Here is a 59491-nt window from a genome sequence, read left to right as displayed (position 1 = left end):
TAAATAATAAATTGTTTAGAAACATAAAAAAATGAAAGAGGTGAATTTTGATTATCCAGATGCAACCTAGTATAGTTAGAAGAAAGTGGACTGCAGATTAGTTCAAGTTAATTTTTCATTGAAACTCGATCCATCTATACCACTTGAATTTTTTTAATTGCAATTTAAATTAACAAGTAAATAAATAAATAACCTTACAAAAAGTATCCATGCGAAGTTATGATTTAGACCCTATATATTTCAATTGGCTAATCCACCATTTCATGGCATTACGTTAATGTACTTATTGACTCTGAAATAAGTAGGTTAATTGGTGTGGGAAACGATTTTGCTCTTTTAGTATTTGAAAAAAATTGGTAAGTTAAAGTATTTTTATTCCTCATTTTTAATCTTTTTTTTTTTTGGGGGGGGGGGGGGGGGTTTGTTAAGGGAAGGGATGGGAAAATGACGCAATTTGGGACTTGAAATGCTTATAAAACCAAATAATCAATGAAGTGGTATTACAATGAACTGTCAATATATTGAATGCTCCATTTTGGTTATATTGGTAGTGAAGTAAACTCTCTTTTACCCTCTCTAAGAGCTGACCAGTCGGTCTCACAGTCAGGCAGGCTTATACCATTACGCTCACGAGCAGAATCTTAGCTTGAGCCTTCCCTCAGTAACTTGAACTCCCAATCTTAAGGTTGAAGGTGGAGAATGCTTACTATCGTTAACAAGATAAAACTAAAATAATTATTGAATTGGTATCTATAATACATAAAATACAACTACAATAAAAATTATCAAGAATTGTTCGACACAAGGCATAAATATATAAAAATTATCGAGAATTCAATTTTTGACGATCATCGAGCATGATCTCTAAAATAAATTCAAAAGTCGCATTAATCTTTACGTGCACAGCGGATCTGTAGATCATTCTTCAAACAGTGCACAAGTTGCAGCTGTTCTGGAAACCAGAAAGATATGGTCTAAAGTTTATAACACTAGTTCAGGATCAAGAGTAGCGGCTAACTTTGCTAGATAATCCGCCACTTTATTAGCTTCTCTATAACAGTGTGAGAAGGTAATATCTGCTCCATCAATCAAGCCCACAGTTTCATCCACAAAAGTCTTCAAATTCAGGTTGTTGGTCTTCTTCTTCTTCGGCATATTCACTATAATCAAAGCGTTTTTTTATCTCAATTGTGCACAACCTGTGATTGTTGTCTTTGATCCATTGGCCTACATATTGAGCAGCCAGAGCCTCTGCTATATTATGATTTTGGCACTGTCCAGGAATAGTAAAAGCGGAAATAAAATCCCCATTGCAGTCTCTGGCTATCCCCCCAATCCCTGCATTGTCATTATGATCTGTGTATCTCCCATAGGTATTAATATTATTGATACTTCCTTGGTTTGGCATTGTCCAAAGGATCACACTGCTAATTGTATTATCCTCATGACAATACAAGTAGGAATGCAATCAAGAATTGTGAGATCCATAATAGGAGGTTTAAGATTGAAAATATGTTCAAAGTGTTTTACTGCAGACGAACACACAGACCAATGATGAAAGATATCAAATAAAGAATATATAGATTGCATATGATGTGATGGTACTCACTGCGATGCACCGTGCAAAAGTGTAAGGGATTCCTGTGGTTCTGCCCTCAGAGGGTAGTTGCAGCCCCAATCCGCTTCACAAGTTGTAGGTCTCTATTACAAAGTTGAGATAATTCCAAGAATCAGCAAATGAGATGAAAGAACTTCAAGAAAAAGTAGTAAAATAACCAATTAAATTGTTAAATCTCTTATATATCAACAAAATATCTCTTATTTGAGTGTGATCTTTCCAAATTCCCTGAGAATAACACTTACGGCATAATAAATTTTCAGCCAGACTCTTGAAGCCACGCGTCCAATCTCATCCCGATCAGTAAAGATAGATAGGGGATGTCTAAGCATCACCCCCATTTCTGTCAGCAAAATTGATCAAAGGTTTAAAGAAAGATTTCCAACACAGGATCTAATTTCAATTCTCCCCAAGAGTGTGCTGGTTTCAAATACTCATCCTCTCGAAACTACTCCTGATGAGAGACTCGGAAATTTTCTAAATCAACATGTCAGCCCCTCCCCCCACATATATGCAATGTGATCTAAGGAATCCACAGGCATAGAACCAAAATGAGAAAAGAACAAACTTTCAAGCCATATTGTGTCCAAATATTCAAGTCTAGACTATATATCACAATCGCTAATCAATGTATGTTACTTTGAATTTCACATTTGTATAAACATTTCAAAATCTGCGAAGAATGCTGTGGAAATGGCACACTTCCTCCACCATTCAGTACACTCCCGGCCACAATCAGAATATTCACACTTCACTAAAACCATAGAAAAATAGCTTTTCATTCAACCACCACGACAAAGGTAAATCTAAAAGCTTAACAACACCTTGTGCAGCAATTAGTACAAACTTTATATACATATACATTACATCAACTACATCTTAGTTGGTTTTGTGGATTACTAATGCTAACTTTAATGAGAAATGGGTGTTGATCATTTCTGTAAATGTTAACTTTATTGATGTAACGTTTACTTCATACAAACGTACTTATGTAATATATGAACAAAGATGGCTTTGTTTATTCGTCTATTCCATCATGTTTGAAAATTTGGTTTCGAGGAAAGCTTAAATCACTAAAGTTTTCCATGTATATACGTATATTTTGTATTTTTGACTTGTTTACTCAAAGGGATAATATACAAGTGCCCTCCTCAACTATAACCGAAATCGCCAGGACACACCTTAACTATACATGATCCTATTACCCACCTGAATTATTTTAAAGTGTAATAAACACACCTGTCACGCTCCGGGAGGGTACCCTAGACGTGGCCGGCACTCAGAAACCATTACTGGCTCCCAAGCGAACCACTTGACTTGATCACACATCCGTTCATTTATTCAATTAGCGGAAGACTTAAAATAAAGAAATAATTAGGTGGACAATCCCAATCAACAATCTAACTCAATAAAGAAAGGCCAAGGGCCAACAAATCGAACTCCAATCTATGTCATTAAATAGTTTGACAAAAACAATTCAAGAAAATAAAATACTCAATCGATTCATCACTATCTAGTGTATGAAGCATCTATCACTACTATCTAATTGGTGCCAATGACAAGTTCATGTCTACCTCAAATCAGAATGAAAAGACTAAACTCAACGCAAGAATAACATAAGTGGTGTCCTCCGAATGTAGGGGTGGACTCACCAATAAGCTGAGTGTGAACAGATCCTAAACGGTGCACCTATGATGATCTCTTAAACCTGTCTCTGCATCATGCAACGATGCAGGTTCAAATGGACGTCAATATATGGAATGTACGAGTATGTAATATGGAAGAATGAAACATGTGTCAAGATAGAACAATACAGGTTCAAATATATCAAGTCATAAAGATAAGAGAGACTCAATCATGATGTCATAAGTCTAAAGTAAGAACACAGTTTAGACAAAGACCAATCATATACAATCCAATTCAATCCAATCACTTACAATTCGATCCAATCCAATTATATACAATCCAACCCAATCCAATCATATACAATCCAATCCAATCATATATAATCCGATCCAATCCAATCATATACAATCCGATCCAATCATGTACAATCCAATTCAATTCAATCATTTACAATTTGATCACGTACTATCCAATCCAATCCAATCATATTCAATCCAATCATGTACAATCCAATTTAATCTAATTCAATCACATACCCTCCAATCCAATCCAACATATACAATCAACTCAACAACAAAGTCAAAGGACTCAACTCAATAGATATGCAAATTAGAATTTAACAATGTTTTACAATTCGACTCAATCATCTACAATCACAATCAAACCAATCATATCATGCACAATCTACTCAATTTGGGAGTTTCTCTAACCGACAACAATTCCACCACCTATAAATAGGTGATGTACAACGAGCCACGTCATTGGCATGTCCTCCCATACTTTGCCAGGGTATGAACGAATCAACCAATTATGGTTCCATCAATCAATCAAGTCCTATCATTTCAGGACGATGAAATGGGAAATATCTGACTTTAACGGTCTAATCTCATGGGAAACATCCGACTTTAACGGTCCAATCCCTTCCTACGTTGGCTACATAGTTCATGGGGTTCGAGTATGGACTATACTCTTACTCAATTCGGTGCTCAATTCTCCTCCCAAGACTCAATATGTACATATCTATCAAGCGAGTAAAATATTCAAAATACTCATTTAGTCTCTTAGGACTTAGTTTCAAATCAACTCATTTAGTCTCATTGGACTCTTTTCAAAACTCAATCAACTGGTCTCATTGGATCTTCATTCACATTCAACTCATCTGAATCATAAAACTCTGCTTTTTGAATTTGTTACCATCTCAACTCAATGAATGCAGAAAATACTATATGCATTTAAAACATAATTTTAACTCCTCAACTCAAACTCAAAATAGACATTTTAATGTAAAAATACTCAACTCGTTTATACTCAAAATACTCATGTTCAAAATGATAATTAAGAGATTTCTCAAACTCAACTCATGCTTAAACTCTTTTTAAATCAAAGATGAAAATAATCATTCTTTAAACTCAAAATATTGTATAAATAATTTATGCAAAAATGTTCACAAATCATTTATTTAAAACTCCTTCTCAAACAATCATTTATACTCATATGACTCCTATCAAATTAAATTATGGAAATCACATATCATGTAGTCACATTAGACTCCAATCCATTTCATCTTAAACATCATCATCAACATACCTCTTCATCAATCATTCTGCCTATGTTAAAGATAACCATCATTCACATCATCATCAAATATCTTGCTCCAAAATTTCCATTTATCTCTATATTCAATTTCATTCACACTCATTAACAAAAATACATCATCTCCCTTTGAAAGCAATATTTACATAAAAACTATCAATCTCAACCTCAAGACAAATTATAACATAAAGAAATCTCATCTTGAGTTTATGTGAATGAATACATGAATTCATACTCTCAACAAAACTCAACTCGAGAACACCATCAATACGTATGAATTTATATACAAAAATTTATTGTAGTCAATATGTAACTACGGTTTGTGAAATAAATAGGAAAGATAATTATTCAAGAATTCAAGTCATGAAAATCATCAATCAATTAATAGTATATAAGAATATTCTAGAGTTTTAGGAAAATTTCAAGAAAATCTTCAAAGAAGGTTCAAGCCTTTCACAATCTTCATACAACACATCTATGGGGCATATGGAAGAACTCAATCCATATTTTAGGTTAGCCTTACATACTTGACTTGAAGAACAAAGAGAGGATTTGATGGCCTTACTTAAAGAACTTGAACTCTAGCCCTCTCCCTCTTCTCTAATCTTTGCTCTCAATGTTCTTGGTGTTTTGGAGAGAAAAACTCCTTAGAAACTGAGATGGGGATGGAATTTTGCCCTAAAATGCGTCCAAGATCATATGTATATTATTAGGTAATTTTCCCAAGATGCCCCTACAAAATCTGAAAAACTGGACAATTTCGTGACAGGTACGAGACGCGTACTTGTCGCTTACCTTTTTGGTCGACAAAAAAAATAAAATCTGGAAAAATTGTCCAAGTTCGTTGCAGGTCCGCAACGTGGACTTGTCGCAGACCTCTCTAGTCAACTATGCATAAATTTTGACTCCGAACTCAGAAAAATGCAATCTTGGTAGAGTTGGAAAGAAGAGTCAAAGACCTTTAATTTGATAGGTTATAGTCCACCCAATTCTTTATATTCTAGGAGATATGGTCGTTTGAAGTTGACCTTTATATGGACTCATCGGAAAATTTAGCCGATAGAAATTCTTTGGAATCGGCCTGGTGTTAGAGATCCCTTATGACCCTAAACCACATCTAATACACTTTAAATACTTAGGAATTAATCCTAACTCATATATACAACTAGAAGTCACCGAGTTCGATCCTACACGCACATGAAGAATGGTTCGAGTCTTGGCGAAAAAGATTGGGGTGTTACAACACCCTTCAGTGCTGAGGTGGCACAAAGAGTTTGTTCACTCTCTTGGAGGCATGTGAGAGACGAAAAAGAAGTATTAAAATCAGATTAATTTGGACACATATCCATTTTCAATCGGACATTTTCATTATTAATTAATAAACATAAGTAGTTAACATTAAAACTTAAGTTAATAACTTTTTAATTAAAATTTCTTTTTTTCATTATGAAATATAGCCCAGTTTTATCATTTTTAGAAATATAAATATTTTTTTCACAACATACTTAAATTGCCGATGATCTTTTTAAAGATATTTCATCAATTTGTATAATATCGGAAGAATTTTTTTTTTTTTTTTTTTTTTACTCAAACATTTAACATGAAATTCGATTTTTTTTTTCATATTAGAGATTTAGTTTAGGCAATATATGGTGAACACAATTTAAATTAAATTCTTTTTTTTTAAAAATAATTTTTATTTATCCTCCCATTCATCAATTATCTACGTCATATCCCAACCTACCCCCCCACTCCTAGCCCCACCCTCGCCCTAGCCCTCACCTCCAACCCACTCCAGTTCCGGTTCGATTCTCCAATATAGTGACACCTTGCCTCCTTTTCTTCTTTTTCCAATTCAATTGGCCAGTTACTTCAATTGGATTTTTTGATTTTTTTTGATCAGCCGATTTAGTGATGTGGCGCTGACGTAAGGATGATGTGGAGGCGAGTGTAGAACATCTCCTTTCATGTGAGTAATTATATAGGTTTTAGGGTGTGTTTATTACACTTTAAAATAATTCAGGAGAGGTAATAGGACCCACGTATATGTGACACCTCAAAATTTCTACACTAAGATTCGGACTGTTCTTCGTATGCGTATAGACTTGAACTCGAAGGCTTCAAATTGTATATATGATCTATGATTGATTCATAAGTATTTAAAGTATATTATATGTGATTTAGGGTCATAAGGGATCCCAAAAATCAAGCCAAATCCAAAGAATTCCTCTCGGCTATACTATTAATCAATTTAACTTCTATACATTGTCATGTAAAAGAATTGTCATATTATCAGGTCCAACAATTAATCTCCCACGAAAAAATGGAATTAGTAAAACCTGAAAAGGCATGTTTCTGCTATCTAGCGAAATAGCAGATTCCTTACCAAAAGAGGGCCCAAAAATGTCACTTGTGGTGAAGTGGAAGCTATAGGACATGAGAAGACATACCAACTATTAAATCATTGCCTGCGACGCCCTGCCAATGTATTGTCCAGCCTCCACATTGGTAACCCAAATTGTCAGCATGAGTTCCAGCTACAAGTATCTTTGGTGCTTTCTTTTGAATGGGAAGTAATGGCCGACTAGTGCTCTTGCCATTCTTCAAAAGGACAAGTGATTTCCTTACTGCTTCCCTTGCCAACTCTCGATGCTCCTGCAGAGAGGCGTTGAAGCATCATAGATCACACGTAACATACTTGGATCCCAAGAATTGAAACAGTTTCTGAATATCAAAGTTACCTGGCTACCAAGTTGGTTTACCAAGCTTAGGTCAGCCAGTGGGTTCTCAAAGAGACCCATGGTAAACTTAACTCTCAATATCCGCTTTACAGCATTCTTCTCATGGGAATGATATTATCTTTCACTAGGCGAGTCAGATTACCAATAAAATCTTCATACTTCACTGGAATCATAACCTGCAGCATAGATGAAACAATCATATAGAGTAACTAAAACTATCATGTTGATAAAAATGATTCGAGATCAAACATAACAAACCAACCATGTCAATTCCTGCTAAAATTCAGCTTGAACTGAATAAGTGTAATTAGCATGAGGTGGGCTTGTAATCCGGTCAATGCCTTCCGAATCAGAAATGATGAAACCCTGAAAAAGATGCAAGGCCAAAATAGGTGTTATACGTGGATATATCCTTACTTGACCTTAACTTACTGATTCTGAATGAGTCGAGCTAATCATTCTTACCCTGAAGTTGAGCTTGTTCTTTAGGTAGCCAGTGACAAGTTTTCGGTTAGCGTGCATCTTTTCCCCATTCAAGCTCGAGTAAGACACCATCACCGTTGAAACACCCTTTATGATGGAATCAATATATGCAGGCATGTGGATGCCATGTAATGTAGTTGAGTTTATTACAGTGTTATTTTCATCGATTCTCCTCAGTGTGCCTCCATCTCCCACATAATGCTTGGCGCAGGCTGCTACCTTTGACCTTAACCAGTTGAAACTGCAATCAAGCAAATGTTCCACAACAAAGGACGACAGATATATTAAAAAAAGGCAACCACAAGGGTCTATTGTACGCAGCCTTACATTGCATTTCTGCCAGAGGCTGTTTCCAAGGCTTGTACCTGTGACCTCCTGGTCACATGGCAGCAATTTTACCAGTTACTCAAATAGAAACATGTTTAGAATTATTCTAGTACCAAAAAACATTATCTTGAAAAATACTTTAACTCACTTTAACATAACTTAACAATACTTAAACCGTTCAATTATTTTTGATACAAAGATAAAAGTCATTGTCAAGATAATTACTGTATATACTTGACCATGATAGGACCAGTTATATGTTGTGACCAACAAGTATTGGTCAATAGCATTGATTCTTAGATCATCAAATCCAAACTTGCCCAGTATGACAGAAAATTCCATGTGAAGTGAATAAATGACAGATTGATACTAATAAAGATCACTAAGTCCCACCAGTCTTGTTGCCTTCTCATAAAAAAATTTATGCTTATTAAGGAGTTTGTAACATAATCATCATTTGTTGTTTTGTTTTTGTTTTCTGATGAAGTGATCTTCATTTTCATTTCTAAGCATGCAACTGGTGTAAATCACTAATAGGAATAGGAAAGTAGTTGATGTGAAAATTGATAAAGATTCATACTTTCCTCCAACAAAGGGAACACCCTTGCTAAAAATTAGCTGGCACATCTCCTTGTAAACCAGGAATTATCTCTGTCATGGCTCGCACAATTTTGACATCTTCACTGTAGCTTTCATAACAACGGCCCCACCTAGGATCTCTGCAAACCTACCATAACACAGTGATTCAGATAACAAAGAAATTGAAATGCAACTTTACCAAAAAGTTCATTCAAATAATATCATATCAACTTACTGCAATGCAGGGAGCAAAAGCATATGGGATTCCTGTGGCTCTAACTTCAAGTGCAGTTGCAGCACCAATCCGTTTCACAAGAGCAGGGTCCCTGCATTAGAGTTACAAATTTTTAACTCAAATAGGTGAAAGACAAGCATCAGGAGATTCATGAAGCATTAGGAGAAGTTGAAAATACATAGCAGGATTATTTCCTTTTTGGAACATAATTGACCTCCTGAGGATCATTTCTTGATCTTAAGGTATCAAATGATTGACAAATGTGAAAACTACCTATCATGCATCTTTATTAATCAAATTTAGAAGATGAGCTCTCACTACATTCTAAAAGCACACAAAATTAGTACTTTCCGATAGTCAGAACAAAAATCAGATGCATAATTTATATACTTGCCTGGTGACACCAAGCCCAATATTGTGAGGAAAGATAGTAGCATTATAGACATTGTTGTGTCCATGAATTGCATCAATCCCATAAATCATTGGAATAGCAAGGCGGGTCGAAAGAGCATCCTTTTGAATCTTGTTTACCTTATTCACCCAATCCTCAGCAGAAGCCTTAGGTGCAGCGACATGCACTGGAACATTTAACACACTCCCTGCCAGAAGAATTTTTATAAAAGATGAATTCCAATATGCACTACAGTAAAAGATAGAACAATCCCCTTTTTCTTTTTTCCATAATATGCATATGTTATTACAAAAAAAAGATCCTCCATTTTCACGATAAAGCACCCTGATTTAGAATCACTCTTCTGTAAGCTGAATGAGATAACATATGTAGTCAAATATACACCTAAAAACGTGATATTTCTAACAACAAATGAGCAAAGTTCTGGAATGTCTGGTGAACATACGAGCATGTTTTTAAGACTGGTCATGTCAATCTAGAGATAAAATGAACTACACTATGCAGGATAACAATGGATAAAGAAAATAGGCTTCCCCCTTTCCCATGTTCTCTTTAAATATCTTTTTTCCCCCTCAAAATAGGATTAAAAAGATAAAATCTTTTGGTATAACATAGGCGATTCCCAGTACATGAAGTATCTCGCGTTCACGTAGAGTTTTGGGTAGGGAAGCACCCCAAGGGAGTGTGACGTAGGTGTCCTACCCTGAAACAAGCATAAGTTGCTGAATCCATGTCTTGTGCATCCGGAGATCACGCACGATCTGGAGAGTGGCCGCACCCAAGGGGGTATGGTGTAGGCAACCTACCTTGAGACAAGCCGTGACTTAATTTACGGTTCGAACCATGTGACGTACGTCAGACATAAACAACTTTAGTATTTCTATTCACAGTTCAAACCACGTGACGTATTTCACACATAAATAACTTTATTCTTGCTCCAAGGCTCCATTCATTTAAACGCCAATGTTATTACAAAAGATTCTATCATCCTAGGATCAATCACTTTGATTTAGATCAGTTTTCTGTAATTTGTATGACATTTATAATAAGCAGCTATACTCAATGTAATCCCACAAGCGGGGTATGGAGAGGTTAGGATGAACCAGTGTTATCAAAAGCAAAAAGCGCAAAAAAACTCTAAGGTCTGTTGGGGATTAAAGCGCAAAGCGCAGATAAAGCGTGGACTTTAACAAAAAAGGCGCAAGGGGAGAAAAAATACAAATATATATGTTAGTCCAAGACTAATAATTTATAAGCATGAATGACAAATTTATAAACAAAGAAATTGAAAAACAATTATGATAAAGTGAAATATCAATTGTTTAGTGGTGTCGACTCTTCAAAAGAGGTTCATTGGCGAGGAAAGTATGCCTTAGAACCTTGATGACGACACTGAAGAGCACGTTAAGCGAGGTGAAGCAGTCAACACGTTTTGAGCCTCACTTTAGCGCTTCTTGACGATCAAGTAAAGGAGGTCCACATCATCCTGCGCTCGAGATGCCTTGCCTGCATTAAGATTTAAAACTTTTCGTCTACTTTCAGGAAATGTTTGGAACAGAGAACTAGATCTGGTCCAAGACGAACTGCAGTTGGAGATTTATTAAAACCATAGAATTCGGAAGTGGGATAAATGCAAATCTTACTCGTACTTTTATTGGGTTGAGAGGTTGTTTCCTATTATAAACATCACTATAAACACATAAAGAATGACTTTTTCAAAACATACCAATGAAATATTGCTTCATAACATTAGCTGAGGCTAATCTTTCATCAATCTGAGACATCTGACCAATCTTTTCCTCAAGAGTCATCCTTTTCACCAAGTCCTTAATTCTTGTAACCATTGGCTGTTTTGGGTCTTTGTATTTTAGGTACTCCGCTTCCGCAATCACTGCCCATAGCCAGAACAACCCAAAACCCTTCATGGATATTGAAAATCTTCCCATTCTTTTTGTGCCTTCTTCTTGGACAATCTGGTAAAACTCACAAAAGAATAGCACACATTGAAGAGCATTACAAAAAAAAAAGTGAACAAACAAGAAACAAGTTTGTTGAGAAGTATGAAAAAAGAAACAGCTATAAACAAGAAATGGATAACTTACTTGTTGAGCTTCTACTTTGAAACAAGCAATTTTGTTGAGAATAAGCTGGAGTTGGTCAGAATATATACACATTACACACACCATGCACATTGAGTGACAGGGTACTTGGTAGAGGCGAGTAAGGATTTCAATCTTATGATTTTTTTTGTTTTCCCACTCGGTTTTCGTTACCCGTATTGGACCTGACTATTTTGGTTCGCATCGCGTGGGGCCCCATTCGTGGGAAGCGCTTCCTACCAAGAATTTTTCCTTACCCAGACTCGAACCCGAGACCTCTAGTTAAGGGAGGAGCAACCAATTTTATGGGTTTTGAAATTACTACTTTAAGTGTTAATAACTAGGTGCTAAATTTAATATTGAAAAAAAAGCATGATATACTCCTAAACTTTATAATTTAAAACTGATATACTCCTCATTCAAAGGTGGTTCACATATATCCTTTATTATTATAAAAGTGGCTCATATCTACTCCTTGTATGCGACTAAGTTTCGTTCCTGAAAAAAAGTAATCAAGAAAGAAAAATAGCAACAAATATTGATATTTATATCAAGAATTTATGTGAAGGTTACAATCTTTATAAAATCTAATGAAAAGACGTAATCCTCTAATATTTCTCCCCAAGATTGTCAACTCAAGAGTTTTGCTTTGTTCTTGAATCGATGGAATACTTGTTGGAACTTTACTACGAATGCGGAGCCAAGCTTTGATCACAATCACAGAGGTATGGAAATTTGCTCACAACTTAGAGATGATGACTTCTGTATGCGGAAGACTTGGGACCACCACTGAAGAGTAGAGCTTTTTTATGTATTTCTTCTTGTTCTTCATCTGTCTTTCTTTCTAGTCTTATGAAGACCCCTATAGGTGTGTGCTAGGGTTTGTTGGTGTATTTTGGACTTCAAGTAATTTTACAGGACCTTGGATTAGAAGAGTATGAGTTGGGTTCGTCTTGTCAACTTCGCTGACTGGTCCAAATATAATTTGAACTTCATTTAAGTCATATAATTTAACATAAATATTGATCCAACTTTATTATCCAATAATTTGACTTGGTCAATATATCATGAATTTAAGGATTAATCAAAAACCTAATATGGATTTATCTATAAAATTTCACTGTCTAAAAATGCCCCCTGCTTTGAGCCTTGTTGGGGTTGCTCGACTTGTCGAATCTTCAAAGACAAGGTTTGAAGTATTGTGAAGTAGATATTTTTTTTCATAGGAATCTTTTCAAACCTTTCCATAATTGAGTCCAAGGCAAATTTTCCATAATTTTTTTCAATAGAAACTTACCATAATTTGGTTCCAACTATAGTTTTTCCATAATTTGTAGGAATAAAAAAAAATTCAAAACTTTCTATATTTAACTCCAAAGAAATATTCCATAATTTGATTCCCATGAAATTTTCCATAACTTAATTCCTATGGAATTGAGGGCTTTGTTGATGCGACGACTACGGTCACTTCAACTGAACCAACGTGATGATTATTTTCCTCAGAGTATGAGAAGCTTTGATAGGGAGAGGGGTTAGGACGCGCTACCATTAAAGCCTCTTTGGGAGGAGAGAGAGGGGATGACCCTTCCACTTCATTAATTGGGGATTTCCCCCGAGATTTGTCAAATCCATATTTTTGTTGAGTAGATTCAGTAATTAATCAGCCGGATTGGGATAGCAACCATTTATTGAGAGTTAGTTGGGATGTTGGGAGGGTAAATGAGTAAATGACCCGGGACCATTGGTGATTTTTTTTAAAAAATAGAAGTTAAGTTTTACCGGCCATCTCCAAGTGGTATAGGAGATGAGTAGGAGTCATTAATTAGGAGTTGGTTGGGATGTTGGGATGGTGTGGGAGTTAATGGTACGGGCCCATTGGTGAATTTTCTTTTTTTCTTTTTTTAATAGAACTGAAGTTTAACCGGCCATCTCCTGCACGGACATCATATTGATGTTGCTCGCTTGTTGGGTCTGCCTTAGTGTCTTTATCCATATTTGGGTTCCTAATCCTTCTATCGCGTGGTTTATCCCTTCCTTGATTATTTGGGATAAGAAGGTTGGGTGCCGAAGTAGTAGAGAGACTTGTCTCCCTCCGATATTCACCTGTAAGGTGATGCATCTATCTTGCAGTACTAGCTCCAACCAAGACTTGGGGAAGTTGTTTGGAGGAAGCAGTGCCGTTGTTAGTGTTACTGGAGGGATCTATAGTTTCTGGGAAGATGGGAAGTTGTTCCCAATTTCTAGGCATTAGGATAGAAGTATTGTTTCCTACAGGAATTAGAAGTTGCCTCTGTTCATTACTACAAATAGTAATTGAGGGATTTGGTGATGCGAAGACCATGGTCACTTCAACGGAACCGACGTGATGATTATTTTCCTCAGAGTATGAGAAGCTTTGGTAGGGAGAGGGGTTAGGACGCGCTACCATTGAAGACTCTTTGGGAGGAGAGAGAGGGGATGACCCTTCCACTTCATTAATTGGGGATTTCCCCCGAGATTTGTCAAATCCATATTTTTGTTAAGTAGATTCAGTAATTAATCAGCCGGATTGGGATAGCAGCCATTTATTGAGAGTTAGTTGGGATGTTGGGAGGGTGAATGAGTAAATGACCCGGGACCATTGGTGATTTTTTTTTCATTTTTTAAATAGAAGTTAAGTTTAACCGGCCATCTCCAAGTGGTATAGGAGATGAGTAGGAGTCATTAATTGAGAGTTGGTTGGGATGTTGGGAGGGTGTGGGAGTTAATGGTACGGGCCCATTGGTGAATTTTCTTTTTTCTTTTTTTCATTTTTTTAATAGAACTGAAGTTTGACCGGCCATCTCCTGCATGGACATCATATTGATGTTGCTCGCATGTTGGGTCTGCCTTAGTGTCTTCATCCATATTTGGGTTCCTAATCCTTCTATCGCGTGGTCTATCCCTTCCTTGATTATTTGGGATAAGAAGGTTGGGTGCCGAAGTAGTAGAGAGACTTGTCTCCCTCCGATAAGCAGTACTAGCTCCAACCAAGACTAGGAGAAGTTGTGTAGTGACCCTGAAGTTTATTTTTGATATTTTGATAAAATTATCATTTTACCCTTCCCATTAGTTTACCTAAGTCACTTTACATTGGGTGTAAAAGTTAGTTTTTGGGAAATCTTATGAAAAAAATGAGATTTTGCTTGAGAAATGTGTTGTAAAGGCTTAAGTAGTCAAAATTTGAGTTTCGAAGTCACTTGGAGTTTCGAGTCTCAGAATAAAATTCCATCGATTCCATCAGCTCTAGAATTTGGAAATTGGTCTAAGAGATTTGTCGGAATCAGATTTGGAGTTCAAACGTGGAATTTAGGTCCAAAGTTGGAAATTGAGTTAAAGTTTGATCCAAGTTTGACTTTGGTCAACATTTGAGGTTCAAGTGCTCGGATTGGATTTTTGATTGTTCCAATGGTTTTGGGATGTGATTCTTACGCTAGAAATGGCTTCGTTATAATTTTTAGAGGCCCTGAGGGTATTTTGGGTATTTTAAGTATCGAAACTAGTTTAATTTCTACTTATCGTATTACGGGTCAAGGAGGCATCAAATTCAAATTCCGTTGATTCCATTGAGTCTAGAACATTGAATTTAATAGGGTTGCATATATGATATGTGTATACGGGGTTCCGAACCAAGTTTGCTAAAGAGAACCTTCGCTTAAGCGAGACCCATCGCTTAAGTGAAGGGACTCACTTAGTCGAGAACCTCCATTAAAACGAAGGTCCAGTCGCTTAAGCGACATCTGAAGGGGTTTAGACGAGGTTTAAGGTATTTTCACAATTTTTAACATTCCAAGCTCGGTTTAGACGATTTCTTAGAGATTTTTCACGACAAAACCATTGGGTAATGTATTTCTAACACTTTTCCTTAAATTCCATTGAATAATTTCGTATTTTAACTTCGAATTGTGGATTTCAAATTAGAGATTTTGGATTTTCTTGAACATGAACTTTTGAAGGAGAAATGGGGATTTTGAACTCATTTTAACCTCATTTTTGAAATGGTTTTCACCACTAGATTCCTGATTACTTAAGGAAATAATCAGATTCCGAGTTTGATTTTCGATATGGGATTTTTGACCATTTTACCCTTTTCACCCAAATTGCTTGATTTTAGTGTCAATAGTTTCGAAATGTGATATTGAGTCTATATTTGATTAGATTGTGGTGATATGGAGTATCATCCGAGGTTAAAAGCTTTGAATTGGGATTGTTCGTGACTTTTGGCTAAGACAAGTGGAATTCTAACATTTGTTAAGTATGTTGAACCTTGTATTTTCCTATGTGAGGGGATTAGGGTGTGTTGGGTCCTTAGATTGAATTGAATTATATGAGTTGAAGTGTGATAGTAGAATCTGAATAGGGGTAATTGTCTAAGTGTTGTGAATTACTAGGCATTGATCTATTATGTGATTGTGGAATATATGACATCTTATGTGAATATTTATCCTGTTTCACTCATTACTTTTGTATATGTTCTATCTGTGACGGCTGAGAAATGATGTGAGTGAGGTACTAGATATTGGGATCGAGGTTTCTACCGGTCGAGGTGATTTGCCGAGGTTTCTTCCGGCGGCCAAGGTCTTTTCCGGTGGATATTATGGTCGAGGTCTCTTCCGGCAGATATTGGCCGAGGTCTTTTCCGGTGGATACATGGTCTATGTGAGGCCCCCATGAGTTCCAATCTGTGGTGATCAGCAGATGTGTATCGTAGGACAGACATGCATCACGATTATCTGACATTGTATTTGCATCTATATCAACCTGTGATTGATTATGATTAGAGGAAGCGGTGCCGTTGTGAGTGTTACTCGAGGGATCTGTAGTTGCTCGGAAGATGGGAAGTTGTTTCCCATTTCTAGGCTTTGGGTTAGAAGTGTTGTTACCTACAGGAGTTAGAAGTTGCCTCTGTTCATTAGTACTAATAGTAATTGAGGGCTTTGTTGATGCGATGGCCATGGTCACTTCAACTGAACCAGTGTGATAATTATTTTCTTCAAAGTATGAGAAGCTTTAGTAGGGAATGGTTTCAGGATGCGCTACCATTGAAGCCTCTTTGGTAGGAGAGAGAGGGGATGGCCCTTCCACTTCATTAATTGGGGATTTCCCCCGAGATTTACCAAATCCATTTTTTTGTTAAGTAGATTCAGTAATTAATTCAGCCAGATTGGGGTAGGAGCCATTTATTGGGAGTTGGTTATGATGTTGGGAGGGTGAGGGAGTTAATGATCCGGCCCCATTGGTGATTTTTTTTCTTTTTTTTAATAGAAGTGAAGTTTAATCGACCATCTCCAGGTGGTGTAAGAGATGGGGCATGAGCCATTTACTGGGAGTGTGTTGGGATGTTGGGAGGGCGAGGGAATTAATGGTCCGGGCCCATTGGAGAATTTTCTTTTTTTTTCGTCTTTTTTTAATAAAAGTGAAGTTTAACCGACCATCTTCTACATGGACATCATATTGATGTTGCGCGCTTTTTGGGTCTGCCTTAGTGTCTCCATCTGTATCTAGGTTCCCAATCCTTCTATCGCGTGGTCCATCCCTTCGTTGATTATTTGGGCTAGGAAGGCTGGGTGCCGAAGTAGTAGAGAGACTTTTTTCCTTTTGATATTCACATGTAAGGTGATACATATGTTTTTCAGTGATAGCTCAACCCACAACACGGGGAAGTGATTTGGAGGAAGTGGTGCCATTGTGAGTGTTCTTTTAGGGATCTGTGGTTGCTGGGAATATGGGAAGTTGTTTCCCATTTTTGGGCTTTAGGGTAGGAGTGATGTTTCTACAAGAGTTAGAAGTTGCTTTTGTTCACTACTTCTAATAGTAATTGAGGGATTTGTTTATGGGACGACCATGGTCACTTCAACTAAAATGGCGTGATGATTATTTTCCTCCGAGTATGAGAAGCTTTGGTAGGGAGAGGGGCTAGGACGCGCTACCATTGAAGCCTCTTTGGGAGGAGAGAGGGGATGACCCTTCCACTTCATTAATTGGAGATTTGCCAAATCCATTTTTTTAGTAGATTCACTAACTAATTCTGTCGGATTGGGGTAGGATCCATCTATTGGGAGTTGGCTGGGATGTTGGGAGGTGAGGGAGTTAATGCTCTGGCCCCATTGGTGAATTTTCTTTTTATTACTTTTTTCATGTTTTTTAATCAAAGTGAAGTTTAACCGGCCATCTCCCGGTGGTGTAGGAGATGGGGTAGGAGTCATTTATTGGGAGTTGGTTGGGATGTTGGGAGGGTGAGGGAGTTAATGGTCCGGGCCCATTGGTGAATTTTCTTTTTTCTTTTTTTTAATAGAAGTGAAGTTTAACAGTCCATCTCCTGCATGGACATCATTTTGATGTTTCTCGCTTGTTGGGTCTGCCTTAGTGATTCCATCCATATCTAGGTTCCCAGTCCCTCTATCGCGTGGTTCATCACTTTCTTGATTTTTTGGGTCGGGAAGGCTGGGTGCCGAAGTAGCAGAGAGACTTATCTCCCTCTGATATTCACATATAAGGTGATGCATCTTTCTTGCAGAGCTAGCTCCAACCACGACTGGAGGAAGCGGTGCCGTTATGAGTGTTATCGAAGGGATCTGTGGTTGCTGGGAAGATGGGAAGTTGTTTGCCATTTCTGAGCTTTAGGTTAGGAGTGTTGTTTCCTACAGGAGTTAAAAGCTACCTCTGTTCATTACTACTAATAGTAATTGAGGGCGTGATGATTATTTTCCTCAGAGTATGAGAAGCTTTGGTAGGGAGAGAGGTTAGGACGTGCGACCATTGAAGCCGTTTTGGGAGGAGAGAGAGGGGATGACCCTTCCACTTCATTAATTGGGGATTTCCCCCGAGATTAGATAAATCCATTTTTTTGTTGAGTAGATTCAGTAATTAATTCAGCTGGACTGAGATAGGAGCCATTTATTGGGAGTTGGTTGGGATTTTGGGACGGTGCGGGAGTTACTGGTCCGGGCTCAATGGTGAATTATCTTTTTTCTTGTTTTTGATTTTTTTTTAATAGAAGTGAAGTTTAACGGGTCATCTCCAGGTGGTGTATAGGAGATGGGGTAGGAGCCATTTATTGGAAGTTGGCTGGGATGTTGGGAGAGTGAGGGAGTTAGTGCTCCGGGCCTATTGGTGAATTTTAGCTCAAGAGGCTCAATAGTGAGACCAAATCCAAAAGGAAACAAAGGATCGTAATGTGGATCACCAACATTCATGCGAAGCTTATCAACTGACTTGAACCAAGTGCGCGTGAGTTTGCCAGTGAATCCATAGTCACCAAACAGAACATCAGCAACACCTTGTCCTTCAATTCCCGGAAGCCAAGCAGCCACGAGGGCATCTATATTTGCAAGATATGGCTCCATCACAACTGTACGCCCAGAAATGACAACTAACACACACTTCACAACCCCACAGACATTGGATATGATGCTCGTACCAGGGTCAGCTATTGTAAGGTTTGCACTATCACCAAACATCTCTGCGTAGGGTATCTCACCCACGACAACAATGGCATAGGAGAAGTGGTTGGACTTGACAAAGTTTACGTCTGGATTATCCTGGTAGACCACTTGTGTAGGTGGATGGACTGTTTTTTCACAGCATTTAAAATGGTAGTTCCTGTATTTGTCTCTCTCTCTCTCTCTATATATATATATATATATATATATATATGTATGTATGTATGTATGAGAGCTTGTTCAGTCTGATGCTACAAGAAATGATAATTCTAATTTACAATTTTTGACGATCATCGAGCATGATCTCTAAAATAAATTCAAATGTCGCATTAATCTTTACGTGCACAGTTTTGTAGATCATTCTTCAAACAGTGCATAAGTTACAACTGTTCTGGAAACCAGAAAGATATGGTCTAACGTTTATAGAAGTAGCCAGGCAATATCCAACTATCCAAGACTGATGCTACCAAAGCCTATTTCATTCACCTTCCCAGTTTACTCCATTCCGAGCTACTTTATACTTTGCTAATGAAAAAGCTTCACTATCAGATCTCTTGCTCTCTTTCAGTATAAAGAAGGATGTTCCTTTATCTGATGCACTTCTTTTGGTACCTTCTTGGTAACTTACAAAAAAAAATCTCTACCTTTTCATCAAAAAAATAGAAGATGAGTCTATGTTATTATACTCTTGATGTCACCCTTGGGTAAACTCTCACACTGTCACCCATTTTTAACCAATACTTTAAACGCGTCTTTAACTAATTCCACTAAAAAAGATGGTGCTAAGATTCAATAGCCCTACTGAATTAGAGTCCAAGTTGTTCTGTTATCACTTTGGCTGAAGCCACATGTATGTGTCTTACAAAAATCTAAGGTGTTGAAGCCAAATCTATGATAAATTTTACAAGAAAATGAGTGAATAAATAATTTGACCATCAAAGTAATAAATTCAAAAAATATTTTTAAAAAAATTAAAAATTAAAAAAAATTAATCTTTCCACTCCCGTTAGACCAAAACGGTATTTCTGGGTCATTTGTGACGGTAGGGGTATATATTCAAACAACTTTAATTTTGTATTTCCAATATACCCGAATGTGCAGTTAGCCATGTTTCCTTCCATTTTTCTTCAATATTTCGCATGCAGCACATGATTTAAATGTTAAGATTGCCGACATTATTAGTTATGGTTGCAATTTACAAATATCTCATGTCTAGCTAGAAGTAAGAAGCTTCTACTTTTTCTCTATGAAACAGTAGTCTATTTGCTTTTTTAGCGGCATATGTATCATGCAAGAAGTTATAATCGAATGAAAGTAACAACGAAAAATCACTCCCCATAAAGGATTTAAGAGTGAGAAAAATAGAGAATAGAATGGAGAAATTAAAGCTTTAATTTTGCCAAGAGATAGAAAGGTAAAGGTACAAGATTAAAACAAAAAGGTTGGTCCATTACTTCATTAAGAAGTTGATTTTTAAACCTTTTGACAGTACATATAAATATGAGTGATACACAAAGGCCATAATGACTATATCTTCCTGCAAGAACTATTTTGTTGCATAAACTCTTCATGAGTGACGGATAACACACACGCAAATTCTTGTCGTAAAAGTAGAAGACCGGCTGAGAGAGACTTCGAATAGAAAAACAACCAAAATTAGGAATTGTAAAAAAAAAAGAGAGAGATGGCTATTTAATGGTCCTTGAAAGTGGGCTCTGAAAAAAATAAATGATGGAAGAGTAAAAGTTGGAGTAACTGCTTACTGGAATAAACAAGAGGAAGATGATAACTTCTTTAATGGGAGTATGTTTACAGAAAGAGAAGAAGAAGAGGGAGAGAAAAATAGAGAGGGAAAAAAAGATCTAAATATTTTGAGCTTCACATATCACTGTTACATTGCCTCTCTTACTTACTAATACACATCTACTCATCTATATATATACAAATCACTTGAAAAACACTCACAACTAATAGAAGTGAAGTTTAACCGACCATCTCCTGCATGGATATCATATTGATGTTGCCCTCTTGTTGGGTCTGCCTTAGTGTCTCCATCCATATCTGGGTTCCTAGTCCCTCTATCGCGTGGTTCGTCCCTTCCTTGATTATTTGGGCTAGGAAGGCTAGGTGCCGAAGTAGCAGAGAGACTTGTCTCCCTCCGATATTCACCTATAAGGTGATGCATCTGTCTTGCAGAGCTAGCTCCAACCACGACTGGAGAAAGCGGTGCCATTGTGAGTGTTATCGAAGGGATCTGAGGTTGCTGGGAAAATGGGAAGTTGTTTGCCATTTCTGGGCTGTAGGTTAGGAGTGTTGTTTCCTACAGGAGTTAGAAGTTGCCTTTGTTCATTACTACTAATAGTAATTGAGGGCTTTGTTGATGCGATGGCCATGGTCACTTCAACTGAACCGGAGTGATGATTATTTTCCTCAGAGTATGAGAAGCTTTGGTAAGGAGAGAGGTTAGGACGCGCTACCATTGAAGCCTTTTTAGGAGGAGAGAGGGAATGACCCTTCCACTTCATTAATTGGGGATTTCCCCTGGGATTAGACAAATCTATTTTTTTATTGAGTAGATTCAGTAATTAATTCAGCCGGATTGGGATAGGAGCCATTTATTGGGAGTTGGTTGGGATGTTGGGAGGGTGCGGGAGTTAATGGTCCGAACCCATTGGTGAATTTTTTTTTTTTTTTAATAGAAGTGAAGTTTAACCGATCATCTCCAGGTGGTGTAGGAGCCATTTATTGGGAGTTTGTAGGGATATTGGGAGACTGAGGGAGTTAATGGTCCGGTCCCATTGGTGAATTTTAGCTCAAGAGGCTCAGTAATGAGACCAAATCCAAAAGGAAACAAAGGATCATAATGTGGATCACCAACATTCATGGGAAGCTTATCAACTGACTTGAACCAAGTGCGCATGAGTTTGCTTGTGAATCCATAGTCATCAAACAGAACATCGGCAACACCTTGGCCTTCACTTGTCTATATTTGCAAGATACTGCTCCATCACAACTGGACGCCCAGAAATGACAACTACCACACACTTCACAACCCCACAGACATTGGATATGGTGCTCAGACCAGGTTCAGCTATTGTAAGGTTTGCACTATCGCCAGACATCTCTGCGTAGGCTGTCTCACCCATGACAACAATGGCATAGGAGAAGTGGTTAGACTTAACAAAGTTTACGTCTGGATTGTCCTGGTAGACCACTTGTGTAGATGGATGGACTGTGTTTTTCACAGCATTTAAAATGGTAGTTCCTGTATTTGTCCATATATATATATGAGAGCTTGTTCAGTCTGATGCTACAAGAAATGATAATTCTAATTTACAATTTTTGACGATCATCGAGCATGATCTCTAAAATAAATTCAAAAGTCGCATTAATCTTTACGTGCACAGCGGATCTGTAGATCATTCTTCAAACAGTGCACAAGTTGCAGCTGTTCTGGAAACCAGAAAGATATGGTCTAAAGTTTATAACACTAGTTCAGGATCAAGAGTAGCGGCTAACTTTGCTAGATAATCCGCCACTTTATTAGCTTCTCTATAACAGTGTGAGAAGGTAATATCTGCTCCATCAATCAAGCCCACAGTTTCATCCACAAAAGTCTTCAAATTCAGGTTGTTGGTCTTCTTCTTCTTCGGCATATTCACTATAATCAAAGCGTTTTTTTATCTCAATTGTGCACAACCTGTGATTGTTGTCTTTGATCCATTGGCCTACATATTGAGCAGCCAGAGCCTCTGCTATATTATGATTTTGGCACTGTCCAGGAATAGTAAAAGCGGAAATAAAATCCCCATTGCAGTCTCTGGCTATCCCCCCAATCCCTGCATTGTCATTATGATCTGTGTATCTCCCATAGGTATTAATATTATTGATACTTCCTTGGTTTGGCATTGTCCAAAGGATCACACTGCTAATTGTATTATCCTCATGACAATACAAGTAGGAATGCAATCAAGAATTGTGAGATCCATAATAGGAGGTTTAAGATTGAAAATATGTTCAAAGTGTTTTACTGCAGACGAACACACAGACCAATGATGAAAGATATCAAATAAAGAATATATAGATTGCATATGATGTGATGGTACTCACTGCGATGCACCGTGCAAAAGTGTAAGGGATTCCTGTGGTTCTGCCCTCAGAGGGTAGTTGCAGCCCCAATCCGCTTCACAAGTTGTAGGTCTCTATTACAAAGTTGAGATAATTCCAAGAATCAGCAAATGAGATGAAAGAACTTCAAGAAAAAGTAGTAAAATAACCAATTAAATTGTTAAATCTCTTATATATCAACAAAATATCTCTTATTTGAGTGTGATCTTTCCAAATTCCCTGAGAATAACACTTACGGCATAATAAATTTTCAGCCAGACTCTTGAAGCCACGCTTCCAATCTCATCCCGATCAGTAAAGATAGATAGGGGATGTCTAAGCATCACCCCCATTTCTGTCAGCAAAATTGATCAAAGGTTTAAAGAAAGATTTCCAACACAGGATCTAATTTCAATTCTCCCCAAGAGTGTGCTGGTTTCAAATACTCATCCTCTCGAAACTATTCCTGATGAGAGACTCGGAAATTTTCTAAATCAACATGTCAGCCCCTCCCCCCACATATATGCAATGTGATCTAAGGAATCCACAGGCATAGAACCAAAATGAGAAAAGAACAAACTTTCAAGCCATATTGTGTCCAAATATTCAAGTCTAGACTATATATCACAATCGCTAATCAATGTATGTTACTTTGAATTTCACATTTGTATAAACATTTCAAAATCTGCGAAGAATGCTGTGGAAATGGCACACTTCCTCCACCACTCAGTACACTCCCGGCCACAATCAGAATATTCACACTTCACTAAAACCATAGAAAAATAGCTTTTCATTCAACCACCACGACAAAGGTAAATCTAAAAGCTTAACAACACCTTGTGCAGCAATTAGTACAAACTTTATATACATATACATTACATCAACTACATCTTAGTTGGTTTTGTGGATTACTAATGCTAACTTTAATGAGAAATGGGTGTTGATCATTTCTGTAAATGTTAACTTTATTGATGTAACGTTTACTTCATACAAACGTACTTATGTAATATATGAACAAAGATGGCTTTGTTTATTCGTCTATTCCATCATGTTTGAAAATTTGGTTTCGAGGAAAGCTTAAATCACTAAAGTTTTCCATATATATACGTATATTTTGTATTTTTGACTTGTTTACTCAAAGGGCTAATATACAAGTGCCCTCCTCAACTATAACCGAAATCGCCAGGACACACCTTAACTATACATGATTCTATTACCCCCTGAATTGTTTTAAAGTGTAATAAACACACCCTTTAGTGCTGGAGTGGCACAAAGAGTTTGTTCACTCTCTTGGAGGCATGTGAGAGACAAAAAAAATAATATTAAAATTTGATTAATTTGGACACATGTCCATTTTCATTATTAAATAATACACATAAGTAGTTAACATTAAATCTTAAGTTGATATCTTTTTAATTAAAATTTCTTTTTTTTCATTTTGAAATATAACCCAATTTTATCATTTTTAGAAATATAAATATTTTTTTCACAACATATTTAAAACAACCTAAAATATCTCAACAACCTAACTAAAACATGATCTGTATATTTGCCAGTCACTTCATCTTTCCCAAATAATTTTTGAATGAGAACTATTGTATTTCATAACCCAAATTCGATCAACAAAAGGACCCCAATGTTCAATTTTTCTCGAATTGGAATTTCAATTTTGGGGTAACTTCTTTGATAGAGATTTTAGATCAAGTTTTATGAGATTTATTTTTTACATTTTTTGTTAGGTCACAATTTTAGTTGGATACAAGAGATCCAACATTTTAAATTCAAATTGAATAGCTTGAGTTTTTGACCATTTGAGTGATATTTTGTGGTAGATTTGGAGATAGGTGATAAAATATATTATTTCGGTGGTGGTGAATGAATGAATTTGGAGGTGGGTTACAATTTTCATGTGGTTTCTATAAGTTTTAATGGTGAAAATAGTGGGTTTAGTGGTTATGGTGGGTGTAGTGATAGTAATGGAGGAGGAGGAATTAAATGACATGGATTTTTTGATTTTTTTTAGATCTGTCGATTTAGTGATGTGGCGCTGACGTAAGGATGATGTGGAGGCGAGTGTAAAGCACCTCCCTTCATGTGAGTGATTATATAAGTTTTAGAGTGTGTTTATTGCACTTTAAAATAATTCAGGAGGGGTAATAGGACACATGTATAGTTAAGTTCCGTCCTATCGAATTCGGTTATAGTTGAGGGGGTAGTTGTGTATTATCTCTTTACTCAATTAACTTCTTGATTCTGTTGGGTTTTTTAAAATAGGAGGCAACAAAAAAGAAGTTAAAATGACTCTCAATGGATTGAAATGACTTTCAATAATTTTATTAGTCATTGAGGGGCTTTAAATAGCCAACATATTTGAAATTTAGAACAACCTAAAATATCTCAACAACCTAACTAAAATTCAAAATTAAAATTTATCTTAAATTAAACAACTTATTTTACGAAAAACTAGTGCATAACTAAAAGCAAATTCAACAGATTCATGTAAAATAAATGCAGAGAACTTCAAATCTTGGAGTACTTTGTACAGTACTACATATAAGATCAATCGAAATTGTTGGGTGCTACAGAAAGAGCATGTCCTTTTTTTAAAGACACATCAACTAAATAGAATTGAAATAAGAACTAGGAAATACATATCATCATTGTCATTGTCTTCTCAGATCCATCTCTATCTAGAAGCAATAGGTTCTTGCTTACTTGCTTATTGTAGTAATCTCAAGGGAGGGATTTGGTAGGGGGTGCGGAGTTAGTAGATCACAGTGTGGATTATCAATAAATTCATTATCGATAAATTCATTAGGGGATTTCCCATGTATTCAGTATACTTTATAAAAAAGTGAATGAGTCTACATAGTTTTCAATATGTTTAATACTAATACTGGTTAGTATTATTATATTGATTTGCTAATTATTATTTAACTTCCTCATACTCCACTTTATGAGATTTTACTATGTATGCTGTGTAGTATTATTATATTGATTTGCTAATTATTATTTAACTTCCTCATACTCCATTTTGTGAGATTTTACTATGTATGCTGTGTAGTATTAGTATATTGATTTGCTAATTATACCTTTTTATTTCTTTTTACAAGTTGCATGAAGAAATATAGGGGAAAAAACATTTTGCATTATTGATCTTGTAAAAGGCTTATTGTAGTTTTTAGGGTATGTTAGCTCCAATGAAAATGTTTTTCAAAGATATCCTTTCTATTTTGGTTTCAACTTGTAGTTACTATACCTTTCTTAGGCTTACTTCAATATTCATTGAAGTTTGTTGCAACAAAACTCATTTTTGGGACAAAATTTGACCAAACTAGCATTAAGACCCACCCCATTTGTAGAAATTTTAAGCATTGTATTTTCTAAAACCTTGTTGTTTCTTTGGGAAATTATATTTCGTCCTTTGATATATCTTTTTTCTCAAGTACTCTCAAATTTAAAGAGACATGACCACCCTACAAATACTTTTGTAGCAGTAACAACCCATCAAAATCGTAATTAATAGCAATTAATAATAATAATAATATATATTCAAAGGGAAGCCCTCAATACAATTTTCTTGCCTTCTGCTCTTTCTTCCAGTTTTATTAATGATAATAACTTACTAGCTTTTCTTGCAAGTACACTATAGTATCAATACTGTCTATTAATTCATCTTCACTGGCTGAGTTGTGAGTCCAAATCCAAAGGGAAAGAGGGGATTGTAGTGGCCATCACCTACGTTCATAGGAAGCTGGTCAACTGACTTGAACCAAGTCCAAGCAAGTTTACCAGTGAAACCATAGTCACCAAATAAATCATCTGCAACACCTTGGCCTTCAGTCCCCGGAAGCCAAGCAGCGATGAGTGCATCTATTTTATCGACGTAAGGTTCTAGCACGACTGGACGACCAGAGATGACAACTACAACACATTTCACAGCCCCACAGACATTGTTAATAGTGCTAGGACCAGGTTCTGGTATTGTAAGATTTGAGCTGTCACCATACATCTCTGCATATGGGACTTCACCTACTACAACAATGGCATAGTCGAATTCGTTTGACTTCATAAAGTTTGCATCAGGATTCTGCTGGTACACTACTTGTGTGGACGGATCTACAGTTTTCTTGATAGCGCTTAAAATGGTGGTTCCTGCCAAATGTAGAATAATGCTACATTTGAGTTGTCATATTATGAGGTCCAACAATTATCAGTTTAACTTCTATTTATTGTCATGTAAAAGAATTGTCATATTATCAGGTCCAACAATTAATCTCCCACGAAAAAATGGAATTAGTAAAACCTGAAAAGGCATGTTTCTGCTATCTAGAGAAATAGCAGATTCCTTACCAAAAGAGGGCCCAAAAATGTCACTTGTGGTGAAGTGGAAACTATAGGACATGAGAAGACATACCAACTATTAAATCATTGCCTGCGACGCCCTGCCAATGTATTGTCCAGCCTCCACATTGGTAACCCAAATTGTCAGCATGAGTTCCAGCTACAAGTATCTTTGGTGCTTTCTTTGGAATGGGAAGTAATGGCCGACTAGTGCTCTTGCCATTCTTCAAAAGGACAAGTGATTTCCTTACTGCTTCCCTTGCCAACTCTCGATGCTCCTGCAGAGAGGCGTTGAAGCATCATAGATCACACATAACAGACCTAGATCCCAAGAATTGAAACAGTTTCTGAATATCAAAGTTACCTGGCTACCAAGTTGGTTTACCAAGCCTAGGTCAGCCAGTGGGTTCTCAAAGAGACCCATGGTAAACTTAACTCTCAATATCCGCTTTACAGCATCATCAATTCTGCTCATGGGAATGATATTATCTTTCACTAGTCGAGTCAGATTACCAATAAATTCTGCATAATTCACTGGAATCATAACCTGCAGCATAGATGAAACAATCGTATAGAGTAACTAAAACTATCATGTTGATAAAAATGATTCGAGATCAAACATAACAAACCAACCATGTCAATTCCTGCTAAAATTCCAGCTAATACTGAATAAGTGTAATTAGCATGAGGTGGGCTTGTAATCCGGTCAATGCCTTCCGAATCAGAAATGATGAAACCCTGAAAAAGATGCAAGGCCAAAATAGGTGTTATACATGGATATATCCTTACTTGACCTTAACTTACTGATTCTGAATGAGTCGAGCTAATCATTCTTACCCTGAAGTTGAGCTGGTTCTTTAGGTAGCCAGTGACAAGTTTTCGGTTAGCGTGCATCTTTTCCCCATTCAAGCTCGAGTAAGACACCATCACCGTTGAAACATCCTTTATGATGGAATCAATATATGCAGGCATGTGGATGCCATGTAATGTAGTTGAGTTTATTACAGTGTTATTTTCATCAATTCCCCTCAGTGTGCCTCCATCTCCCACATAATGCTTGGCGCAGGCTGCTACCTTTGACCTTAACCAGTTTAAAGTGCAATCAAGCAAATGTTCCACAACAAAGGACAACAGAAATAGCAAAAAAAAAAGGGCAGTCCGGTGCACTAAAGCTCCCGCTATGCGCAGGGTCCGGGAAAGGGCCCGACCACAAGGGTCTATTGTACGCAGCCTTACCTTGCATTTCTGCCAGAGGCTGTTTCCAAGGCTTGAACCCGTGACCTCCTGGTCACATGGCAGCAACTTTACCAGTTACTCAAATAGAAAAATGTCTAGAATTATTCTAGTACCAAAAAACATTATCTTGAAAAATACTTTAACTCACTTTAACATAACTTAACAATACTTAAACCGTTCAATTATTTTTGATACAAAGATAAAGGTCACTGTCATGATAATTACTATATATACTTGACCATGATAGGACCAGTTATATGTTGTGGCCAACAAGTATTGGTCAATAGCATTGATTCTTAGATCATCAAATCCAAACTTGCCCAGTATGACAGAAAATTCCATGTGAAGTGAATAAATGACAGATTGATACTAATAAAGATCACTAAGTCCCACCAGTCTTGTTGCCTTCTCATAAAAAAAATTATGCTTATTAAGGAGTTTGTAACATAATCATCATTTGTTGTTTTGTTTTTGTTTTCTGATGAAGTGATCTTCATTTTCATTTCTAAGCATGCAACTGGTGTAAATCACTAATAGGAATAGGAAAGTAGTTGATGTGAAAATTGATAAAGATTCATACTTTCCTCCAACAAAGGGAACACCCTTGCTAAAATTAGCTGGCACATCTCCTTGTAAACCAGGAATTATCTCTGTCATGGCTCGCACAATTTTGACATCTTCACTGTAGCTTTCATAACAACGGCCCCACCTAGGATCTCTGCAAACCTACCATAATACAGTGATTCAGATAACAAAGAAATTGAAATGCAACTTTACCAAAAAGTTCATTCAAATAATATCATATCAACTTACTGCAATGCAGGGAGCAAAAGCATATGGGATTCCTGTAGCTCTAACTTCAAGTGCAGTTGCAGCACCAATCCGTTTGACAAGAGCAGGGTCCCTGCATTTAAGTTACAAACTTTTAACTCAAATAGGTGAAAGACAAGCATCAGGAGATTCATGAAGCATTAGGAGAAGTTGAAAATACATAGCAGGATTATTTTCTTTTTGGAACATAATTGACCTCCTGAGGATCATTTCTTGATCCTAAGGTATCAAATGATTGAAAAATGTGAAAACTACCTATCATGCATCTTTATTAATCAAATTTAGAAGATGAGCTCTCACTACATTCTTAAAGCACACAAAATTAGTACCTTCCGATAGTCAGAACAAAAATCAGATGCATAATTTATATACTTGCCTGGTGACACCAAGTCCAATATTGTGAGGAAAGATAGTAGCATTATAGACATTGTTGTGTCCATGAATTGCATCAATCCCATAAATCATTGGAATAGCAAGGCGGGTCGAAAGAGCATCCTTTTGAATCTTGTTTACCTTATTCACCCAATCCTCAGCAGAGGCCTTAGGTGCAGCAACATGCACTGGAACATTCAACACACTCCCTGCCAGAAGAATTTTTATAAAAGATGAATTCCAATATGCACTACAGTAAAAGGCAGAAAAATCCCCTTTTTCTTGTTTCCATAATATGCATATGTTACTACAAAAAAAAAGATCCGCCATTTTCACGATAAAGCACCCTGATTTAGAATCACTCTTCTGTAAGCTGTATGAGATAACATATGTAATCAAATATACATCTAAAAACGTGATATTTCTAACAACAAATGAGCAAAGTTCTGGAATATCTGGTGAACATACGAGCATGTTTTAAAGACTGGTCATGTCAATCTAGAGATAAAATGAACTCCAATATGCAGGATAACAATGGATAAAGAAAATAGGCTACCCCCTTTCACATGTTCTCTTTAAATATCTTTTTTCCCCCTCAAAATAGGATTAAAAAGATAAAATCTTTTGGTATAACATAGGCTATTCCCAGTACATGAAATATCTCGCGTTCACGTAGAGTTTTGGGTAGGGAAGCACCCCAAGGGAGTGTGACGTAGGTGTCCTACCCTGAAACAAGCATAAGCTGCTGAATCCATGTCTTGTGCATCCGGAGTTCACGCACGATCTGGGGAGTGGCCGCACCCAAGGGGGTGTGATGTAGGCAACCTACCTTGAGACAAGTCGTGACTAAATTTACGGTTCGAACCATGTGACGTAGGTCAGACATAAGCAACTTTAGTATTTCTATTCACGGTTCAAACCACTTGACGTATTTCACATATAAAAAACTTTATTGTCGATCCAAGGCTCCATTCATTTAAACGCTAATGTTATTACAAAAGATTCTATCATCCTAGGATCAATCACTTTGACTTAAATCAGTTTTCTGTAATCTGTATGACATTTATAATAAGCAGCTATACTCAATGTAATCCCACAAGCGGGGTATGGAGAGGTTAGGATGAACCAGTGTTATCAAAAGCAAAAAGCGCAAAAAAACTCTAAGGTCTGTTGGGGCTTTAAGCGCAAAGAGCAGATAAAGCGTGGACTTTAACAAAAAAAGGCGCAAGGGGAGAAAAAATACAAATGTATATGTTAGTCCAACACTAATAATTTATAAGCATGAATGACAAATTTATAAACAAAGAAATTGAAAAACATTTGCGATAAAGTGAAATATCAATTGTTTAGTGGTGTCGACTCTTCAAAAGAGGTTCATTGGCGAGGAAAGTATGCCTTAGAACCTTGATGACGACACTGAAAGGCACGTTAAGTGAGGTGAGCGCTCAACACGTTTTGAGCCTCACTTTAGGGCTTAAGCGCGCCTTTGATAACATTGGGATGAACACAAATCTTACTCGAACTTTTATTGGGTTGAGAGGTTGCTTCCGATTATAAACATAGTGATAAACAAATAAAGAATGAATTTTTCAAAACATACCAATGAAATATTGCTTCGTAACATTAGCTGAGGCTAATCTGTCATCAATCTGAGACATCTGACCAATCTTTTCCTCAAGAGTCATCCTTTTCATCAAGTCCTTAATTCTTGTAACCATTGGCTGTTTTGGGTCTTTGTATTTTAGGTACTCTGCTTCTGCAATCACTGCCCATAGGAAGAACAACACAAAACCCTTCATGGATATTGAAAATCTTCCCATTCTTTTTGTGCCTTCTTCTTGGACAATCTGGTAAAACTCACAAAAGAATAGCACACATTGAAGAGCATTACAAAAAAAAAATGTGAACAAAAAAGAAACAAGTTTGTTGAGAAGTATGAAAAAAGAAACAACTATAAACAAGAAATGGATAACTTACTTGTTGAGCTTCTACTTTGAAACAAGCAATTTTGTTGAGAATAAGCTGGAGTTGGTCAGAATATATACACATTACAAACACCATGCACATTGAGTGAAAGAAGAAGCATGTTGCAGCTAAGCTCCATTCAAATAATCATAAATGATTAATTCCGTAAAAGAAATAGAAATTCCACACGATTGAATAATACTGAATGCGTACCTTGAAATTGGAAAATTTCGCACTCATGAATGTGAACTTCCCCTTACACTATTTCGTCAACCATACCTACAACAAATATGTACTTTTTTTTTTTTGATTCCCATTGTATTAAAAACATTAATTTATAGCCAAAAAGGACAAAAAAATACTTTGGACTATCACAAAAAATTAAACTAGTCTTTGGGATGGCTCAGTTGGTTTGGACTTTGGAAGGTGGTCATCTACACGAATAATTTGGAATCGATCTCTCTTTAATATTTTATGAGTCGAGTCGATCACATAGGACTTGTCTAGTGCGGTTTACATTCCGTATGTGATTTGCAGTCTATTACATAGTGAGAGGTTATCTGGTGCACACAAAGTGTTCATCCCATAGTGCTCATCCGAAGAATAAAGATTGTGCCAAATATTATAGTGGCTACGGGTACTTGGTAGAGGAGAGTAAGGATTTCATGTCACGCCCCGGGAGGGTACCCTAGACGTGACCGGCACCCAAAGACCATTTCTGACCTTCGAGCGAACCACTTGGTCCAGTCACACATTCATTCAATAACATTCTCTTAGCGGAAACTCAATTAATGAAATATCATTCACAATATGGGGTCGAAGGCCAAACATTTCAAGCCATCAAACACAATATAACGAGACTCCTCAAAATAACAGTTCAACCTCCCCACACTCCAGTTTATGAAGCCTCTACCAAAGTCTAAGAGGTGCCAATGACAAGTCCATGGCTACCAATAATCAAAATAAAGGAAATGACAACAAAACTATACAAGAAGGCTCAATATCCTCCGGAGACTAGGAGGGCTCACCGACTAGCTGAGAACGAATGTGGATCTTCAACGGAGCGCCAGTTGATGATCTCTAGTACCTGTCTCTGCATCATGAAACGATGCAGGCCAAATGGCGTCAGCACATGGAATGTACGAGTATGTAAAATGGCCGGATGAAACAAACATCAAGAAAACATCAATCATCAACTCAGGATCTCAACTCATGTATATGTATACAATATCTCACTCAAGAGTCCTAAGTCTAACAAGAAGTGTTCTAGACCGGACCAAATCTCATGCCACCTAACTCAACTGACTCGGAGTACTAGCAAGACCTAAATGGGAGTTTCTCTTATCCGACAACCATCACTTATGAGCCAGTGATAGTACAACAATCAGACGTCGTTGCCACGTCCGTTCATACCTTGCCAGTGCATGAACGCCTCCCTAATCATGGATACCATCGATTAGTCAAGTCCTATCATGTCAGGACAATAAATGGGAAAGATCCGACTTTAATGGTTCGATCTCATGGGAAGCATCCGACTTTAACGGTTCCATCCCTTCCTACATTGGCGGCGTAGTTTTTGGGGTTCGAGTATGGACTATACTCTTATCCGCTTCGGTGCTCGATACTCCTCCCATGACTCTATGCTCATAAGACTCCCTCCAGTCATCTCAAACAAGCCCTCAAGGCTAGTTTCATATGGGACATTGCCAACTCATCAACTCTATTCTCATTTCAACTCAATTAAGTCATAATGGCAAGTTCCATTTAGGACCTAGTCCACTCGTCAATTCTATCCTCCAATTAACTCAATCAAGCCTTATTTAGACAAGCATTTATGCCACCTCCTCAAGACTCATCACCACTCTATGACTTTAGCTCACAATTCAAGTAGAATAACACATTTAAGGAAAAATGACTTAAGCAACATAATCACTTGGCTAAAAAGATCAACAAAACATAATAACAAGTCATCTCCACCAACTCATACTAACATGAAGGTTTTAGGAATTACTTAGCTCAACAACATCAACACATATGGCATTAAATAAATAGGGGGCAAAACTCATTCAAACATGAATCATACCAAGAAACTACATTTTTCATAGATATCTAACCTTAAAGTAAGAGTAGGGCACATGGGTGGACTTAGCCCATGTTTTGGATAGCCTTACATACCTTGGTGAAGACTTGAAGAAAACCTTGATGTTGGGTCTTCAATGGGGGACTTAAATCTTGAAGCTCTTGGACTCTTTTGTTGGAAATGGAGGAGAAGAAGAAAAGAGAGAGAGAGAAGCTCCTAGGGCTTTTTAGAGAGAGAGTGAGGCTGAGAAATGTGTTCCCAAAAGACCAAAGGCAATACATATATAATTTGGGTAAGTCCCCAAATTGCCCCTCCTTAAAAGTTCTGAAAATAGGCTAAAAATGCACCTGGCGCGATAGTGGCGCGTCGCGCCATTGCAGCGCCAGGCTGAATACGCCTAAAACCTGCACACCTCGTAGTGGCGCGTCGCGCCAAAGACCAAACTACTGAGGCATGTTTCTAGCGCGATAGTGGCGCATCGCGCCCTTATAGCGCCAAGGCCATTGTTCTGAGTTCTGGGAATTTGGCCTGAAAAACCCTGCACAACTTTTAGTGGCGCACCGCGCCAGAGCCCAAACTACTGAGGCATATTTCTGGCGTGATAGTGGCGCGTCGCACCACTGCGGCACCAAGCCCAGTTTTCCAATAATTGCAACCCAGGCTTGAAAATCTCTGCTGTGCTAGTTCATCTTAGGATCATCATACCTTTCTACTTCAAACTCTAAAAGTTTCATTCTTGGTGGCGTTGGAAAGAAGACTCAACGACCTTTGATTTGGTGGGTCATGGGCCACCCAGATTGACGTCTTTCAAAAGATAGGGTCGTTAGAAGTCGACCCCTTATGCGAACTCCTACCCAAACTTAGCCACGATGAATCTTTTAGATTTAATTTGATCCTAGGGGTCCTTCATGACCCCACCTCACCTCTAACGCTGCTCAAATTCTCAAAGAATCATTTCGACTCATGCATACGCTCCTTAATACTCAAGTTCGACCCTACCCGCATACAAGAAGGGTTTGAATTCTAAGGGAAAATTTTTGAGGGGTGTAACATTTCAATCTTATGATTTTTTTTGTTTTCCCACTCATTTTTCGTTACCCGTATTGGACCTGACTATTCTGGTTCGCATCGCGTAGGGCCCCATTCATGGGAAGCGCTTCCTACCAAGAATTTTTCTTCACCCAGGCTCGAACCCGAGACCTCTAGTTAAGGGAGGAGCAACCAATTTTATGGGTTTTGAAATTACTACTTTAAGTGTTAATAACTAGGTTCTAAATTTAATAGTGAAAAAAAAGCATGATATACTCCTAAACTTTACAATTTAAAACTGATATACTCCTCGTTCAAAAGTGGTTCACATATATCCTTTATTATTATAAAAGTGGCTCACATATACTCCTTGTATGCGACTAAGTTTCGTTCCTGAAAAATAGTAATCAAGAAAGAAAAACAGCAACAAATATTGATATTTATATCAAGAATTTATGTGAAGATTACAATCTTTATAAAAGCTAATGAAAAGACGTAATCCTCTGATTTTTCTACCCAAGATTGTCAACTCAAGAGTTTTGGTTTGTTCTTGAACCGACGGAATACTTGTTGGAACTTTACTACGAATGCAGAGCCAAGCTTTGATAACAATCGCAGAGGTCTTGAAATTTGCGGCTCACAACTTAGAGATGAAGACTTCTGTATGCGGAAGACTTGGGACTACCACTGAAGAGCAGAGCTTTTTTATGTGTTTCTTCTTGTTCTTCATCTGTCTTTCTTTCTACTCTAATGAACACCCCTTTATATATGTGTGCGCTGGGGTTTTTTGGTTTATTTTGGACTTCAAGTAATTTTACAGGACCTTGGATTAGACGAGCATGAGTTGGGTTCGTCTTGTCAACTTCGCTGACTGGCCCAAATATAATTTGAACTTCATTTAAGTCATATAATTTAACATAAATATTGATCCAACTTTATTATTCAATAATTTGACTTGGTCAATATATCATGAATTTAAGGATTAATCAAAAACATAATATGGATTTATCTATAAAATTTCATTGTCTAAAAATGCCACCTGCTTTGAGCCTTGTTGGGGGTGCTCGACTTGTCGAATTTTCAAAGAAAATGTTTGAAGTATTGTGAAGTAGATATATTTTTTTCATAGGAAGCTTTTCAAACCTTTCCATAATTGAGTCCAAGGCAAATTTTCCATAATTGTTTTCAATAGAAACTTACCATAATTTGGTTCCAACTATAGTTTTTCCATAATTTGTAGGAATAAATTTTTTTCAAAACTTTCTATATTTAACTCCAAAGAAATATTCCATAATTTGATTCCCATGAAATTTTCCATAACTTAATTCCTATGGAATTGAGGGCTTTGTTGATGCGACGACCACGGTCACTTCAACTGAACCGACGTGATGATTATTTTCCTCAGAGTATGAGAAGCTTTGGTAGGGAGAGGGGTTAGGAAACGCTACCATTGAAGCCTCTTTGGGAGGAGAGAGAGGGGATGACCCTTCCACTTCATTAATTGGGGATTTCCCCCGAGATTTGTCAAATCCATTTTTTTGTTGAGTAGATTCAGTAATTAATCAGCCTGATTGGGATAGCAGCGATTTATTGAGAGTTAATTGGGATGTTGGGAGGGTGAATGAGTAAATGACCCGGGACCATTGGTGAATTTTTTTTTCATTTTTTAAAGAGAAGTAAAGTTTAACCGGCCATCTCCAAGTGGTATAGGAGATGAGTAGGAGTCATTAATTGGGAGTTGGTTGGGATGTTGGGAGGGTGTGGGAGTTAATGGTCCGGGCCCATTGGTGAATTTTCTTTTTTCTTTTTTTTTCTTTTTTTTAATAGAAATGAAGTTTAACCGGCCATCTCCTGCATGGACATCATATTGATGTTGCTCGCTTGTTGGGTCTGCCTTAGTGTCTTCATCCATATCTGGGTTCCTAATCATTCTATCGCGTGGTCTATCCCTTCCTTGATTATTTGGGATAAGAAGGTTGGGTGCCGAAGTAGTAGAGAGACTTGCCTCCCTACGATATTCACCTGTAAGGTGATGCATCTATCTTGCAGTACTAGCTCCAACCAAGACTTGGGGAAGTTGTGTAATGACCTTGAAGGTCATTTTTGACAATTTGATAAAATTATCATTTTATTAGGGTTCCACATTGCTTTAATTAGGGTTTAGTTTCCATTTTGCTGAGTACCGTCTTGTTAGTGCTCACCTCTTGCTTCTACATTTATGTAGGATCTGTGCTCGGCACCTCTTGCTCTTAGTACTCCTTGATCAGGCTGAGCTTCTGGACGTTTGAGAGGTAGCAACTTGTCCTCTTCGGCAGACTCTCGTCGTCCATTTAATTTATATTTTATTTTACTTAAGAACTGAGACATATATATTTGTACCTTTTTCATTTCTATTGAAATAGTGGCTTGTACATGTGACACCAAGTCTTGGCTAGTTTAGAATCTATTTTTCGCTTATCCTTATTATATCATATTAAACTTTATATCTCCGCATTCATTTTCGCTTATTTAGAATTGTTCAGATTCTTAGGTTGACTCGTCTTGGTGGGTTAGGCGAGTGTCATCACACCCAAACTCGGGTCGTGACAAGTTGTTTAGAGGAAGCAGTGCCTTTGTGCGTGTTACTCAAGGGATCTGTAGTTGTTGGGAAGATGGGAAGTTGTTTCCCATTTCTAGGCTTTAGGTTAGAAGTGTTGTTTCCTACAGGAGTTAGAAGTTGCCTCTGTTCATTAGTACTAATAGTAATTGAGGGCTTTGTTGATGCGATGTCCATGGTCACTTCAACTGAACCAGTGTGATAATTATTTTCTTCAAAGTATGATAAACTTTGGTAGGGAAAGGTTTCAAGATGCTCTACCATTGAAGCCTCTTTTGTAGGAGAGAGAGGGGATGGCCCTTCCACTTCATTAATTAGGGATTTCCCCCGAGATTTACCAAATCCATTCTTTTGTTAAATAGATTCGGTAATTAATTCAGCCAGATTGGGGTAGGAGCCATTTATTGGGAGTTGGTTATGATGTTGGGAGGGTGAGGGAGTTAATGATCTGACCCCATTGGTGAATTCTTTTCTTTCTTTTTTCTTTTTTTTAATAGAAGTGAAGTTTAATTGGCCATCTCCAGGTGGTGTAAGAGATGGGGCATGAGCCATTTATTGGGAGTTGGTTGGGATGTTGGGAGGGTGAGAGAGTTAATGGTCCGGGCCCATTGGTGAATTTTCTTGTTCTTTTTCTTTTTTTCCATCTTTTTTTTAATAAAAGTGAAGTTTAACCAACCATCTCCTACATGGACATCATATTGATGTTGCTCGCTTCTTGGGTCTGCCTTAGTGTCTCCATCTATATCTAGGTTCCCAATCCCTCCATCATATTCGTTCATACCTTGGTTGGACTTTAGCGCAAGGGGAGAAAAAATACAATTGTATATGTTAGTCCAAGACTAATAATTTATAAGCATGAATGACAAATTTATAAACAAAGAAATTGAAAGACAATTACGATAAAGTGAAATATCAATTGTTTAGTGGTGTCGACTCTTCAAAAGAGGTTCATTGGCGAGGAAAGTATGCCTTAGAACCTTGATGACGACACTGAAGGGCACGTTAAGAGAGGTGAAGCACTCAACACGGTTTGAGCCTCACTTTAGGGCTTAATCGCGCCTTTGATAACATTGGGATGAACGCAAATCTTACTCGAACTTTTATTGGGTTGAGAGGTTGCTTCCGATTATAAACATAGTGATAAACAAATAAAGAATGAATTTTTCAAAACATACCAATGAAATATTGCTTCGTAACATTAGCTGAGGCTAATCTGTCATCAATCTGAGACATGTGACCAATCTTTTCCTCAAGAGTCATCCTTTTCATCAAGTCCTTAATTCTTGTAACCATTGGCTGTTTTGGGTCTTTGTATTTTAGGTACTCTGCTTCTGCAATCACTGTCCATAGGCAGAACAACACAAAACCCTTCATGGATATTGAAAATCTTCCCATTCTTTTTGTTCCTTCTTCTTGGACAATCTGGTAAAACTCACAAAAGAATAGCACACATTGAAGAGCATTACAAAAAAAAAGTGAACAAACAAGAAACAAGTTTGTTGAGAAGTATGAAAAAAGAAACAACTATAAACAAGAAATGGATAACTTACTTGTTGAGCTTCTACTTTGAAACAAGCAATTTTGTTGAGAATAAGCAGGAGTTGGTCAGTATATATACACATTACAAACACCATGCACATTGAGTGACAGGGTACTTGGTAGAGGCGAGTAAGGATTTCAATCTTATGATTTTTTTTGTTTTTCCACTCGGTTTCCGTTACCCGTATTGAAGCCTGACTATTCTAGTTCGTGTCGTGTAGGGCCCCATTCGTGGGAAGCGCTTCCTACCAAGAATTTTCCCTCACCCAGGCTCGAACCCGATACCTCTAGTTAAGGAAGGAGAAACCAATTTTATGGGTTTTGAAATTACTACTTTAAGTGTTAATAACTGGGTTCTAAATTTAATATTGAAAAAAAAGCATGATATACTCCTAAACTTTACAATTTAAAATTGATATACTCCTCGTTCAAAAGTGGTACACATATATCCTTTATTATTATAAAAGTGGCTCATATATACTCCTTGTATGCGACTAAGTTTCGTTCCGGAAAAATAGTAATCAAGAAAGAAAAACAGCAACAAATATTGATATTTATATCAAGAATTTATGTGAAGGTTACAATCTTTATAAAATCTAATGAAAAGACGTAATCCTCTGATTTTTCTCCCCAAGATTGTCAATTTAAGAGTTTTGCTTTGTTCTTGAATCGACGGAATACTTGTTGGAACTTTACTACGAATGCGGAGCCAAGCTTTGATAACAATCGCAGAGGTATGGAAATTTGCGGCTCACAACTTAGAGACGAAGACTTTTGTATGTGGAAGACATGGGACCACCACTGAAGAGCAGAGCTTTTTTATGTATTTCTTCTTGTTCTTCATCTGTCTTTCTTTCTAGTCTTATGAAGACCCCTTTATATATGTGTATGGTAGGGTTTTTTGGTTTATTTTGGACTTCAAGTAATTTTACAGGACCTTGGATTAGAAGAGCATGAGTTGGGTTCGTTTTGTCAACTTCGCTGACTGGCCCAAATATAATTTGAACTTCATTTAAGTCATACATTTAACATAAATATTGATCCAACTTTATTATCCAATAATTTGACTTGGTCAATATATCATGAATTTAAGGATTAATCAAAAACATAATATGGTATTATCTATAAAATTTCACTGTCTAGAAATGCCCCCTGCTTTGAGCTTTGTTGGGGGGGGGGGTGCTCGACTTGTCGAATCTTCAAAGACAAGGTTTGAAGTATTGTGAAGTAGATATTTTTTTTCGTAGGAAGCTTTTCAAACCTTTCCATAATTGAGCCCAAGGTAAATTTTCCATAATTTTTTTCAATAGAAACTTACCATAATTTGGTTCCAACTATAGTTTTTCCATAATTTGTAGGAATAAATTTTTTTCAAAACTTTCTATATTTAACTCCAAAGAAATATTCCATAATTTGATTCCCATGAAGTTTTCCATAACTTAATTCCTATGGAATTGAGGACTTTGTTGATGCGACGACCACAGTCACTTTAACTGAACCGACATGATGATTATTTTCCTCAGAGTATGAGAAGCTTTGGTAGGGAGAGGGGTTAGGAAACGCTACCATTGAAGCCTCTTTTGGAGGTGAGAGAGGGGATGACCCTTCCACTTCATTAATTGGGGATTTCCCCCGAGATCTGTCAAATCCATTTTTTTGTTGAGTAGATTCAGTAATTAATCAGCCGGATTGGGATAGCATCCATTTATTGAGAGTTAGTTGGGATGTTGGGAGGGTGAATGAGTAAATGACCCGGGACCATTGGTGATTTTTTTTCCATTTTTTAAATAAAAGTTAACTTTAACCGGCCATCTCCAAGTGGTATAGGAGATGAGGAGGAGTCATTAATTGGGAGTTGGTTGGGGTGTTGGGAGGGTGTGGGAGTTAATGATCCGGGCCCATTGGTGAATTTTCTTTTTTCTTTTTTTTTTTCATTTTTTTAATAGAAATGAAGTTTAACCGGACATCTCCTGCATGGACATCATATTGATGTTGCTCGCTTGTTGGGTTTGCCTTAGTGTCTTCATCCATATCTGGGTCCTAATCCTTCTATCGCGTGGTCTATCCCTTCCTTGATTATTTGGGATAAGAAGGTTGGGTGCCAAAGTAGTAGAGAGACGTGCCTCCCTCCGATATTCACATGTAAGGTGATGCATCTATCTTGCAGTACTAGCTCCAACCAAGACTTGGGGAAGTTGTTTGGAGGAAGCGGTGCCGTTGTTAGTGTTACTGGCGGGATCTATAGTTGTTGGGAAGATGGGAAGTTGTTTCCAATTTCTAGGCATTAGGTTAGAAGTGTTGTTTCCTACAGGAATTAGAAGTTGTCTCTGTTCATTACTACAAATAGTAATTGAGGGATTTGGTGATGCGAAGACCATGGTAACTTTAATGGAATCGGCATGATGATTATTTTCCTCGGAGTATGAGAATCTTTGGTAAGAAAGGGGTCAGGACTAGCTACCATTAAGCCTCTTCGGGAGGAGAGAGAGGGGATGACCCTTACTATACATTAATTGGGGATTTACCCTAGATTTGCCAAATCCATATTTTTGTTGAGTAGATTCAGTAATTAATTCATCTAGATTGGGATAGGAGCCATTTATTGGGTGTAGGTTGGAATGTTGGGAAGGTGAGGGAGGTAAAGTTCCGGGCCCATTGGTGAATTTTTTTTCTTTTTTTTTTTTAATTTTGGTGAAGTTTACCCTGCCATCTCCAAGATGTGTAGGAAATGGGGAAGGAGCCATTAATTAGGAGTTGGTTGGGATGTTGGGAGGGTGTGGGAGTTAATGGTCCGGGCCCATTGGTAAATTTTCTTTTTTCTTTTTTTTTTCTTTTTTTAATAGAACTGAAGTTTAACCTGCCATCTCCTACATGGACATCATATTGATGTTGCTCTCTTCTTGGGTCTGCCTTAGTGTCTTCATCAATATCTGGGTTCCTAATCCTTCTATCGCGTGGTCTATCCCTTCCTTGATTATTTGGGATAAGAATGTTGGGTCCCGAAGTAGTAGAGATACTTGTCTCCCTCTGATATTCACCTGTAAGGTGATACCTCTGTCTGGTAGTGCTAGCTCCAACCACGACTTGGAGAAGTTGTGTAATGACCTTGAAGGTCATTTTTGACAATTTGATAAAATTATCATTTTACCCCTTCATTAGTTTCCCCGAGTCACTTTACATTTGGTGTGAAGGTTAGTTTTTGGGAAATCTTGTGAAAAAATGAGGTTTTGCTTGGTAAATGTGTTTTAAAGGCTTAAGTAGTCAAAATTTGAGTTTCGAACTCACTTGGACTTTCGAGTCTCAGAATGAAATTCTGTTGATTCCATCAACTCCAGAATTTGGAAATTGGTCTAAGAGAGTTGTCGGAATTAGATTTGGAGTTCAAATGTGGAATTTAGGTCCGAAGTTGGAAATTGAGTTAAAATTTGATCCAAGTTTGACTTTGGTTAACATTTGAGGTTCGAGTGCTCGAATTGGATTTTTGATGATTCAAATGGTTTCGGTATGTGATTCTTACGCTAGAAATGGCTTCGTTATAATTTTTAGATATCCTGAGGGTATTTTGGGTATTTCAAGTGTCGAAACTAGTTCAATTTCTACTTATCATATTACTGGTCAAGGAGGCATCGAATTCGAATTCTGATGATTCCATTGAGTCTGAAATGTTGAATTTAATAGGGTTTCGTATATGGTATGTGTATACGGGATTTTGGTTCGATCGGAAGCTTGGATTGTGACAACTTATTTTACTGGTACTGTTGCAGGGTCCGCTTAAGAGAACCAGGTTTGCTAAAGAGAACCTTCGCTTAAGAGAGACCCATCTCTTAAGTGAAGGGACTCACTTAGGCAGGGTTCGCGAAAGCAAACCTCCATTAAAATGAAGGTCCAGTTGCTTAAGCGACATTTGAAGGGGTTTAGACGAGGTTTAAGGTATTTTCACAATTTTGAACATTTCAAGCTCGGTTTAGGCGATTTCTTAGAGATTTTTCAAGACAAAACCATTGGGTAATGTATTTCTAACACTTTTCCTTAAATTCCATTGAATAATTTCGTATTTTAACTTTAAATTGTGGATTTCAAATCGGAGATTTTGGATTTTCTTGAACATGAACTTTTGAAGGAGAAATGGGGATTTTCAACTCATTTTAACCTCATTTTTGAAATGGTTTTCACCACTAGATTCCTGATTACTTAAGGAAATAATCATATTCCGAGTTTGATTTCCGATATGGGATTTTTGACCATTTTATCTATTTCACCCAAATTGCTTGATTTTAGTGTCAATAGTTTCGAAATGTGATTGCGAGTCTATATTTGATTAGATTGTGGTGATTTGGAGTATCATCCGAGGTTAAAAGCTTTGAATTTGGATTGTTCGTGACTTTTGGCTAAGACAAGTAGAATTCTAACATTTGTTAAGTATGTTGAACCTTTTATTTTCCTATGTGAGGGGATTAGGGTATGTTGGGTCCTTAGATTGAATTAAATTATATGAGTTGAAGTGTGATAGTAGAATCTGAATAGGGATAATTGTCCAAGTGTTGTGAATAACGAGGCATTGATCTATTATGTGATTGTGGAATATATGACATCTTATGTGAATATTTATCTTGTTTCACTCATTACTTGTGCATGTGTTCTGTCTGTGATGGATGAGAAATGATGTGAATGAGGTACTGGGTATTGGGATCGAGGTTTCTACCAGTCGAGGTAATTTGTTGAGGTTTCTTCCGGCGACCAAGGTCTTTTCCGGCGGATATTATGGCTGAGGTCTCTTCCGGCAGTTATTGGCCGAGGTCTTTTTTGGTGGATACATGGTCTATGTGAGGCCCCATGAGTTCCAATTTGAGGTGATCAGCGGATGTGTATCGTAGGACAGACATGCATCACAATTATCTGACATTGCATTTGCATCTATATCAACCTGTGATTGATTATGATTTGAGATTTCCTGTGTTTGCCTGAGAATGGTAGTGAGAACATATTTGTACTTTCTATTCGTGGACTATTTAGTATTCTGGTATAATTGTGATATAGTCTATATAGATTGGGTTGTTTAAGTGCAGGTATGTAGTTGTGAAGGATTATGGTTGGGATGTCAGGGTACCTGTGTTCTGCATTGCTTTAATTAGGGTTTAGTTTCCATTTTTCTGAGTACCATTTTGTTGGTGTTCACCCCTTGCTTCTACATTTATGTAGGATCTGTGCCCGACACCTCTTGCTCTTAGTACTCCTTGATCAACCCGAGCTTCTGGACGCTTGAGAGGTAGCAGCTTGTCCTCTTCGGCAGACTCTTATCGTCCATTTACTTTATGTTTTGTTCTACTTAAGAACTGAGACATATATATTTGTACCTTTTTCATTTCTATTGAAATAGTGGCTTGTACATGTGACACCAAGTCTTGGGTAGTTTAGAATCTATTTTTCCCTTATCCTTATTATATCATATTAAACTTTATATCTCCGCATTCATTTTCGCTTATTTAGAATTGTTCAGACTCTTAGGTTGACTCGTCTTGGTGGGTTAGGCGAGTGTCATCACACCCGAACTCGGGTCGTGACAAGTTGTTTAGAAGAACCGGTGCCTTTGTAAGTGTTACTCAAGGGATCTGTAGTTGCTGGGAAGATGGGAAGTTGTTTCCCATTTCTAGGCTTTAGGTTAGAAGTGTTGTTTCCTACAGGAGTTAGAAGTTGCCTCTGTTCATTAGTACTAATAGTAATTGAAGGCTTTGTTGATGCGATGGCCATGGTCACTTCAACTGAACCAGTGTGATAATTATTTTCTTCAAAGTATGAGAAACTTTGGCAGGGAAAGGTTTCAAGATGTGCTACCATTGAAGTCTCTTTGGTAGGAGAGAGAGGGGATGGCCCTTCCACTTCATTAATTGGGGATTTCCCTCGAGATTTACCAAATCCATTTTTTTGTTAAGTAGATTCAGTAATTAATTCAGCCAGATTGGGTTAGGAGCCATTTATTAGGAGTTGGTTATGATGTTGGGGGCGTGAGGGAGTTAATGATCCGGCCCCATTGGTGAATTTCGTTTCTTTCTTTTTTCTTTTTTTTAATAGAAGTGAAGTTTAATCGGCCATCTCCAGGTGGTGTAAGAGATGGGGCATGAGACATTTATTGGGAGTTGGTTGGGATGTTGGGGGGTGAGGGAGTTAATGGTCCGGGCCCATTGGTGAATTTTCTTTTTCTTTTTCTTTTTTTTTCGTCTTTTTTTTAATAAAAGTGAAGTTTAACCGACCATCTTCTACATGGACATCATATTGGTGTTGCTCGCTTTTTGGGTCTGCCTTAGTGTCTCCATCTATATCTAGGTTCCTAATCCCTCTATCGCGTGGTCCATCCCTTCGTTGATTATTTGGGCTAGGAAAGCTGGGTGTCGAAGTAGTAGAGAGACTTTTTTCCCTTTGATATTCACATGTAAGGTGATACATATGTTTTTCAGTGATAGCTCAACCCACAACACGGGGAAGTGATTTGGAGGAAGTGGTGCCATTGGGCTTTAGGGTAGGAGTGATGTTTCTACAAGAGCTAGAAGTTGCTTTTGTTCACTATTTCTAATAATAATTGAGGGATTTGTTTATGGGACGACCATGGTCACTTCAACTAAACTGGCGTGATGATTATTTTCCTCCGAGTATGAGAAGCTTTGGTAGGGAGAGGGGCTAGGACGCGCTACCATTGAAGCCTCTTTGGAAGGAGAGAGGGGATGACCCTTCCACTTCATTAATTGGAGATTTGCCAAATCCATTTTTTTTAGTAGATTCACTAACTAATTCTGTCGGATTGGGATAGGAGCCATCTATTGGGAGTTGGTTGGGATGTTGGGAGGGTGAGGGAGTTAATACTCTGGCCCCATTAGTGAATTTTCTTTTTATTACTTTTTTCATGTTTTTTTAATCAAAGTGAAGTTTAACCGGCCATCTCCCGGTGGTGTAGGAGATGGGGTAGGAGTCATTTATTGGGAGTTGGTTGGGATGTTGGGAGGTGAGGGAGTTAATGGTCCGGGCCCATTGGTGAATTTACTTTTTTCATTTTTTTAATAGAAGTGAAGTTTAACCGTCCATCTCCTGCATGGACATCATATTGATGTTTCTCTCTTGGTGGGTTTGCCTTAGTGACTCCATCCATGAAACAGTAGTCTATTTGCTTTTTTAGCGGCATATGTATCATGCAAGAAGTTATAATCGAATGAAAGTAACAACGAAAAATCACTCCCCATAAAGGATTTAAGAGTGAGAAAAATAGAGAATAGAATGGAGAAATTAAAGCTTTAATTTTGCCAAGAGATAGAAAGGTAAAGGTACAAGATTAAAACAAAAAGGTTGGTCCATTACTTCATTAAGAAGTTGATTTTTAAACCTTTTGACAGTACATATAAATATGAGTGATACACAAAGGCCATAATGACTATATCTTCCTGCAAGAACTATTTTGTTGCATAAACTCTTCATGAGTGACGGATAACACACACGCAAATTCTTGTCGTAAAAGTAGAAGACCGGCTGAGAGAGACTTCGAATAGAAAAACAACCAAAATTAGGAATTGTAAAAAAAAAAGAGAGAGATGGCTATTTAATGGTCCTTGAAAGTGGGCTCTGAAAAAAATAAATGATGGAAGAGTAAAAGTTGGAGTAACTGCTTACTGGAATAAACAAGAGGAAGATGATAACTTCTTTAATGGGAGTATGTTTACAGAAAGAGAAGAAGAAGAGGGAGAGAAAAATAGAGAGGGAAAAAAAGATCTAAATATTTTGAGCTTCACATATCACTGTTACATTGCCTCTCTTACTTACTAATACACATCTACTCATCTATATATATACAAATCACTTGAAAAACACTCACAACTAATAGAAGTGAAGTTTAACCGACCATCTCCTGCATGGATATCATATTGATGTTGCCCTCTTGTTGGGTCTGCCTTAGTGTCTCCATCCATATCTGGGTTCCTAGTCCCTCTATCGCGTGGTTCGTCCCTTCCTTGATTATTTGGGCTAGGAAGGCTAGGTGCCGAAGTAGCAGAGAGACTTGTCTCCCTCCGATATTCACCTATAAGGTGATGCATCTGTCTTGCAGAGCTAGCTCCAACCACGACTGGAGAAAGCGGTGCCATTGTGAGTGTTATCGAATGGATCTGAGGTTGCTGGGAAAATGGGAAGTTGTTTGCCATTTCTGGGCTGTAGGTTAGGAGTGTTGTTTCCTACAGGAGTTAGAAGTTGCCTTTGTTCATTACTACTAATAGTAATTGAGGGCTTTGTTGATGCGATGGCCATGGTCACTTCAACTGAACCGGAGTGATGATTATTTTCTTCAGAGTATGAGAAGCTTTGGTAAGGAGAGAGGTTAGGACGCGCTACCATTGAAGCCTTTTTAGGAGGAGAGAGGGAATGACCCTTCCACTTCATTAATTGGGGATTTACTCCGGGATTAGAAAAATCTATTTTTTTGTTGAGTTGATTCAGTAATTAATTCAACCGGATTGGGATAGGAGCCATTTATTGGGAGTTGGTTGGGATGCTGGGAGGGTGAGGGAATTAATGGTCCCAGCCCATTGGTGAATTTTCTTTTTCTTTTTTTTTAATAGAAGTGAAGTTTAACCGATCATCTCCCGGTGGTGTAGGAGCCATTTATTGGGAGTTTGTAGGGATATTGGGAGAGTGAGGGAGTTAATGGTACGGGCCCATTGGTGAATTTTAGCTCAAGTGGCTCAGTAGTGAGACGAAATCCAAAAGGAAACAAAGGATCATAATGTGGATCACCAACATTCATGGGAAGCTTATCAACTGACTTGAACCAAGTGTGCATGAGTTTGCTTGTGAATCCATAGTCATCAAACAGAACATCGGCAACACCTTGGCCTTCACTTGTCTATATTTGCAAGATACTGCTCCATCACAACTGGACGCCCAGAAATGACAACTACCACACACTTCACAACCCCACAGACATTGGATATGGTGCTCAGACCAGGTTCAGCTATTGTAAGGTTTGCACTATCGCCAGACATCTCTGCGTAGGCTGTCTCACCCATGACAACAATGGCATAGGAGAAGTGGTTAGACTTAACAAAGTTTACGTCTGGATTGTCCTGGTAGACCACTTGTGTAGATGGATGGACTGTGTTTTTCACAGCATTTAAAATGGTAGTTCCTGTATTTGTCCATATATATATATGAGAGCTTGTTCAGTCTGATGCTACAAGAAATGATAATTCTAATTTACAATTTTTGACGATCATCGAGCATGATCTCTAAAATAAATTCAAAAGTCGCATTAATCTTTACGTGCACAGCGGATCTGTAGATCATTCTTCAAACAGTGCACAAGTTGCAGCTGTTCTGGAAACCAGAAAGATATGGTCTAAAGTTTATAACACTAGTTCAGGATCAAGAGTAGCGGCTAACTTTGCTAGATAATCCGCCACTTTATTAGCTTCTCTATAACAGTGTGAGAAGGTAATATCTGCTCCATCAATCAAGCCCACAGTTTCATCCACAAAAGTCTTCAAATTCAAATTGTTGGTCTTCTTCTTCTTCGGCATATTCACTATAATCAAAGCGTTTTTTTATCTCAATTGTGCACAACCTGTGATTGTTGTCTTTGATCCATTGGCCTACATATTGAGCAGCCAGAGCCTCTGCTATATTATGATTTTGGCACTGTCCAGGAATAGTAAAAGCGGAAAAAAAATCCCCATTGCAGTCTCTGGCTATCCCCCCAATCCCTGCATTGTCATTATGATCTGTGTATCTCCCATCGGTATTAATATTATTGATACTTCCTTGGTTTGGCATTGTCCAAAGGATCACACTGCTAATTGTATTATCCTCATGACAATACAAGTAGGAATGCAATCAAGAATTGTGAGATCCATAATAGGAGGTTTAAGATTGAAAATATGTTCAAAGTGTTTTACTGCAGACGAACACACAGACCAATGATGAAAGATATCAAATAAATAATATATAGATTGCATATGATGTGATGGTACTCACTGCGATGCACCGTGCAAAAGTGTAAGGGATTCCTGTGGTTCTTCCCTCAGAGGGTAGTTGCAGCCCCAATCCGCTTCACAAGTTGTAGGTCTCTATTACAAAGTTGAGATAATTCCAAGAATCAGCAAATGAGATGAAAGAACTTCAAGAAAAAGTAGTAAAATAACCAATTAAATTGTTAAATCTCTTATATATCAACAAAATATCTCTTATTTGAGTGTGATCCTTCCAAATTCCCTGAGAATAACACTTACGGCATAATAAATTTTCAGCCAGACTCTTGAAGCCACGCTTCCAATCTCATCCCGATCAGTAAAGATAGATAGGGGATGTCTAAGCATCACACCCATTTCTGTCAGCAAAATTGATCAAAGGTTTAAAGAAAGATTTCCAACACAGGATCTAATTTCAATTCTCCCCAAGAGTGTGCTGGTTTCAAATACTCACCCTCTCGAAACTACTCCTGATGAGAGACTCGGAAATTTTCTAAATCAACATGTCAGCCCCTCCCCCCACATATATGCAATGTGATCTAAGGAATCCACAGGCATAGAACCAAAATGAGAAAAGAACAAACTTTCAAGCCATATTGTGTCCAAATATTCAAGTCTAGACTATATATCACAATCGCTAATCAATGTATGTTACTTTGAATTTCACATTTGTATAAACATTTCAAAATCTGCGAAGAATGCTGTGGAAATGGCACACTTCCTCCACCACTCAGTACACTCCCGGCCACAATCAGAATATTCACACTTCACTAAAACCATAGAAAAATAGCTTTTCATTCAACCACCACGACAAAGGTAAATCTAAAAGCTTAACAACACCTTGTGCAGCAATTAGTACAAACTTTATATACATATACATTACATCAACTACATCTTAGTTGGTTTTGTGGATTACTAATGCTAACTTTAATGAGAAATGGGTGTTGATCATTTCTGTAAATGTTAACTTTATTGATGTAACGTTTACTTCATACAAACGTACTTATGTAATATATGAACAAAGATGGCTTTGTTTATTCGTCTATTCCATCATGTTTGAAAATTTGGTTTCGAGGAAAGCTTAAATCACTAAAGTTTTCCATATATATACGTATATTTTGTATTTTTGACTTGTTTACTCAAAGGGATAATATACAAGTGCCCTCCTCAACTATAACCGAAATCGCCAGGACACACCTTAACTATACATGATCCTATTACCCCCTGAATTATTTTAAAGTGTAATAAACACACCCTTTAGTGCTGGAGTGGCACAAAGAGTTTGTTCACTCTCTTGGAGGCATGTGAGAGACAAAAAAGGGATAATATACAAGTGCCCTCCTCAACTATAACCGAAATCGCCAGGACACACCTTAACTATACATGATCCTATTACCCCCTGAATTATTTTAAAGTGTAATAAACACACCCTTTAGTGCTGGAGTGGCACAAAGAGTTTGTTCACTCTCTTGGAGGCATGTGAGAGACAAAAAAAATAATATTAAAATTTGATTAATTTGGACACATGTCCATTTTCATTATTAAATAATACACATAAGTAGTTAACATTAAAACTTAAGTTGATATCTTTTTAATTAAAATTTCTTTTTTTTCATTTTGAAATATAACCCAATTTTATCATTTTTAGAAATATAAATATTTTTTTCACAACATATTTAAAACAACCTAAAATATCTCAACAACCTAACTAAAACATGATCTGTATATTTGCCAGTCACTTCATCTTTCCCAAATAATTTTTGAATGAGAACTATTGTATTTCATAACCCAAATTCGATCAACAAAAGGACCCCAATGTTCAATTTTTCTCGAATTGGAATTTCAATTTTGGGGTAACTTCTTTGATAGAGATTTTAGATCAAGTTTTATGAGATTTATTTTTTACATTTTTTGTTAGGTCACAATTTTAGTTGGATACAAGAGATCCAACATTTTAAATTCAAATTGAATAGCTTGAGTTTTTGACCAATTGAGTGATATTTTGTGGTAGATTTGGAGATAGGTGATAAAATATATTATTTCGGTGGTGGTGAATGAATGAATTTGGAGGTGGGTTACAATTTTCATGTGGTTTCTATAAGTTTTAATGGTGAAAATAGTGGGTTTAGTGGTTATGGTGGGTGTAGTGATAGTAATGGAGGAGGAGGAATTAAATGACATGGATTTTTTGATTTTTTTTTAGATCTGTCGATTTAGTGATGTGGCGCTGACGTAAGGATGATGTGGAGGCGAGTGTAAAGGACCTCCCTTCATGTGAGTGATTATATAAGTTTTAGAGTGTGTTTATTGCACTTTAAAATAATTCAGGAGGGGTAATAGGACACATGTATAGTTAAGTTCCGTCCTAGCGAATTCGGTTATAGTTGAGGGGGTAGTTGTGTATTATCCCTTTACTCAATTAACTTCTTGATTCTGTTGGGTTTTTTTAAAATAGGAGGCAACAAAAAAGAAGTTAAAATGACTCTCAATGGATTGAAATGACTTTCAATAATTTTATTAGTCATTGAGGGGCTTTAAATAGCCAACATATTTGAAATTTAAAACAAACTAAAATATCTCAACAACCTAACTAAAATTCAAAATTAAAATTTATCTTAAACTAAACAACTTATTTTACGAAAAACTAGTGCATAACTAAAAGCAAATTCAACAGATTCATGTAAATTTAATGCAGAGAACTTCAAATCTTGGAGTACTTTGTACAGTACTACATATAAGATCAATCGAAATTGTTGGGTGCTACAGAAAGAGCATGTCCTTTTTTAAAGACACATCAACTAAATAGAATTGAAATAAGAACTAGGAAATACATATCATCATTGTCATTGTCTTCTCAGATCCATCTCTATCTAGAAGCAATAGGTTCTTGCTTACTTGCTTATTGTATTAATCCCAAGGGAGGGATTTGGTAGGGGGTGCGGAGTTAGTAGATCATAGTGTGGATTATCAATAAATTCATTATCGATAAATTCATTAGGGGATTTCCCATGTATTCAGTATACTTTATAAAAAAGTGAATGAGTCTACATAGTTTTCAATATGTTTAATACTAATACTGGTTAGTTTCTAGTAGATTACAAAATAAAGGAAAATGATCTAGCATTATGACCCACTCCATTTGTTGAAATTTTAAGCATTGTATTTTCTAAAACCTTGTTGTTTCTTTGGGAAATTATATTTCGTCCTTTGATTTATCTTTTGTCTTAAGTACTCTCAAATTTAAAGAGACATGACCACCCTACAAATACTCTTGTAGCAGTAACAACCCATCAAAATCGTAATTAATAGCAATTAATAATAATAATAATATATATTCAAAGGGAAGCCCTCAATACAATTTTCTGCCTTCTGCTCTTTCTTCCAGTTTTATTAATGATAATAACTTACTACTAGCTTTTCTTGCAAGTACACACTATAGTATCAATACTGTCTATTAATTCATCTTCACTGGCTGAGTTGTGAGTCCAAATCCAAAGGGAAAGAGGGGATTGTAGTGGTCATCACCTACGTTCATAGGAAGCTGGTCAACTGATTTGAACCAAGTCCAAGCAAGTTTACCAGTGAAACCATAGTCACCAAATAAAGCATCTGCAACACCTTGGCCTTCAGTCCCCGGAAGCCAAGCAGCGATGAGTGCATCTATTTTATCGACGTAAGGTTCTATCACGACTGGACGACCAGAGATGACAACTACAACACATTTCACAGCCCCACAGACATTGTTAATAGTGCTAGGACCAGGTTCTGGTATTGTAAGATTTGAGCTGTCACCATACCACTCTGCATATGGGACTTCACCTACTACAACAATGGCATAGTCGAATTCGTTTGACTTCATAAAGTTTGCATCAGGATTCTGCTGGTACACTACTTGCGTGGACGGATCTACAGTTTTCTTGATAGCGCTTAAAATGGTGGTTCCTGTCAAATGTAGAATAATGCTACATTTGAGTTGTCATATTATCAGGTCCAACAATTATCAGTTTAACTTCTATACATTGTCATGTAAAAGAATTGTCATATTATCAGGTCCAAGAATTAACCTCCCACGAAAAAATGGAATTAGTAAAACCTGAAAAGGCATGTTTCTGCTATCTAGCGAAATAGCAGATTCCTTACCAAAAGAGGGCCCAAAAATGTCACTTGTGGTGAAATGGACACTACAAGACATGAGAAGACATACCAACTATTAAATCACTGCCTGGGTTGCCCTGCCAATATATTGTCCAGCCTCCACATTGGTAATCCAAATTGTCAGCATGAGTTCCAGCTACAAGTATCTTTGGTGCTTTCTTTGGAATGGGAAGTAATGGACGACTAGTGCTCTTGCCGTTCTTCAAAAGGACAAGTGATTTCCTTACTGCTTCCCTTGCCAACTCTCGATGCTCCTGCAGAGAGGCGTTGAAGCATCATAGATCACACGTAACAGACTTAGATCCCAAGAATTGAAACAGTTTCTGAATATCAAAGTTACCTGGCTACCAAGTTGGTTTACCAAGCTTAGGTCAGCCAGTGGGTTCTCAAAGAGACCCATGGTAAACTTAACTCTCAATATCCGCTTTACAGCATCATCAATTCTGCTCATGGGAATGATATTAGCTTTCACTAGGAGAGTCAGATTACCAATAAATTCTTCATACTTCACTGGAATCATAACCTGCAGCATAGATGAAACAATCGTATAGAGTAACTAAAACTATCATGTTGATAAAAATGATTCGAGATCAAACATAACAAACCAACCATGTCAATTCCTGCTAAAATTCCAGCTAATACTGAATAAGTGTAATTAGCATGAGGTGGGCTTGTAATCCGGTCAATGCCTTCCGAATCAGAAATGATGAAACCCTGAAAAAGATGCAAGGCCAAAATAGGTGTTATACATGGATATATCCTTACTTGACCTTAACTTACTGATTCTGAATGAGTCGAGCTAATCATTATTACCCTGAAGTTGAGCTTGTTCTTTAGGTAGTCCATGACAAGCTTGCGGTTAGCGTGCATCTTTTCCCCATTCAAGCTTGAGTAAGACACCATCACCGTTGAAACACCCTTTAAGATGGAATCATTATATGCAGGCATGTGGATGCCATTTAATGTAGTTGAGTTTATTACAGTGTTATTTTCATCGATTCCCCTCAGTGTGCCTCCATCTCCCACATAATGCTTGGCGCAGGCTGCTACCTTTGACCTTAACCAGTTTAAAGTGCAATCAAGCAAATGTTCCACAACAAAGGACAACAGAAATAGAAAAAAAAAAAAAGGGCAGTCCGGTGCACTAAAGTTCCAGCTATGCGCAGGGTCCGGGGAAGGGCCCGACCACAAGGGTCTATTGTACGCAGCCTTACCTTGAATTTCTGCCAGAGGCTGTTTCCAAGGTTTGAACCCGTGACTCCTGGTCACATGGCAACAATTTTACCAGTTACTCAAATAGAAACATGTCTAGAACTATTCCAGCACCAAAAAACATTATCTTGAAAATAACATTTAACTCACTTTAACATCACTTAACAATACTTAAACCATTCAATTATATTTGATACAAAGATAAAGGTCATTGTCAAGATAATTACTATATATAGTTGACCATGATAGGACCAGTTATATGTTGTGACCAACAAGTATTGGTCAATAGGGTTGATTCTTGGATCATCAAATCCAAACTTGCCCAGTATGACAGAAACTTCCATGTGATGTGAATAAATGACACATTGTTACTAATAAAGATCACTAAGTCCCACCAGTCATGTTGCCTTCTCATAAAAAATTTATGATTATGAAGGAGTTTGTAAGATAATCATCATTTTATTTTATTTTTTTGTTTTTTGATGAAGTGATCTTCATTTTCATTTCTAAGCATGCAACTGGTGTAAATCATTAATAGGAATAGGAAAGTAGTAGATGTGAAAAGTGATAAAGATTCATACTTTCCTCCAACAAAAGGAACACCCTTGCTAAAATTAGCTGGCACATCTCCTTGTAAACCAGGAATTATCTCTGTCATGGCTCGCACAATTTTGACATCTTCACTGTAGCTTTCATAACAACGGCCCCACCTAGGATCTCTGCAAACCTACCATAACACAGTGATTCAGATAAAAAAGAAATTGAAATGCAACTTTACCAAAAACTTCATTTAAATAATATCATATCAACTTACTGCAATGCAGGGAGCAAAAGCATATGGGATTCCTGTGGCTCTAACTTCAAGTGCAGTTGCAGCACCAATCCGTTTCACAAGAGCAGGGTCCCTGCATTAAAGTTACAAATTTTTAACTCAAATAGGTGAAATACAAGCATCAGGAGATTCACGAAGCATTAGGAGAAGTTGAAAATAAATAGCCGGATTATTTTCTTTTTGGAACATAATTGACCTCCTGAGGATCATTTCTTGATCCTAAGGTATCAAATGATTGAAAAATGTGAAAACTACCTATCATGCATCTTTATTAATCAAATTTAGAAGATGAGCTCTCACTACATTCTAAAAGCACACAAAATTAGTACCTTCCAATAGTCAGAACAAAAATCAGATGCATAATTTATATACTTGCCTGGTGACACCAAGCCCAATATTGTGAGGAAAGATAGTTGCATTATAGACATTGTTGTGTCCATGAATTGCATCAATCCCATAAATCATTGGAATACCAAGGCGGGTCGAAAGAGCATACTTTTGAATCTTGTTTACCTTATTCACCCAATCCTCAGCAGAAGCGTTAGGTGCAGTAACATTCACTGGAATATTCAACACACTCCCTGCCAGAAGAATTTTTATAAAAGATGAATTCCAATATGCACTACAGTAAAAGGCAGATCAATCCCCTTTTTCTTGTTTCCATAATATGCATATGTTATTACAAAAAAAAGATCCTCCATTTTCACGATAAAGCACCCTGATTTAGAATCACTCTTCTGTAAGCTGTATGAGATAACATATGTAATCAAATATACATCTAAAAACGTGATATTTCTAACAACAAATGAGCAAAGTTCTGGAATATCTGGTGAACATACGAGCATGTTTTTAAGACTGGTCATGTCAATCTAGAGATAAAATGAACTACAATATGCAGGATAACAATGGATAAAGAAAGTAGGCTACTGAAGAGGTTCATTGGAAAGGAAAGTATGCCTTAGAACCTTGATGACGACACTGAAGAGCACGTTAAGCGAGGTGAAGCGCTCAACACGTTTTGAGCCTCACTTTAGGGCTTAAGCGCGCCTTTGATAACAGTGGGATGAATGCAAATCTTACTCGTACTTTTATTGGGTTGAGAGGTTGTTTCCGATTATAAACATCACTATAAACACATAAAGAATGAATTTTTCAAAACATACCAATGAAATATTGCTTCATAACTGATTCCACGGCTAATCTGTCATCAATCTGAGACATCTGACCAATCTTTTCCTCAAGAGTCATCCTTTTAATCAAGTCCTTAATTCTTGTACCTATTGGCTGTTTTGGGTCTTTGTATTTTAGGTACTCCGCTTCCGCAATCACTGCCCATAGGCAGAACAACACAAAACCCTTCATGGATATTGAAAAACTTCCCATTCTTTTTGTGCCTTCTTCTTGGACAATCTGGTAAAACTCACAAAAGAATAGCACACATTGAAGAGCATTACAAAAAAAAATGTGAACAAACAAGAAACAAGTTTGTTGAGAAGTATGAAAAAAGAAACAGCTATAAACAAGAAATGGATAACTTACTTGTTGAGCTTCTACTTTGAAACAAGCAATTTTGTTGAGAATAAGCAGGAGTTGGTCAGTATATATACACATTACACACACCATGCACATTGAGTGACAGCGTACTTGGTAGAGGCGAGTAAGGATTTCAATCTTATGATTTTTTTTGTTTTCCCACTAGGTTTTCGTTACCCGTATTGGAGCCTGACTATTCTGGTTCGCATCGCGTAGGGCCCCATTCGTGGGAAGCACTTCCTACCAAGAAATTTTCTTCACCCAGGCTTGAACCCGAGACCTCTAGTTAAGGGAGGAGCAACCAATTTTATGGGTTTTGAAATTACTACTTTAAGTGTTAATAACTGGGTTCTAAATTTAATAGTGAAAAAAAAGCATGATATACTCCTAAACTTTACAATTTAAAACTGATATACTCCTCGTTCAAAAGTGGTTCACATTTATCCTTTATTATTATAAAAGTGGCTCACATATACTCCTTGTATGCGACTAAGTTTCGTTCCTGAAAAATAGTAATCAAGAAAGAAAAATAGCAACAAATATTGATATTTATATCAAGAATTTATGTGAAGGTTACAATCTTTATAAAATCTAATGAAAAGACGTAATCCTCTAATATTTCTCCTCAAGATTGTCAACTCAAGAGTTTTGCTTTATTCTTGAATCGACGGAATACTTGTTGGAACTTTACTATGAATGCGGAGCCAAGCTTTGATCACAATCGCAGAGGTATGGAAATTTGCGGCTCACAACTTAGAGACGAAGACTTCTGTATGCGGAAGACTTGGGACCACCACTGAAGAGCAGAGCTTTTTTATGTATTTCTTCTTGTTCTTCATCTGTCTTTCTTTCTAGTCTTATGAAGACCCCTATAGGTGTGTGCTAGGGCTTTTTGGTTTATTTTGGACTTCAAGTAATTTTACTGGACCTTGGATTAGAAGAGCATGAGTTGGCTTCGTCTTGTCAACTTCGCTGACATGCCCAAATATAATTTGAACTTCATTTAAGTCATATAATTTAATTTAAATATTGATCCAACTTTATTATCTAATAATTTTACTTGGTCAATATATCATGAATTTAAGGATTAATAAAAAACCTAATATGGATTTATCTATAAAATTTCACTATCTAAAAATGCCCCCTGCTTTGAGCCTTGTTGGGGTTGCTCGACTTGTCGAATCTTCAAAGACAAGGTTTGAAGTATTGTGAAGTAGATATTTTTTTTTCATAGGAAGCTTTTCAAACCTTTCCATAATTGAGTCCAAGGCAAATTTTCCATAATTTTTTTCAATAGAAACTTACCATAATTTGGTTCCAACTATAGTTTTTCCATAATTTGTAGGAATAAATTTTTTTTCAAAACTTTCAATATTTAACTCCAAAGAAACATTCCATAATTTGATTCCCATGAAATTTTCCATAACTTAATTCCTATGGAATTGAGGGCTTTGTTGATGCGAAGACCATGGTCACTTCAACGGAACCGACGTGATGATTATTTTCCTTAGAGTATGAGAAGCTTTGGTAGGGAGAGGGGTTAGGACGCGCTACCATTGAAGCCTCTTTGGGAGGAGAGAGAGGGGATGACCCTTCCATTTCATTAATTGGGGATTTCCCCCGAGATTTGTCAAATCCATATTTTTGTTGAGTAGATTCAGTAATTAATCAGCCGGATTGGGATAACAGCCATTTATTGAGAGTTAGTTGGGATGTTGGGAGGGTGAATGAGTAAATGACCCGGGACCATTGGTGATTTTTTTTTTCATTTTTTAAATAGAAGTTAAGTTTAACCGGCCATCTCCAAGTGGTATAGGAGATGAGTAGGAGTCATTAATTGGGAGTTGGTTGGGATGTTGGGAGGGTGTGGGAGTTAATGGTATGGGCCCATTGGTGAATTTTCTTTTTTCTTTTTTTTCATTTTTTTAATAGAACTGAAGTTTAACCGGCCATCTCCTGCATGGACATCATATTGATGTTGCTCGCTTGTTGGGTCTGCCTTAGTGTCTTCATCCATATCTGGGTTCCTAATCCTTTTATCGCGTGGTCTATCCCTTCCTTGATTATTTGGGATAAGAAGGTTGGGTGCCGAAGTAGTAGAGAGACTTGTGTCCCTCCGATATTCACCTGTAAGGTGATGCATCTATCTTGCAGTACTAGCTCCAACCAAGACTTGGGGAAGTTGTTTGGAGGAAGCAGTGACGTTTTTAGTGTTACTGGAGGGATCTATAGTTGCTGGGAAGATGGGAAGTTGTTCCCAATTTCTAGGCATTAGGTTAGAAGTATTGTTTCCTACAGGAATTAGAAGTTGCCTCTTTTCATTACTACAAATAGTAATTGAGGGATTTGGTGATGCAAAGACCATGGTCACTTCAACGGAACCGACGTGATGATTATTTTCCTCAGAGTATGAGAAGCTTTGGTAGGGAGAGGGGTTAGGACGCGCTACCATTGAAGCCTCTTTGGGAGGAGAGAGAGGGGATGACCCT

The 59491-nt window shown here is 37.2% G+C and overlaps 3 protein-coding genes and 2 pseudogenes across 8 annotated transcripts; all 5 read right to left on the bottom strand.

Moving 5' to 3' along the window:
* Positions 1 to 849: 849 nt before the first annotated feature.
* LOC129900176 (uncharacterized) lies at positions 850 to 10083 on the bottom strand (annotated as a pseudogene).
* An 8598-nt stretch (positions 10084 to 18681) lies between these two features.
* Positions 18682 to 21463, bottom strand: LOC129900175 (probable beta-glucosidase I). The gene is given in 4 exon segments (XM_055975112.1): positions 18682 to 19307; positions 19310 to 19357; positions 19660 to 19785; positions 21139 to 21463. Coding segments are annotated over 4 exon segments (1125 nt in total).
* Positions 21464 to 21889: 426 nt separating this feature from the next.
* Positions 21890 to 22829, bottom strand: LOC129900174 (uncharacterized; annotated as a pseudogene).
* On the bottom strand, positions 22534 to 39433 carry LOC129900805 (uncharacterized). 6 transcript variants are annotated; one of them, XR_008769700.1, is made up of 12 exons: positions 32041 to 32139; positions 31664 to 31910; positions 30068 to 30272; positions 29674 to 29764; positions 29441 to 29586; positions 28861 to 28908; positions 28462 to 28705; positions 28258 to 28362; positions 27989 to 28171; positions 27698 to 27902; positions 23284 to 23375; positions 22534 to 23203 (listed from the first exon to the last, which is right to left on the bottom strand). XR_008769700.1 is itself a non-coding variant. In XM_055975864.1 (11 exons), the coding sequence occupies exons 1-11, from the start codon at positions 32128 to 32130 to the stop codon at positions 23940 to 23942; spliced, it is 1671 nt and encodes a 556-aa protein (XP_055831839.1). In that variant the 5' UTR covers positions 32131 to 32139; the 3' UTR covers positions 23405 to 23939. The 6 variants fall into 6 exon arrangements, 4 of the variants coding, with proteins under 4 accessions (XP_055831839.1, XP_055831837.1, XP_055831840.1 ...); XR_008769701.1 differs by having other exon boundaries at positions 22534 to 22947; XM_055975864.1 differs by lacking the exons at positions 22534 to 23203; positions 23284 to 23375 and adding an exon at positions 23405 to 24046.
* Positions 39434 to 52582: 13149 nt separating this feature from the next.
* On the bottom strand, positions 52583 to 57113 carry LOC129899196 (uncharacterized). Its single transcript, XM_055974057.1, has 10 exons — positions 57009 to 57113; positions 56633 to 56879; positions 55846 to 56050; positions 55452 to 55542; positions 55219 to 55364; positions 54239 to 54482; positions 54035 to 54139; positions 53766 to 53948; positions 53475 to 53679; positions 52583 to 53212 (listed from the first exon to the last, which is right to left on the bottom strand). The coding sequence occupies exons 1-10, from the start codon at positions 57096 to 57098 to the stop codon at positions 52725 to 52727; spliced, it is 2004 nt and encodes a 667-aa protein (XP_055830032.1). The 5' UTR covers positions 57099 to 57113; the 3' UTR covers positions 52583 to 52724.
* Between the last annotated feature and the right edge of the window lie 2378 nt (positions 57114 to 59491).

This window comes from Solanum dulcamara, chromosome 8, assembly GCF_947179165.1.
Source record: "Solanum dulcamara chromosome 8, daSolDulc1.2, whole genome shotgun sequence".
Lineage (NCBI taxonomy): Eukaryota > Viridiplantae > Streptophyta > Magnoliopsida > Solanales > Solanaceae > Solanum > Solanum dulcamara.
Note: the sequence above shows the minus strand (reverse complement) of the source record. Positions and strands in the feature narration are given on the sequence as shown.

Coding starts and splice junctions, on each gene's coding strand:
- LOC129900805 (XM_055975862.1), bottom strand. CDS start 32,130: ATGTGCATGGTGTTTGTAATGTGTATATATTCTGACCAACTCCAGCTT. Junction 28,172..28,257: donor TTTTAGCAGGAATTGACATG/GTTGGTTTGTTA, acceptor TCTATGCTGCAG/GTTATGATTCCAGTGAATTA. Junction 27,436..27,697: donor AGGCAATGATTTAATAGTTG/GTATGTCTTCTC, acceptor TACATTTGGCAG/GAACCACCATTTTAAGCGCT.
- LOC129899196 (XM_055974057.1), bottom strand. CDS start 57,098: ATGTGCATGGTGTGTGTAATGTGTATATATACTGACCAACTCCTGCTT. Junction 56,051..56,632: donor TATGAAGCAATATTTCATTG/GTATGTTTTGAA, acceptor TTCTTCTGGCAG/GGAGTGTGTTGAATATTCCA. Junction 55,365..55,451: donor CTTTTGCTCCCTGCATTGCA/GTAAGTTGATAT, acceptor GTGTTATGGTAG/GTTTGCAGAGATCCTAGGTG.